This window comes from Phacochoerus africanus, chromosome 9 (assembly GCF_016906955.1).
Source record: "Phacochoerus africanus isolate WHEZ1 chromosome 9, ROS_Pafr_v1, whole genome shotgun sequence".
Lineage (NCBI taxonomy): Eukaryota > Metazoa > Chordata > Mammalia > Artiodactyla > Suidae > Phacochoerus > Phacochoerus africanus.
This window is the reverse complement of record NC_062552.1, coordinates 124,961,088-125,030,050: the sequence shown is the minus strand read 5'-3', so window position 1 is coordinate 125,030,050 and position 68,963 is coordinate 124,961,088. Positions and strand designations below refer to the sequence as shown.

At 58.0% G+C, this 68,963-nt stretch overlaps 2 protein-coding genes across 2 annotated transcripts; both read right to left on the bottom strand.

The window, feature by feature from the left end:
* Window positions 1-42,228: 42,228 nt before the first annotated feature.
* On the bottom strand, window positions 42,229-44,371 carry DIO3 (iodothyronine deiodinase 3). Its single transcript, XM_047795692.1, has one exon. It carries the CDS (start codon window positions 44,183-44,185, stop codon window positions 43,673-43,675), a length of 513 nt encoding a protein of 170 aa, XP_047651648.1. The 5' UTR covers window positions 44,186-44,371; the 3' UTR covers window positions 42,229-43,672.
* Window positions 44,215-52,288, bottom strand: LOC125136775 (collagen alpha-1(I) chain-like). The gene is made up of 9 exons (XM_047797557.1): window positions 52,249-52,288; window positions 51,938-52,086; window positions 51,468-51,621; window positions 51,117-51,351; window positions 50,886-50,958; window positions 50,407-50,555; window positions 47,689-47,741; window positions 45,508-46,229; window positions 44,215-45,444 (listed from the first exon to the last, which is right to left on the bottom strand). The coding sequence occupies exons 1-9, from the start codon at window positions 52,286-52,288 to the stop codon at window positions 44,215-44,217; spliced, it is 2,805 nt and encodes a 934-aa protein (XP_047653513.1).
* Between the last annotated feature and the right edge of the window lie 16,675 nt (window positions 52,289-68,963).

Below are 68,963 nucleotides of genomic sequence, written 5' to 3'. Positions count from 1 at the left end.
GATGGATGCTTAGATCATTGATTTTAGATTTTGCTTTTACATTGCATGCATTTGATGCTACGTGCTTCTCTCTAAGCATTATTTTTTACTGCATCCCACATATTTTGGAAGTTGTATTTTCATTTAGTTAAAAATATTTTAAAATTTCTCTTGAGATCTCTCACTCAACTCGTATTATTTAGATGTTGTTGTTTAATCTCCAACTATTTTTGTACTTTCCACTTATCTTTCTATTATTGATTTCTTGTTTAATTTCATTGTGGCCAAGATGAGAGCTTATATGACTTCTATTCTTTTAAATTTATTAAGGTGTGGTTTATGGTCCCAAATGTGGTCTGTCTTGCTGAATGTTTCCTGTGAGCTTGAGACAAGGGTGTATTCTGCTGTGGTTGAAATATTCTAGAAATATCGATTCGATCAAGTTGATTGATAGTGCTGTTCAGGGAGACTACATCATTATTATTAATTTTTTTTTTGTCTTTTTAGGGCCACACCCACGGTACACAAAGGTTCCTAGGCTAGGGGTCCAATCGGAGCTACAGCTGCCGGCCTACACCACAGCTCACAGCAATGCCAGATCCTTAACCCACCGAATGAGGCCAGGGATCGAACCTGTGTCCTTATGGATGCTAGTCAGATTCATTTCAGCTGAGCCATGACAGGAACTCCCAGGTCAACTATATTACTGCTTTTCTGTAGGCTTCATCTATCCGCTACTGAAAGAGGGGTGTTGACGTCCACAGCGCTAACAGTGGATTTGTCTGTTTATTTTCGTTCTATCAGTTCCTGTTTATACACTTCTGTTTGTTTTGTTGTTATGTGCATACACATTACAGGTTATTAGATCTTCTTGAAGAAGTGACCCCCTTATCGTTATGCAGTGTCTCTCTTTATCTCTGATAATTTTCCTTGCTCTGAAGTCTGCTTTGTATGCAATTGATAAAGCTACTTTATGTCCTCACAACTCAGCACATAAATTGTGTGCTTTATTCATAAAACAAATAAGTAAAAATAAAGTGACTTTAGCTTTAAAAAAAAAAAAACAAATTTGTGCTGGCATGGTATATCTTTTTCCATTCCTTGGCTTTTAATCTATATTTTTGTTGCTATATTTAAAGTGGGGTAAAGGAGTTTTCTTGCTGATAACGTAGAGTTGGGTCTCATTTCTTTTATCTACTCTTTAATTGGTATATTTAGAGCATTCATATTTAAAATGGCTATTGATAGAGATGGATTAATATCTACATATTTGTCACTCTTCTTTTCATTATACTCTGTTTCTTTTTTCCTCCCCTCTTTTTCCAACTTCTCCAGTTTTTTTTTTTTTGTTTTGTTTGTTTGTTTGTTTTTTTGTCTTTTTAGGGCCCTACTTGCAGCGTATGGAAATTCCCAGGCTAGGGGTCTAACCAGAGCTACAGTTGCCGGCCTACACCACAGCCACAGCAATGCCAGATCTGAGCCACATCTGCGACCTACACCACAGCTCGCGGCAATGCTGGATCCTTAACCCACTGCGCGAGGCCAGGGATCGAACCTGCAACCTCCTGGTTAATAGTCGGATTCGTTTCTGCTGTACCACAGTGGGAATTCCTTGTTTCTCCTTCATTTTCGAAGGATATCTTTGCTGGAGATACAGTCATAGGTTGGCGGGCTTTTTCTTTAAAAACAAATATTTCACTTCGGTCTCTTTTCACTTGTGTGCTGAAGAGGAGTCGGATGTAATTCTAACCCTCTTTCCTCTCTAGGTGAAGGTGTCTTTGTTCTCTTGCTTCCTTCAGAAGTTGCCCTTTTTCTCTAGCTTGGATGTGATGTGCCGCGGTGTTGATTTTTGGGGTATTTTTCGTGCTTGGTGTTTTCTGAACTTCTTAGGTCTGTGGTTTGCTATCTGTCATTAATTTGGGGCCGTTTCCAGCCATTGTTACCTGAAATATTTCTTTTTCGTCTTCTCTTCTCCTTGTCGTATTGCAGCCATGGGCGTGTTACAGCTTTGAGACTTGCACAGCTCGGGATGGCCTCTTCCCCCTCTCCCTCCCTTTGCCACACCCACGGCATTCAGACGTTCCTGGGCCAGGGATTGAACCCGTGCCACTGCAGTGACCCGAGCTGCTGCAGCGACAATGCCAGATCCTTATCCTGCTGCATCACGAGAGAATTCCTGTTCTCTCTTTGCTTCGTTCTTTTTCTTTGGATTTCAACTTGGGTGGTTTCTATTGCTGCATTTTCCCAAGCTCGCTAACTCTTTCCTTGGCCACGTCCAGTCTAGCGATGCGTCCATCAGAGGCATTCTTCATGTCCGCTACAGGGTTTCTGACGTCTAGCATTGCCTTTTGAGGCTTAGAGTGTCCACCTCTCTGCTTACATTAGCGATAGATGATTGTATGTTTTCTACTTTCTCCGTTAGAGCTCCTAACATATTGGTCACATTGATTTTAATTTCCCGATCTGATTGAGAACTCTGAAAATCTGTGTCACAGGCAAATGTATCAGGTAAGTGACAGATGAAGCAAGTATCCTTGAGACATTGAAAACTGACCAGTGATTAATGTCCCGGCTCTCCAAAGACTGGACGAAACCCCCTGGACACCCCCTGGAAAAATGAGTGATCAGTAAGAGTTACCATTTATACAGTGAACCCTGAGTTCTCAGCACTTACACAAATGTCAGAACCGAGTGCAGCGAGACCTGTGAGACTCATGAGGAGGGAGCCACCTTGTCCGGCCTCGTGTGTGTGTGTGTGTGTGTGTGTGGGGGGGATTCTGGGCTGTGGGACCAGCCTGACAAGTGTGTGCAGAGAGTGATGTACAAGTCAAGTTTCTCAGCAATACGTGAGAGACAGCGGCAAGAGAGACAGCCGGAAAGGCAGGCTAGGAGCAAGGATGTGATCCTGTGGGCAGTAGGGAGCCATGGATGGTTCTTGAGCAGAAGCACAGTGAGGTGAAGGTTTTGGCTACAGGCCGGACAGTCAGAGTGGGGAGCAGACATGGCCTGACCGAGGTTGTCTTCAGGTCCAGGGAGGGTTGTGGTGGCGTGGAAGGCAGGAGAACAAGCACGAGCCTGTGACTTGGCATGCGGACTGCGGAGGCGTCAGGGCTGTTCCCAGGCCTCTGGCTCAGAGGATTGGGCAGATGGAGCTGCTAGCCAAGGGGGTGGTGGCGGGGGGATATGGAGGGAACAGGTTGGGATGGGTCTGAGGAGCCGGGGGTAGCCATGGGCTAGGAGGGGGTGGGTTGCTGGAGGTGGGCCGTGGGGGTGGGAGGGAGGCCTTCGGGGGACTGTCTGAGGGTCACTTGCCCTTAGCAGGTGATCAGAGGCCGAGGAGGCGGGAAGTGGAGGAGCTGGCCTGGCTGGACAGGGGGTAGAGGGGTGGGGGGTGGGGACCCTGCATCCTGGGCACCCTGGACACCTCAGTTCCATGACACGCGGCTCTGGCCTCTCTATGTGACCAGACCTGAGGCCAGTACAGCTGTCCCCCACTTCCTGGGCCTAGGGTGGGGGGGTGGTCAAGCCACAGCAGTGAGGTCCTGCATGGGCCAGAGCCCAGGACGCCAGAGCAGCAGCGAAGTTTGGGGGAGGAAGCCGGGTGTGGGGCACCACCGCCTTTGAGAGGTAGGAGAGTGCGGGCCCACTGAGGGTCTTCACCCCCCTCCCTATTTTCTTGTTGAGGGGAGGGCTCTGGGCTCAGCTCCAGGGACCCCTGGTCCCCTGCACCCCCGGGGGGTGGCTGTCTGCATGAGCCAGAGGTGTCAAGAGGTGGGGCTGATCTCAGCCTTGGCCTCTGTCGTCTCCAGCGGAGCCTTTCCTCCTGCAGATGTCAGCACCCCACGCCCACCCAGAAGCTCCCCGTCCACTGTCCCTGCTCAGATGAGAAGGCTGCTCTGCAGACTTGCCGGTTGCCCTCCTACGGAGGCCCAGCATCTTCAGCCTCCTCCCAACCCCTGCCCTTCACCTGCCTCTTGGCTGACATAGCTGAGCTCTGACCCCCTGACCCCTGACCTTTGCCCCTGCTGTTCCCACTGCAGAGGCACTGGGACCGCTCTTTTGGGCCCATCATCACCAGCCACACCCACTGTCCCCTTTTAGCTTTGAATCGATGTTCATGTTTTCTTGCTTGCCCGGAGGATGAGTGTGGGAGTGTGGCAGGGCCTCCAGAGCTTGTGGTCATTGTTTGTAGAATCAAGCACATTAAGATTCTCAAAGGACCACTGGCTCTGGGGACACACATCCTGCAGTGCGTTTCAGCAGGAAGCCCACCGGTTGCAGAGTCTCGCGGCTTCTCTGCTGAACGTTGCTTTCACTGATCATTTGGGTTCATGTTTTCTGACGGAAATGAGAGCCACAGAGCTAACTTCACTGTGAACAATCTGGAACATGGTCTTGGAAAGAGCTGCTAAACTTGCCAGGGGAGGGTTTCTGATAGACATCGGGGTGGGGGAGGGGGAGGTTGGCGAAGCCGGGAGCGGTTAAACCTCCAGGGACAAGCTGATGCGACTGGTTTCGGTGGCCCTGTGTCAGGCCCAGGGCTGGGGTGAGGGTGGAGAGTTAGGGAGCAGATCTAGCCCAGCTGAAAGCCGAGGTGCCACCTGCTGAGGCCTGCAGAGCACATCTGGTTCCTGGAGCTGTGGGCAGGGGAAGGGGTGATGGCCCAGTGTCTGGCGGGTGTGTGTGTGTGTGTGTGTGTGTGTGTGTGTGGACAGCAGCTCAGAGGACAGAGGGCACATCCAGCAGCTGAGCCTCAGAGCCGGGATCCCACCTGAAGCTCCCACCCCTCAGGAGTCCCAGGGGCGCCACTGTAGTGACCTCTGAACCCCCAGCATCTCAAGGAGACAGCACAACTTTTTTTTTTTTTCTTTTTGGGGCCACATCTGCTGCATATGGAGGTTCCTAGGCTAGGGGTCATATCGGAGCTATGGCTGCCAGCCTACACCACAGCCATAGTGACGTGGGATCCAAGCTGCATCTGCGACCCACACCACAGCTCATGGCAATGCCAGATCCTTAACCTCCTGAGAGGGTTCCAGGATCAAACCCGCATCCTCACGGATACTGGTCAGATTCGTTATCACTGAGCCTCCTCCGACAGCACAGCTTCGAGGAAGACTTTCAAGGGCCCACACGTCCCCCTTCCCTGTACTTTCCTGGAAGGTCGGCTACAGTGGGCGCCTGCCCCCAGCCCACTCCCCTTGCTCTCCTGGGGCCTGGGGGCCAGGAGGCGCTCTTGGTCCTGCTTCCTGCCTTAGGTCCTTCCCCGAGGTCGTCCGCGAGGGTGAGCGTGGTGGGAAGGGGTGAAGATGCCGCCCTTGGGAGGTGGGTGCTGGGATGGAGCCTGCTCAGACCCCAGGGCACTTCCAAACCCTCATTCTTGGGTGGGCAGGAACTACTCTGCCTGTGCCACAGCTGGGGAAACTGAGGCCCAGGGGGTAGGGGGCTCCCAAGGACCCTGAGCTTCAGGGAGAAGCCGGCAACGCGTATGGTCTGTGCCTCCTGAAGCCCCCTCCCCCGGCAGAGGCTGGGGAGTCAGGGGTCTGCCCCAGGACTGGCTCCTAGAGGCCCTTGGTACAGGCTCTCCCTCCTGGGGGGCTCTCATGTGGGGGTGGGGTGGGGTGCCTGGAGCTCGTGGCCAGGACAGGCTGATCCACTGTTTGTGGCTTGCGCAGTGGGGTAGACTGCAGGTCTGAGCAGGAGCCCTCTGCCCAGCAAGTGGAGGCACCCTCGGGGTTAGAGGCCCTACCTGGAGCTTAATGCTGAGTGGGGAGACTGCAGGACCCCACCAGCCCCAAGCACCACCCTTTGCGCACACAGTGCCCTGCCTGGACTGCCTCCCCCTTCAGGAGGCTCCAGGGATGCTGGCCGGGGTGGGGGGGGGGCACCAGCCCCCACAGGCACCTGCCCAGGCCCCCTTGTGGGTGGGAGGGGAAGTGGAGACTCCAAGAGCTAATGGGACTCAGACCAAATTTGTGCAGGAGGGAGGGGCAGCCTGGTTCCAGGGGCAGAGCCATAATTTACTGGGGCCAAAGCACTGTCGAAGGAGTCAGGGAAGCAGGGGTGAGATGGGACTCAGCCAGGGGTGTGCGGTCCCAGCTTCAGCCCTCTCGGCCCCCAGCCCCCCACCCCAGGTGCAAGGGATCCTGTGTCATCTCCGGGCTTTGCTCGCCCCTGAACTCAATGCCACGGGAAGCAAAGAGGCTCGCAGGATGGATGGCTGGGTTTGAGTCCCAGCTCCAGGGACCCCTGACCGTGGGTCCTGGGGTGAGCTGCCCAACCACTGGAGGCTCCGTCTCTTGTGAAGTGGGCAGGGCAGCCCCTGTCCCTCCCCCTCCGGGCACAGGAGGGGCTCTTGGTGTCTGGCAGGAGAAGTTGAGGACGGCAGGGGTGGGAAGGGCCTAGTCAGCATGGGTCAGGGTGGCTTTGGGATGGCAGATCTGGGCCAGGCTACAGGGGCTTTAGACGTCCTCAGGGGAGAGCAGCTGCCTTTGCCCTGAGGCAGCGGGAGCCATAGCAAGCTTAATCAGGGCAGTGATGCCCTCAGATTGCCTTTGAAAGGTCATTTTGCCTGAGGCGTGGAGGCTGCCTTGCAGGAATGAGAGCAGAGGCCATGAGACGGGGATAGGGGACGTGGTCCCCAGGCCCAGGGCAACCAGGAGGGCATGGATTTGAGGGTGAGGCAGGAGGGAGACACCAGGAGAATGGGTTTTCCATTCCCACCATCTCCGAATGCTGGCTCTCTGGGTCTCTGGCTGTGTGATCTCGGCAAGGTGCGTAACTTCTCTGAGTCTCAGCTTCTTTCAACCGCAGATCTGGAGTCAGGATGCCGTCTTTTCTGGGTTGTCTGTGAAGAGACACAGGCGAGGAGAAGCTCCCAGGACTGGCAGCTGTGGTTATTTTCAAGGGATGGGACTTAACTGCTGTGACCCCCAGGTACTAGCCTGGGGATGAGGGTCAGAGTGGCCTCCAGGTGGGATGGTTTCTTAGTTGGGACATAGGTTGGGCTGCCTGTGACAGATTCAGAATAGCTGCCGCTAAATAGGGTGGACTCTGATTTCTCTCCCACAGGAGTCTGGTGGCAGGGCTCGCTGTGCTTCGTCATGGCCCCGGCCATCCCTGGCATCTTGCCCTCACCTGCGTGGCTCCAAGTGGCATCTATCAAGTCTGCATACGCCAGAGTGAGGGGAGGAGGACGGGAAAGGAGCAGATCCAGCTGCTCCTTTAAGAGCATAACCTGGAAGTGGAACATAGAGTTCACTCTGCTCACATCCCACTGGCTAGAAATTAGTCACATGGCCGCATGTGGCTGCAAGGAATGCTGGGAACTGTAGTCTTTTTTTTCCCTGGGTGGGGCATGTGCCCAGCAAAAATCAGGGTTTCTGTAATGCAGGGGAGAAAAGAACTCAAGTCTCTGCCAGAGAGAAGGAGTGTGGGCAGAGGAGCAGATTGGGGTGGTGAGGGCAAGAGCGGTGAGTTCCTCTTGGGCTGGATGAGTTGGGCAGGAGATCATTTACTGCCAAGTGCTCTGGGGCTGCACCATTGTGCCGTCCTTTCCCAACATCTTTCTCGCATACACATCCTCTTGTATCACAGGGCGCATGTGAGTCATTCGAGAGTCACTCTCTGGGTGGGAGTCCAGGGCTTACTGGGTACCCACCCCCTGGGGCTGGGCTGTGATAATTTCCCAGTTACTCTGTGGTCCCTGCGGTTTTTTTTTTTTAATTCTTATTTTATGGGTTGTTTCCTGGGGCAGAGTCCCCAAAGCAGGGCGGATAGTGACAGGCTTGAGCTAAGCCCCTTGGTTCCCTTGGCTGCCCAATGAGTCAAGCGACTGCCAGGGTCCTCTGGGTCCTCTGCCGGCCTCATCAGCTCCAGGTGCTTAAAGCACAGAAGCCCTCAGTCAGCAGCAGGCAGAGCTCTCCACATTACTCAGCGTGGAATCCCCAGCACAGCTTTTCCCATTTTCTGTTCCAGCCTGGAAGTGTCCACACGTCTGGTCTGAGCCAGCAGCTGGGATGCCGTTCTCCAGGTGATGAGACAGCAGCCTGGGGACATGCAGGAGTAGGAGGTTTTTGTGTGACTTGCCTGCACTGGTGCAGAGCCTGACACAGTTGTGGGGGTGAAACAAGCAACTGACAAGTGCCTGGGACTCCTGACACTGGACTATGTTGTATCCTTTGCACCGAAGGGCTGGGGGACCACGGGCAAGTTACAGCTTCTCTTGAGACCCTGACGCCATCCCCTGGACAGAATACATTTAAAACAGACTGCATATCTTTTTTGCCTTTGCTGCTGGGGAGCTCAGTACCAAAACTGGAGTCTGGTTTTAGGAATTGTACTCTTATTGACTTGCTGCTCTCATTTCTTTTCCTTCGTCTTTATTCTTATTAGTCTGTCTTTCTGACTTCACAGGGGCTTGGGGACACAGTAGGTGAGCTTTGTCTGCTTAGCCACGAGATGGGGAAAATTTTGTCCGTTTCTTGAATGCTTTTGAGGATCAGAGGAAGGGACGGTCCTGTGCAGAAGAGGCTGGCCAGGGGCTGTTGCCCCGATGTTGAGACTGAGGAAAGTCACACTCCGGGCGTGGGCCCCCAGGGAGCTGCCTCCGTTATGAGCACCCATAGCTCTTAGAGATGGGATGGGGGATCAGACTCGGGAACGCTCGTGGTTCGAGAGGCTGGGTCTTGCTCCCTCCACCCACTCCCCGAGAGGCAGCGCTGTGAGGTCCAGCTGGGGCTGCAGCACAAACCTCTGGGGAGCACGAAACAGTGTCCTCTCTTGTTTCCTACTTTGCGCCCCGGATTCCCTCTCTCATCTCAGGTGTTGATGGCTGGGCTCCCATCTGGGCCGCTGGACAACCTCTTCCCCCAGCCTCCCTCAGTGCCCTCAGGCTTCTCCTTGTGGCTGGGCACCCGCTGGTGGGCAGGACTCCCCACTCCCCAGGTCTCTGGAACCCCGGCAATGAGGGCAACCCAGCTTTCTGGAAAGGCTGGGATGGCCTGGAGCCTGAAAGAGTTTCCCATTGGAGATGTCTTGTTTTATGAGATGGGGCGGGCGGGCAGTTTTTGGCCTTGGTTTTGGCAAAGATCTCAGGGCACCCAAGAACTCAGACAACCCTAAAGCTGTGGCTTCACGGAAGAGCAAAGGGCTGTTTTCTGCGACCCCACACATGAGCTGTCTCCTCTGACCTTAAATTCCCTCAAGTGGGGCACTGGAAGCTGCTTTCCGGTGGGATGTGGAAGAACTGGGCCCCTAGAGGCGGGGAGGTGTCCGGGGGGCAGAAGTGGATGGAGAACGTCCTTGTGTTGGGAGGCGCCTTGGGGTTGGGAGGTGCCTTGGGGTTGGGGGCACCGGGCGGAGGTCCGAGGGCCAGCTCTGAGCCTCACTCTGCAGCCGCTTCCCCCCTTGGCCGCCCGTATTTTGTTTTTCTTGGGTCCCACTGCGGAGCACCAAGGCATATACCCTGGAAAATAGGATACTGGCCACATCCTCCCGTTGACTCTGGACGACCCCAGGGCGGGGATGTGCACCATATCCCGGGCTGAGAGCTTTTCCTGGAGAATGGGTAGCTGTGAAGGCAGAGGCCGGGCTGAGATGCAGGTGGACAAAGCCTACTAGAGGGTCCCTAGAATGCCTGCTCGCTCTCCTTCACCCCAGCAGAGGCAGCTCAGGGATGCCAGGCCGGACCAACAGCGGCTGCCCGCTGGTGCTGGGGCTCCGATGGCTACCCTCCTCCCCAGGACCAGTCCTCCTGGGAAGGGGCCCGGGCCCACCGTGGCCCACCCACCACTCAGACCCCCTCCTCTGAATGTATGCGGGGGGCAGCTCCTTCAGAATTCGGGTGCTCTCTCTCTCTTTCCAAGGAGAAGCCCCGTGAGGAAACCACTAGATGCCGCAGCCAGTCCTGGCGCCTCGACCGGCACCCTCCCCCCTGATCTGGCTGAACCCCCGCTCCCACTCCGCTGTCAGCACTGCGGCTTCAGTGCCAGACCTGGAGGCATCGTGTGGACCCTCTGCCGTGAAGGAGGAGCCCGGGGTTGGTCACCTGCCTTCCTACCCCCGCTGCTTACCCGTGACTCGCCTCTTCAGTCACTCCTCGGACAGGTCATTCTGTCCAGCGGCAGCCGTAGACTTTCATCAGTGGGGCCCCTTCTGAGAAGGGGTGTCTCTTTGCAGAATGACGTTCTCCAGCCCCGTGGAGCCCAGAGTTGGGGGAAAGGGGAGCGCGAGTTCCCAAGAGGGTCAGGGAGCCCCACCTGCAGCCCCCCCTTGCGTGTGCTCTCCCCGATGGGCAGATAGCGCCACCCAAAGGGTGTGTCTTCATGGAGGCCGCCTCTGAGCTGGTGCCCCCAGGATGCCCTGAGCGGGCTGTTCCCACAGAGCAGGGGCAGCTTCTGAACCATGGGGTCTCGATACCGGCAGAGGGTCCCCTGGCCCTGGGCCCTACTCCCAGCTGGCTGCCTTTGGCTCCAGCCAGGATGTGGGCTGGAGCAGGGTCCTTCGGGGTGGGCAGGGCGGGGAGGGCTGCTCCGGGGCCTGAACCTGTCAGGCAGGGGGTACCCTTCTCCGTGGTAGGAGATGTATGCGGCGACAGCTTGATTTTTACTTTAAAGGGGGGGCCCGGAGTACCCCTGATCATTGCAGCTGGATGGCTAAGGCTGCGGCAGCCCCTGCCGTCCCTCCCGCCCTCCGGAGTGCACGCATCTCACCCAGGCCTTTCCTCGGCTGGCTCTGTCTTGCTTCTCCGGCCCAATCAACTGGATGCCAAGATGCTCTGCGGGCCAAGACCCAGGCTCTCTGGTCTGTGTGAGGACAGAGGGCAGGAGAGCTGGCCCCGCCCTGGGGGCTGTAGGTCTATACTGCTGTTCGTTCCATGTGGATGCGTGCTGTTTCTGAGCCTCCTTTTTGCCTGGGATAGAAGAGGGTGCATTTGCTGGGGGGTGGCTGCGTACAGGGCCCAGGGACCCTGTTAATTTGCTCTAGCAAAGACCCCGTCGGCACAGCCCTGCGACCCAGGCTGTCCCTTAGCGGAGCCTGTGATGGTTTACCTCGTCTGCCAGGATGCTTAGGTTTCGGCTCCGGCCAGACTGGCGAATTAAGCAGTTACCAACATGCACCCTCTGCCGTCCCCTTTCCTGGGATGTCATGCTGTTTCTGACGCGTGATGTTGGCCAAGGAGGGGTCTGTTTCAAAGCCCCACAGCGGGCCGTCCCCCTCCATGGCTCTCACCCCACAGCCCAGGACCCAGGGCGGGAGGTGCACCGGTTGCTAAGCCTGTGACTCCAGCTGTTCATTCGGGGATCAGAGAAATCCCTTCTCCGTGGGGCGGCAGACCCCCTGGCTTCATGAAAACTGGACCTCGGACAGGCCTGCACTTGGTACCTGGCGTCCGTGCGCCCTGATCTCCCGGGGGGCCGTGATGATGTTTTCCTGTCCCTGGAGCCCAGGCCAGCTGGGGCCCCATGTCCAGCAGTCCCCTCCAGCTATTGGAGTGTCCCCTCCCCCATTGCTTCCTGAGTCAGTGGCCCCAGGTCTCTTTGGAGGGGCACTGAGGATGGTATTACCATGTGTAGCTGTCACATTGCAGGGTCCTTTCTCCACGGGACTCAGCCTCCTCTTTAGTCAGTGAGTTCTGCCTCTAGAGACTGAGTCAGGAGTGGGAATTGGGCATGGGAGGAGGTGGCTTTTTGCTGCTGGGACCCGCCTCGCCTTTGCTTCATCTGTGCTTGGTTTCTTCCAATGGCACAACCTGAGACACGCCCTTGTCTGTTCTGAGAATTCTGCCCCTTGGGTCAGAACGCCCTGTGGGCCTGGGTGTGCGGCTGCCCTCCGACCTGGCGGGTCCTGGCGATGGTCACGAAGCCCTGGCTGCTGGTGGAGAAGCGCTGCCCCCCTTCATTGCCTGGGTCCCCCTCCCCAGGGCCGGTGGTGGGTGGGCGTCCTCCTGGAGGACGGGCCGGCACGGACGCTGCAGTGGTGCCGATGCCTTCAGAGCTCAGCAGCCCGTGTGGCCTCTAGACCTTTCTGTGGAACAGAGTCACCTGATGCCTCTGGCCTGATGGTGTGCCCACTCCAGGTGCCTGTGTCCCCGTGCCTTTGAGTCCCTTCGTCACCGTCTGCCACAGCCGCCCTGGCATGTCGGCTTCAACGGGTTTGGGCCCCTGAGAGCCCTTCTGAGTGTGTCTGCAGCGTCTCCTGGGGGCCTTGCCGGGGTTAGTCCCGTGTCCTGGAGAAGGAGCCGGCTCCTCCCAGACAGCCATCCATGTCTGATTGGACAGGTGCCACGTGGGCCTCAGCTGCCTCTGGCGGTCCCTCTGGGCCACAGCTCCCTTCCTCCCTCTCAGACCCCACAGCTCCCAGCCCTGGGGGCCGGGGACAGGGGGCGGGTTGCCTCGAGGGGGCTGGCAGCCTCTGCGTTGTCTCCCTGTGCTGAACACTCTTCCCGTGGGGGCTCTGCGGCCGAGTCTCTGGGGAGTGAGAAGCTTCAGAGCATCTGCCCCCCTCCTGTGGCTCAGGGGCCCTGTTCTCCCAGCCTGGGCGTGACAGCCCGTCCTTGGTGGGGTTCAGTCTTCCTTGAACTTGAGCCGCTCAGACTGCTGGGCCTTGGGCTTGGTCTGTGCTTTCTCTGTTCTGCTCTCGAGGGAGCGGAGCACCTCAGAGGGGCCCCTGGGCTTCACATGGGCTTTCCATCGCCCGCTGTTGTCACCTTTCCAGGGAGCACCGTGGTGCTTAGCAACGACCGCTGCTCCCAGTCTCCTCCTGTGTCCCCCACGTGTCTCAGATGCGTGAGCCACGACACACACCAGAGCCTCCCTCCCACGGCTGCCCCTCCCAGTGACCGCTTCACTCCCACGCCACCACGCCCCTGCCGCTTGCCGGGGGCCTCGGCGTGGGTGGGGGGCTGAGCCCCTCACCTCGCTGCTTTCGGGGGCCGTGCCTGGTGCCAGCTGTCTCAGGGTGGCTTCTGGAAGTAGATGCCAAGCTGGACGTGGGTACAAGGCCGTCCTCGGGGTCGACACCTGTGCGAAGGAGGAGGAGGAAGTGGGCTCGGATGGAGAGGCGGCCCGGATGGGCTGCCGGGAGACGTGGCCCGGGTGAGGTGGGCAGAGGGCGGTGGCTGGAGGCTCTTGCTGACCACACTGCCCGCGGGAGGGTGGGGGTCCTCCGTGGGAGGACTGTGGGGACAGCACATTGCAGTGGCTCTGCTGTGAGACCCCAGCACGCAGCACCACAGGCTCCACCTGTGTCCCCTGGGACCTCTCCATGTATGGCCGTTCCCCAGACACACTCTCTCCTCTCCTGCCCCTGCCTCTGTCACACTTCTCCCTCTGCGCACTCCTCCCCACCAGGTCACCTGGCCTGCGCTGCCCAGCCTGTCCCCGCTCACACTGCGGGCAGCGGTCCGCCCCGCGTCTGTACGGAGTTGTAGGTGCTGTTTCCACCTGTGGGCCTGACCTCAGCTCTCTGCGCACACAGGCGTCCTGGTGGGCTTGTCACCTGTTTCCCCAGCGGTGAGTGTGGGGCCTGGCACAGAGGGGGCGCTCGGTAAATGTTGCTGGCCCAACACTGAACATTCACTCTGGGCTCTGCTCTGTCGCCTGCATGATTCTACTGCACGCTTCACCTGGAACAGGTGCAGGCATCCCCCAGTTACAGGTGGGGAAACTGAGATCCCGCCCTTCCTGCCACAAGGCTACCACCCACGGAGGCCGAGTCAGGGCGGGCTCTGCACAGCCCTCAGGTGCCCGGGGTCCCCTCTCTTTGCAGATGTCCGTGGTCACATCCTTGAGACCGATGTCCATCCCCAGCCTCAGGCTGTTTGGAAAGACCCCCAAACTCCAGCTGGTTTTGTCCGTGGAGTCCCAGGTCAGGAAAAGCTCCCTGTGGAGGTGTTTGGCCCTCCCGTGGCGGGTGGAAGCCTGGGAGCTGTGGTCTGGATGTTGGAATATTGGCGTCTTGGGGACGGCACACTGGGTCCTCTGAGGGGTCAAGGATGAGACCTGCGAGCCTGTCTGGGGATCTGGCCTCTGTGTCCCCGATGCGGCCCCCTGGTGCAGCCGACCTGCGGGCTGACCTCCTCCCCTGGATCAGTTGCTGCCTCCCCAGCCCCACCCAGTGCTTCCCTCCCCTCCAGGTCAGGCACCTGCTTAGCCCCTGTGTGGGTCCTGGAGGGAGGCGAGCTGACTTGGCTGCAGACACTCGGTGGCCCACCCCGACCCTCCCAGGGCCCCCCTCTGTGCGACCCCAGGCAAGTCTCTGCAGCTTCACCGGTCACCTGGGGCTAATAATGCCCATCCCACTGCGAAAATCTCGTGAAAAGTCTCGAGATAGTTTCCAGCCCACAGCCGGTGCCAACACTCTAAGAGGGAAAGGATGCCATGCCTTGCCCCCTGCCTGGGTTTGCATGGGGAGTGTGTAATTTCTTTACCTGAGATAGGAAAGGGGCGTGAGCGCTGGGCCACCGCTTTCAGGGGGTGGGTGTGGGCAGATAGGAGCCTGCACAGAGGCTGAAGCCCACAGCTCTGGGTCTGGCATCGCCCTTTCTAGGCTTTAAAATGGACCCCCTCCCTCCTTGCCAGGCCTGGGTGTGTGTTCAGGGGGCAGTGAGGCGGCCTGGGGCAGGCAGGTGACTGCTGGGTGCTGTCCTAGCTGTGGGGCTGCCACCAGTGGCCTTGGCGGATCACCTCTCTTCCCGGCCCTCATTGTCTCTGACTTGGGGACCAGAGAAGCATTGCCCAAGGCCCTCACCTTTCCAAACCTCAGTTTCCTCGGCTGTGAAGTGGAGTCACCAAAGTGCCCGCCTTCCAGGGCTGGTGTGCCCTTCACATGAGATGCCCGACCGGGCCGGCTCTCGGAAGTGTTAGCTGGCGTAACTGTGACTTCTGTTGAACTGGCACGTGTTCCTTGTGCACAGGGAAGGTTGGCATTGGCGGGGACATGCGGTGCAGCTGGCTCCGGCCTTCTTGTGGGCCCGCAGGCTGGCGCAGCCCTTCTGGGGAGGTGCCGGGCCCATGGCCCCCGTGCCCGCCCCGTGTGCGGTGATCCTGGAAATGGCCCAGGGGTGGCCTGAGCTGCCCCATGGCACTGGGCATATCCAGAGGTGTTGGTGGGGCAGGAGCCGGTGTATAACACACGCCCTGTGGAAACGGAGCTGCGGCTGGAACCACATAGACAGAGCAGCTCAGACCTTCCAAACACCGAGCCGAATGGAAAAAGTAAGAGGAAGCACGTGAGCGACTGCACGGTGCTGTTTATATAAATTGAAGTGACATGCAGACAAAACATAGAGAACCAGTCTGCACGAGCACGTGCGGTCGATCGGTGCCCAGGCAACGCCCAGGCAACGCCCAGGCCGGGCTGCCCCCTGTGGGGGGCGGGGAGGAGAGGGCCTGGACGCCCAGTGGTGAGCCCAGCCCCTGAGTGGGGAGGCAGGGTGGCCATGCGCCGTGAGCCTGGGAAGCCCGTGAACTTGACCTTTTGCAGCTGAGGTTCAAAGAAAAACAAGGGAGAGGGAGAAAGACAGAAAGACAGAGGGCCCCGCCCCCGGTGCTGGATCAAGGCCGGAAGGGGATCGGGGCCCAGGTCTGAGGTGGGGCAGCCGCGGAGGTGCCCAGACAGCCCAGCGGCGTCCTGCAGCCGCTGCCAACCTCCGAAGGGGGAGGCCTTTTTACCACGACCGCTCTTTCCCTTCCGGCTTCTGTTGAGATGACTACCCCCGTTTTACAGAAGAGGAAGCTGAGGCGGGGGGTGGGGGGCGACCTGAGGTTCCAGGCCATAAAGATGGGAGGGAATGATGCTCTTGCCTGAGGCTGAGTCATCTGCCAGGGCTGCAGGGCTGGCGAGGCTCGGTCGGAAGGCGGGCCAGCTCCTGGCCTCCCAATCCCACCGCATTCCCTGGGAGCCGCCGAGCATTCGTCTGAATCCGAGTGACCCGCACACCCAACAAAGCCCAACAGCACACATGGTCTCTTCTCGCAGCTCACCGTACAGGGACAAGGGGTATTTACAGCAGACCCGAAACGCTGCTCCAGGCACAGAGGCCTCTGGCAACGCTTAGCACAATTCAACAGCAAGGAGAAGGGTTTTAGCAGCAAGCACGTTTCTCGTATTAGCGTTCTTGGAAAATGACAAATCCCCATTACCTAAAGCAGCCACATTACTGAGCTCAGTGCCCGCCCCAATCTGGGTAATCCTTCACGGATTCTTTTGAACTCCACAGATGCCCTGCCTTCTGCTTGCAGCTCCTCCAGGCCTGCTTTTCGCTTTCATTCTTTTTCTTTTTTTCCTTTATGGCTGGGCTAGGGATTGAACTTGCCCCACAGCAGCAAACAGAGCCATTGCAGTGACAATACTGATCCTTAACCACTGAGCCACCAGGGAACTCCCTCCAGGGCTGTTTTGAAAAATATTATTATTTTATTATTATTATTAAAGTATAGCTGATTTACAATATTTCATCAAGTTCTGTTGTACAGCAAAGTGACCCAATCACGCACATTTCCCTGTGCTGTGCAGTAGGATCCCATTGCCCATCCATTCCAGACATTACCGTTTGCATCCAGAAACCCCCCCAAATGGCCATCCATCCCATTCCCTCCCTTCCCCCCTTGGGAACCTCATCTGCTCTTCTTGGCCATGATCTGTTTCTGGTTTTTTTTTTTGTTGTTTGTTTTAAGTATGATCATCTGTTCCATATTTTAGATTCCACAAACAAGTGATATAATATGGTATTTTTTTTTCTTTCTGGCTTACTTCACTTAATATGAGAGTCTCTGGATCCATTCATGCTGCTGCAAATGGCATTTGTCTTTTTCATTGCTGAGTAATATTCCATTGTATATATGTACCACATCTTATTAATCCATTCATCCATTGATGGACATTTAGGTTGTTTCCATGTCTTGGCTATTGTGAATAGCACTGTTATGAATGTAGGGGTGCATGTGTCTTTTTCAATGACAGTTTTGTCCAGATATATGCCCAGGAGTGGAATTGGTGGATCATGTGGTAGTTCTATATTTGGTTTTCTGAGGAACCTCCATACTGTTTTCAACAGTGGTTGTACCAATTTACATTCCCACCAACAGTAGAGGAGGGTTCCCTTTTCTCCACACCCTCTCCGACATTTGCTATTTGTTGGATTGTTAATGAGGGCCATTCTGACTGGTGTGAGGTGGTGCCTCATTGTAGTTTTGATTTGCATTTCTCTAACATTTAGTGATACTGAGCATTTTTTCTTATGCCTGTTGGCCATCTGTATGTCTTCTTTGGAGAAGTTTCTATTCAGGTCTTCTGCCCATTTTTCAATTTTTTTTTTTTTGTTACTGAGTTGCATGAGTTGTTTGTATATTTTGGAGATTGGGCCCTTGTCTGTTGCATCACTGGCAAAGATTTTCTCCCATTCTGTGGGTTGGCTTTTTGTTTTTTTAATGGTTTCCTTTGCTGTGCAAAAGCTTTTGAGTTTGATTAGATCCCATTGGTTTGTGTCTTTATTGTCATTATTCTAGGAGGTGGATCCAACAAGATGTTGCTGCGACTTGTGTCAAAGAGCCTTCTCCTCTAGGACTTTTACAGCGTCTGGCCTTATGTTTAGGTCTTTAATCCATTTTGAGTTTAGTTTTGTATATGGGGTTAGATAGTGTTCTACTTTCATTCTTTTACATGTAGCTTTCCAGTTTTCCCAGAAGCATTTCTTGAAGAAACTATTTTTCTTCTACTGTAGAGTCTGTCCTCCTTTGTCATAGATTAGTTGACCATAGGTACTTGGGTTTATATCTGGGCTTTCTATCCTATTCTATTGGTCTATATTTCTGTTTTTGTGCCAGTACCATACTGTGATTTTTTTTTTCTCTTTAGGGCCATACCTGCAGCATTTGGAGGTTCCCAGGCTAGGGGTTGAATTGGAGCTGCAGCTGCCAGTCTACACCACAGCCACAGCAATGTCAAATCTGAGCTGCTCTGAGACCTACACCACAGCTCATGGCAACGCTGGATCCTGGACCCACTGAATGAGGCCAGGGATTAAACCCTCATGGATACTAGTCAGATTCGTTTCTGCTGTACCGCAACAGGAACTCCCCATACTGCTTTGATGACTGTAGCTTTGCAGTATTGTCTAAGGTTAGGAAACTTAATTCCTCCATTTTCGATTTTTTTTCTTTTTCAATATTGTTTTGGCTATTCGGGGTCTCTTGTGTTTCCACACAAATTTTAAAATATTCTGTTCTAGTTCTGTGAAGAATGTCTTTGGCAATTTGATAGGGATTGCATTGAAATCAACTGTATTTCTATATACTAATAAACGATCAGAAAGAGAAATCAGAGAAACCATTCCATTTACAATCGCATCAAAAAGAGTAAAATACCTAGGAATAAACCTACCCAAAGAGACAAAAACCTATACTCTGAACACTATAAAACATTAATGAAAGATTTCAAAGATGACACAAACAGATGGAAAGATACACCAGGCTCTTGGATTGTAAGAATCAATATTGTCAAAATGACTATACTAGCCAAGGCTGTCTATAGATTCGATGCAATCCCTATCAAATTACCAAAGACAGTCTTCACAGAATGAGAATAGGCCTGTTTGGAGCTCCAGGTGCTGGCAAGAAAATGCCCATCACTGGCCCCATCACAGACCCCATCTTCAGGCTGTCACCTTATCTCCCTCAGCCCCTTCCCCCACCTGCAGGTCCCAGGCCAGTGGCTCCTGGAATGGGCCCAATGGTGCTAAGGCAGGCCCATGCCACCCTCCTCCACCCCCGAGGCTTTTGCTCTGAAGGTTTCTACTCACTTTGATGCATTAGCTCAGATGCTTCTTCTTGGCCAGAATGGGCCTGTGGACCCAGAGGCCCCATTCACGGTCTCCCCAGCTTGGCGGAAGCCAGTGGCTAAAAGTCACCTCATCACATCTGCTGGGCATAAGATGACTCCTAGGAGGATGGGAGGGCCTTTTCCTTTTGAACTTGTTCCAGGCCCTTCTGCAGCTGCAGAGGAGAAATGGGCTTGTGTTCCTTCCAGGGACCAGGGATGGCCTGAGGCAGGGCTTGGGTACCAGGCTTTACAGGGGAAGGGCCAGGGATGGGAGTGGGGTGGGGGTCAAACGGGAGGGAGGGGACCCCCACTTGGGGGCTGGCTGCTAGGGCCCATGGGGTCCTCCAGGAAACCGTGCCAACACCTTATGGTTGTGGGCCCCCAGGAAGGGGCGCAAGTCCTAGCTTTGACCTGTTGTGGTCAGAGGTCACCCCCAGGGTGTTAACTGCCCTGAACTCCAGTTGGCACACATGATGCCAAGTGGGTTTTCTGGGAGAAAGGGCAGGGCAGGGCCAGGAAGAGACGATGTGGAGTGGGGGGGCTCTGTACTGAGGGGAGGTGCCTTCAGGGGCCCCAGAGTAGGCGAGATGAGGCCTGTGTGGGGCTTGTGATGTCAGTTGTTGTTGTGGATAAGAGGTGACCTGGGGGCGTGTTGCCCAGGTTGCTCCCATACTGTGGGCCCCATGCTATGCTGCTTTATTTATTTATTTATTTTTGCTTTTTTAAAAAATTTGTTTTTATTATAGCATTTTTCAATTACCCAATTATGTTTATATTTATACAATGATCATTACAACCAAAGTTTATGACATTTCCAACCCAAACCCCCAGCACATCCCCCCACCCCCCAATCTGTCTCATTTGGAAACCATAAGTTTTTCAAAGTCTGTGAGTCAGTATCTGTTCTGCAAAGAAGTTCACTGAGTCGTTTTTTCAGATTCCACATGTAAGCGATAGGATTTGATGCTGGTATCTCACTGTCTGGCTGACCTCACTTAGCAGGATCATTTCTAGGTCCATCCATGTGGCTGCAAATGCTTTTATTTCTTTCCTTTGAATGGCTGAGTAATATTCCATTGTGTGTATGTACCACATCTTCTTTATCCACTCCTCTGTCAGTGGGCATTAAGTTGTTTCCAAGTCTTGGCTATTGTATATAGTTATGCTGTTTTATTTTTAATTTTTTTTAAAGCACTGGTTCTCTGGAGTTCCTTGGTGGTGCAGCAGGGTAAGGATCTGGCTTGTCACTGCTGTGGCTCTGGTAGTGAAAGCTGTGGTGCAGTTTTGATCCCTGGCCTGGGAAGTTTTGTATGCTGTGGGTACAGCCAAAAAAAAAAAAAAAAAAGGAGGAAAGGAGGGAAATTAAAAAGCACTTGCTTTCTCATAAAAAATTTGGAAAATACAGAGTGCAGAAAGTAAAATTTTCTGCAGTTTTTCCAGTTGATGCTTCCTCGTGTTTCCTCGTGATCTTTTTTCTCCGGGTACACACACTTCACACCCAGGCATATGTGTATCGAGAGAGCTGAGATGGTACAGATTTTGTAATACTGGTCATGGATTTTATGCAACTTTGTTGTTCCTTTGATATTCATTTCCATTTCTTTTTTTGTCTTTTCTAGGGCTGCACCCGCGGCATATGGAGGTTCCCACGCTCGGGGTCCAATCAGAGCTGTAGCCGCTGGCTTACACCACAGCTCACAGCAACGCCGTATCCTTAACCCACTGAGGGAGGCCAGAGATCCAACCCGCAACCTTATGGTTCCTAGTTGGATTGTTTCCGCTGTGCCACGAGGGGAGCTCCTTCATTGCCATTTCTGGTTCTGTTTTCTCTTTGCACTTTGATGCCCTGGGCACCTCCTGGCCATCCATCCACACCAGTCTACTAGCTGAGACCTTCTCACTGGCTGGTCCTACAGGGATGCTGTGAGTACGGCTTGCTGTGAATGAGGCTTTGCTGCTGCTGGTTTGGGTGCTTGCTCACCCCACTGGACAGCAAGCTCACTGGCTTTGGCGCCATAGCAAATAATGAGAAAACGGATGAAATGTGTCAAGATTACTTCTTAGCATAAGAGCAGTGCCAGAGCTGTTAGCTGCCCCCCACTCTGCGAGAGGAAAAGGAGTGTAACGGTTGGCATGAGGCAAAGGGGGTCTCACTGGCCTCTGTCTCAGTGCCCAGCATGGACCTTGGAATATGACAGGGACCCAGTAAGTGCCTTACGTCTGAATAAGCACAGCCATAACGTATAAGACAGACTCTTTATTGCCAACAACAGAAACACAGCTCGCACTAGTTTAAACAACAACAACAAAAAAAGTGGCTTCCCAAACAGGAAAGTCCATGATCAGTCTGGCTTCAGGAACAGCTGAATCCAGGAGCTCGACCTGTGTCACTGGGCTCAGTTTCTCTCTCTTTCCATCCCCAGTGTTGGCTCTCTGCATAGAGGGGACAAGAAGGCCTTAAAATTCTATTTTTTTTTGTTACAGTTTGTGATTATAGCTAAAGAAGCGAGACCTCCCACAGGTCCATATAGCAAATCCGTGGGAAGAATGGAAGGCTGGGCTTGGGTCATGGGCCTTGTCTGGGATCAGCCTCCTTGAGCCACACTGCCTGCTTTTCCTCCAGGAAAAGGGGTTCATTCATAAAGGTGGGGAGGGGAAAAAGGAAAACCTTTACCTCCTCTTCCAAAGGGTCAATTAAAATATGGGATTTTGGGGGGAGGTAGCTGTAGATTTCTTGGAGGTGTCTGTAATGGCCACCCCCCAGCCGGCCCACCCTCCATGGACTAAATCATCACCACCCCCTGATCACCCTGCAGGCGACTGGTCCTGCTCGGGGCTTCTGGGAAACTCTCTCCTCCCTCCAGTCCTTCCAGAAGATGTTTCCTCTCTCCCTCCTCTCTCTGGGGCTCCGTTCAGCCTGCGTGGGACACTAGGGGGAGAGCAGGGAGAGGAAAAGGTCCTGGGTCCCCCACCTCCGCTCCTGCAGTGCCCACCCCTCATCCTGGGGCACCCCCCCACTGCACCTGGCTGTCCCAAAACCCATCTGAATGGGAGTCAGCTGTGACTTGAGGCCCAAACTGCTCTCAGTGATAACAGCTGTCATGTTCTCTGTGGCATCAAACATAACCGAGCTGTGTGTTTCACAACTTACCAGCGAGGTCACCAGCCTTTGACGGCTCTGTTGCATTTCGGGAAGTTGTGAAATGGTTCTTCTCTGGGAACCAGGGCTGTGTGTGGAGGGGTTTGGCTGTGCCAATGGGGTCCCCAAGATATACCAATTGTACTTTTTTTTTTGCTATTTCTTGGGCTGCTCCTGCAGCATATGGAGGTTCCCAGGCTAGGGGTCGAATTAGAGCTGTAGCCACTGGCCCACACCAGAGCCACAGCAACGCGGGATCTGAGCCGTGTCTGCAACCTACACCACAGCTCACGGCAATGCCGGATCGTTAACCCACTGAGCAAGGGCAGGGACCGAACCCGCAACCTCATGGTTCCTAGTCGGATTCGTTAACCACTGCGCCGCGACAGGAACTCCTACCAATTGTACTTATGTAAGAGGAATCCCAGTTCTTTGCTGACTCTTGTAGAACTGCTCAGATGCTGGAAGTGCAGCCCACTCCTCTCCAGGGATCTGGAAAATTGAAGCCCAGGGGAGTCGAAGAGTCTAGGTGACATCCATGGCTTGGGAGGGGGGGGTACCACACTGGTCTTGCTGAGGATTTCAGTTCCAGGGCCCAACCCACAACAGGGGGTCACTGAAATACTTGTGGAGTTGATTGTCTTCCCCACTCACAGCCAACTGAATCCTTGAATTGAGTGGGTGGATGGATGGGTGGACGGATGGATGGACAGATGGACAAATGTATGGATGGGTGGGGACAGAGAGATGGATGGATGGACGGATGGATGGATGGACAGATGGGTGGCTGGATGGCTGGATGTGTGGGTGGTGGATGGATGAATGGATAGACAGATGGACGGATGGACAAATGGATGGATGGGTGGGTAGATGGATGTCTGGATGGACAGATGGATGGCTAGATGGACAGATGGATGGATGGATGGATGGATGGATGGATGGATGGGAGGGGTGAGAGGGTGAATAAATGGTGGATTTTGGATGGTGGGACGGATGAGAGGAAGTTCCTGAGCCAGGCTGTCTGATTTGGGGAAGCAGGTATTCAGACCTGGCTGTGTTTCTTCCAAGGAAGCCCGACACTTGGCCTCTAGTCAAGGAAGGCACGTCCCCTCACCTACATCCCGAACCCTAGCAACTCTCAAAGGGGGCCAGGGGAGGGTTTGGTTTGCTGGCTCAGGGCCCAGGAACCTCACCCAGATACTCCCAGGCTCTGTTTCGGAGGGCAGGTGACGGAGGGGGAGCAGGGCCTGGGCAGATTGGCCCCTGCCCACCCAGGTCCAGGCTCCTAATCCAGCGGGGAGTTCTCCCAGGAGTAAATTCCAGGTGTGTGCACACCTGCTTGTTTATGTGTGTGTGTGTGTGTGTGTGTGTGTCTCCATGCCTGGCGGTGAGAAGACACACCTCGAGCAGGGGCGAAGCCTCAGAAGCCCCGTGGACCACGGCACCCTCACAGTCTCCCGCGTGTCAGTTCCACACCAAACAGACTCCCTTCAGGGCTCAGGACCACTCACGTCTCAAGAACCAGGGTTCTGGGGAGTTCCCATCGTGTTGCAGCGGAAATGAATCTGGCTAGGAACCATGAGGTTGCAGGTTTGATCCCTGGCCTTGCTCAGTGGGTTAAGGATCTGGTGTTGCATGAACTGTGGTGTAGGTCGCTGCATCGGCTTGGATCCTGCGTTGCTGTGACTATGGTGTAGGCTGGCAGCTGTAGCTTTGATTCGACCCCTAGCCTGGGAACCTCCATATCCCTCAGGCGTGGCCCTAAAAACGCAAGCAAGCAAGCAAAAAGCAAACAAAAACCCAGAGTTCTCTGCACCCTGCAGGCAGCTGGGGGCGGTTTCTGAACGTCTTTCTTTCTTTTTTAATTAATTAATTAATTTATTTATTAGGGCCAAACTCGCAGCATATGGAGGTTCCCAGGCTAGGGGTCCAATCAGAGTTATAGCTGCCAGCCTACATCACAGCCACAACAGCAGGGGATCCGAGCCACATTTGTGACCTACACCACAGCTCACGGCAATGCTGGATCCTTAACCCACTTGAGCAAGGCTGGGGATTGAACCCTCATCCTCATGGATACTAGTCAGATCTCAAGCCACTGAGCCACAATGGGAACTCCTGTTTCTGAACTTCTTGAGAACAAGAAGCCATGCTGTACACAGCTGAAAGTCACCTAGGCCACAGAGCAGGGCTGTTTGGGACAAGGACGAGGGTGAGTTTGGGGGTGCAGGTGGGGTGGCAGCCCTTGGTTCCAGAAGCCTCTGCCTTCAGCTGTCTGGCAGTCCTGTGAGAGCCTGGTTCTGCTGCCTCACCCCCACGGCTCAGTCAGTGCCAGGATTGCTGGGTCCTAGGCCCTCTCTCCTCAGGGCCTGTGAATCCCAGCTCATCTCACAGAGGTCTTGGAACCCTGGCTTTCCCTGACTCAGTTTCCCCATACTTCCAGGCTTCGCCAAGGCACACGGGGCCCCCAGGCTGATACCTTCCAGACTCCCAGCACTGCTCTTCTCTGCAGCCCGGAATCTTCTAGTGGGTTTTGCTAAAACCCCATTGACATGTTGGAACATCTTGCTAAGAGGCCAAGGCAGGCCCTCCACCATGGTGACAGCTGGCAGCCTTTAGTGGGCACAGGTTACACAAGCCCCATGTGCCACACAAGCCCATAACCTGGCAGCCAGGTGCTGCTTCCAACCCCAATTCTCAGAGACGTCAAAGCACAGAGAGGTTAAGTCATTTGCCTGAGGCCACACAGCCACAAGTAGGGGAGCCTAGATTTGAACTGATCTCTGAACAACTCAGATATGCTCCCCATCTCCTGCCCCCCCCAAACGTACCCCCCCCATGAACTGCAGCCTGTTTCCCATCCTCTCTAGTCCTTCTGCATCTCCAAGAGGTGTTCCCTGACTGTCCCTTGGGGCAAAGCCCCCAGGGCTGGCCCACCTGGGCTCCAGGTGAAGACCTCTCTGCTGGAGGCTTCTCTGCGTGTCCCCTTCTAAGGCAGCCGTGCCTGCCAGCCCCTCCAGCTGGATTTGGCCAGGGACAGACACCCTGGAAATGTGGGCAGGACCGGGCTGACCCTGAGTGGTTACCAACGAGGCAAAGGATGGACAGACCGAGAAAACTGCTGCTGCAGGAGTCGCCCCAGGCCTTCCTACCAGACTCTCCCCTCCCTGAGTCACAGTTGCTCCAGGCCCTCCCGCCAGACTCCTCGCCCCACTGTGTCTCGGAGGGTCTCCGTGCCGGAGAAACTCCCAGGCTTGTTTGTTTACTGATGAGGGGTACCTGTCTCCACGAAGACAGGCACATGGAAACAAAGCTGGTACGTAAAGAAAAGCCTTTTACCCCCCTCGGCGAGGGGTCAGAACCCCCGTGATGGGTCCTCGAAAGCCCCAAATTCTGAGGAATGTTACCCCCACTCCCATCATCAGGCTCGCCGCGTACCAGCCCTCTGGAGGGATGCAGCCCCTGGGTGAGGTGGCAGCCCCTGAGCTGCCCCCCTGCCTTAAAACATCCCATCTATTTTTTGGAAATCGAAGTGTAGTTGATGGACCATGTTGTGTTAGTTTCAGGTGTACAGCAAAGGGATTCAATTATACCTGCACATTTGCATAATCTCACATGCGTGTGTACATACACACACATCCAGGGATGTATATACCATTCCATATTTATCTCACATTCTTTGTTGTTGTTGTTGTTGTTGTTGCTATTTCTTGGGCTGCTCCCGCGGCATATGGAGGTTCCCAGGCTAGGGGTTGAATCGGAGCTGTAGCCACCGGCCTACGCCAGAGCCACAGCAACGCGGGATCCGAGCCGCCTCTGCAACCTACACCACAGCTCACGGCAACGCCGGATCCTTAACCCACTGAGCAAGGGCAGGGACCGAACCCGCAACCTCATGGTTCCTAGTCGGATTCGTTCACCACTGCGCCACGACGGGGACTCCACACATTCTTTTTTATATTTTTCCGTGATGGCTTGTCACAGGGCCCTGAATGTAGTCCCTGTGCTGCACAGCAGGACCTGGTGGCTTATCCGTCGTGTGTATACTGCTTTGCCTCTGCTAACCCCCGGCTGCCCGTCCATCCCACTCCCTCCCCCTTGGCCACCGCAGATCTGTTCTCTGTGACTGGGAGCCGCGTGGGTTGGGGTGGGCGTGGGGGTCCAGGAACCCGGGCTGCATCCCAGCCTCTGCGTGACCCTGCCGCTCAGCTCTCAGACTGGGGCAGCCTTTGCGAGCGGTGGGGCTTACATACATTTCTCGCAGAGCCGCTTTCTGCTCAGGCATCAAGGCTATTTATAACTCGAGGAATTATTTGCTGATACCCAGGGGCTGCTTTTCCTTCTCAAGTGGCCTGTGCAGTTTCTGAAAGAATGGGAGGTGATAAAAAAAGAGAAAGACTCCTTCTGCAGATGATTTATTTTCTAGGGGTGTCATGGCAATCGCAACACACTTCTGAAATCCGGAAGCTTTTAGACCTGGGCCATATTGTTCAAATCAGATCTCCCTGAGGAGAGATGAGATTTATTCGAAGTGGGGGGGAGGGGGCCCTGTGTGAGCAGGGACCCTAATAGCGGGACAATAGCTACAGCCATTGCGGTGCCCAGGCACTGTCAGTCCGCCTCAGCTCCATCAGTGCTCACAACAACCCCACGAGGTAGGTGCTATTATTCTTATTCTTATTCTTATTTTAACAAAGAACATACTTTTTGGAGTTCCTGTTGTGGCTCAGCAGGTTAAGAACCCCACATAGTGTCCGTGAGATGCGGATTCAATCCCTGGCCTCGGTCTGTGGGTTAAGGATCCGGTGGTGCTTCGAGCTGCAGTGTAGGTAGCAGATGGGGCTCGGAGCTGGTGTCGCTGTGGCTGTGGTGCAGGCCGGCAGCTGCAGCTCTCATTCGACCCCTAGCCTGGGAACTTCCATATGATGCAAATGTGGCCCTAAAAAATAAAACAAACAAAACAGCAACAAAAGAAAGAAAGAAAACACTTTTTTACACGTAAGATACACTTTTTACGAGAAGAAAAATCCTGGGGAATCTCAGGAAACGGAGGCACAGGAAGGAAAACCACCCTGGTTACACTGGTCATCAGTCACAGGGCAGCCTGCGTGCTGTGGTGGCTCAAAGCGGAGAGGCTGGCCTTGGGCGGCCCACAGCCCCAAGTTCAAATCCCCTCTCTGCTGCTCCTTGGCAGCCTGAGCCCCGGGGCTAAGGCCCCGCTGCAGGAGGCCTGCTCCTCGGGGCTCTGTGGATATTTGCTGATGGGGGCCAGCCCTCGGGTTGCCTGGGCCCTGGCTCGGGGATCTGTGGTGCTTCTCCTAAACAAGGAAACTTGTGCTCCGGGACCCAGCTCTCCAGGAGCTGCCCGGGCATCAGGCTTTCCACCAAGAGCATGTGTTTCCAGCTGGGGGTTCTGCGGGGGTCCTGGGGCACCCAATCCAGGGGGAGGGATGTCACTTCCTCTGGCCCCAGGGTGTCTGTCCACCCCTTGTGCAGGTGGGGGCACTGAGTCCAGGAAAGGCAGGAGCTCTGACCACGCTGATGTCAGTGGCGGCAGGAGGCTGAGGCGCCAGCCCAAGCCTCTCTTTGCTTACTTGTTGCCACATCTAGAAATGTCACCACCAGCCAGCACTCCCCGAGCCTCAGGCCTTTGACGGGCACCAAGCTTGTGCAATCCTGACACACGCAGTGGGGCAGGCACTACCACCCCACTTCACGGAGGAGGAGAGCCGAGGTCCGGGAGATTGCAACCAGGTGCGCCTGTACTTCTCATTCAGAGCTTGTGCAGCTGTCCTGGGGGCCTCACCCCTAGCTCATCCCTGCTGGGGTCCTGAGCCCCAGAAGCCTTTTCTCTGGGTGGACCCCCCCCCCCCCCCCGCCCCAGGCGGCTTTAGCAATGCAGAGGCCTTCCACCTGGCTTCAGAGAAGTGGCTTGAAATTCCTCCTTACCCACATGTGCGTGGGATGAGTGACAAGGGTGGCCATGGAGCCACCCTGCCCAGGGGCCCCCAGTGGTTGTGGGGACTTACCTCCAATTGCCTATTCCATTGGCTCATCCGAGGACGGGTGCCAGAAGCTGTAGAAACCAGGCCCGTGGTGGTGGGTTTGGGGAGAGTGGTTCACATTCTGGAAAGGAAGTGCTGGCCCTCGGGCTTGCCGGGGGCAGCCCAACCCGCAGTCACTGGGACTTGACGGAGACCGTGTTCCGGGACCTTCGTCAGGCTAAGCGTTCAGTGCAGTTCGGCTCATCCCTGGGAGCTCCACGGCTGGAGGCGGGTCCCCGTTGTGTCTCTTGCTGCGCCGGGTAATGTCACTTCCGTGCCTCCATCTCCCCATCTGCGAAGTGGGAATGGCAGTCAAGGCTTCAGTTGTTGCTGCAAAGATTCTCTCGGGAGGTGGCCAGCGGTTTGGGGCCAGGATCCAGCAGCCAGGCAACGCTTTCCCCGAGAGGCCCTGGGACCCCGTCAGAGCCTCCAGGATGCTGAGGTTGTGCTTCTCATTGCACTTTTTTGGGAGGTGAAGTATGGTCAGAGGGGGAGGAGGGGTGCGCTCTGCTTCTCAAGTTCAATGACGAAATATTTCAAGCCTACAGGAAAAGAGAAAAATATAACCACAACCATGGCCACTACTCAGATTCAACGCATAGCAACATTTGTTTTTGATTTTTTAACGGGAAATCAACATGCAATATGGCCTGTGCTCCTCCAACGCTCACGCCCCCAGAGGACGCCCCCTTTTCAGCTTCACGTCCATCTCTCTGGTCCGTTTCTGCCTCCCCACTGTGAGCAGGTGTGCACGGCCCTAAGTGTACCGCAGAAGATCTGGGCACTTCTCACACACCCGGTGTGGTCTTGTGCACGTCCTTCTGCAACGTGCTTTTTCCACGCCACATAATTTTTTTTAATTGGGGTAAAATTCACGTGGTAGAAATGAACCCTTCTAAGGCGCACACGTGAGCGGCATTTAGCGCTGTCACAGAGTCCTGCAGACACAGCCTCTAGTTCTCAAACATTTCATCACCCCCAAAGGAGACCCCAGACCTGTTAGCATCCCTCCCGTAACCCCCTCCCCCGCTCCCTGGCAGCCACTCATCTAATCTGCTTTCTGGATTTACCTCTTCAGGTATTCTGGAAGCATGGAGCCGCACTGTGTTCCTGAGGTTTGCCCCTGGGGAGACATGTGCGCCAGGCTGGCTCCGTTTCTCCGTAACCCACTAGCCCTGAGCATCATTATCAGCTGGGGGACCACCCGGTGCTTGTGGGGTGGGGGGCGTCCCCATCCAGGTATTCTCTTTACCTAATGCCAGGAGGGCACCCAGCTGTAGTGTTTAAAACAAGGGTTTCCTTTCTTTGAAAAATTTTTTATTCTAGTCGATTTACAATGTTCTGTCAATTTCTGCTGTACAGCAAAGTGACCCAGTTAGACAAATATATACACATCCTTTTTCTCATATTATCTTTCATGTTCTATCGCAAGTGACTGGATACAGTTCCCTGTGCTACACGGCACGACCTCATTGCTTGTCCCTTCTAAATGTGACAGTTCACATCTGCTAACCCCGAACTTCCCTCCCCTGCTCCCTCCTCCTCCCCCTTAGCAGCCACAAGTCTGCTCTCTACGTCTAGGTGTGGTTTCTTATTTCTCTGCCTTCCAGTGGGGGTAGGGGCAGGGTAGACTGGGCCCTGCCCGGCGGTCCTCCTGCTTGCTTAGTGTCTCTCCCGTAGCCTGATAGTGGCTGGGCCACTGGGTTGGCCAGGCCTCTCTCCCTCTCTGCCGGGTAGCTTGCCCCCAACCTGGTGGCCCTGGGCCCGAAGGTCTCCCTCCGGTCCAGGCCTGTCCCTGCTGCTGGTTAAAGCCAGTGACGAGGTGGAGGGAGCCAGAGCGGGAGGGGCCGCAGCAGGGGTGTCCTGGGGCCGCCTCTGCGGACCTGGCTGTAGGGCTCCAGGCGGCTTCCCTGGGTCCTGGGTGCGAGTGCCTCCAGTTCCTGTGAAGCTGTCAGTTTCTCCCACACTCTCCTGCTGGATCCGCCCACCAGGGGAGAGGGTGACCCCAGGTTCTCCGTATGGGTGCCCTGATGTGTGCCCATTTAGGAGGGCAGTGCCTGGGCTTTGTCGCTGGCCTTGACTTCCCTGATTCCCAGCTAAGGGGCAGCGCTTTCCTTTTGCTGCTGCGACGTCGTACCAGCAGTTAGTGGCCTAACATCAAGCAGCTTCATTTCCTGACAGTTCTGGAGTCTGACTTGGGTCTCACTGAGCTGAAGTCAAGCTGCTGGCAGGGCTGTGCTCCTTCTGGAGACGGAGGGGAGAGTCCTTTTCTCCCCCTTTTTCTTTGCAAGTTTCTGGAGACAATGCATCCTTGCTCACGGCCCTTCCTCCCTCTTCCAAGCCAGCGGCACCGCAGCTTCCAATCTCTCTCTCCTCCCACCCGTTTGTGGGGACCTCGTAATGCCACCGGGTCCAGGATCACCTTCCCAGCCTCGAGGTCCTTAACTTCGTCACCCCTGCGGAGTCCTGGTCACCACGTAAGGGGGATTATTCACAGGGTCTGGGGTTAGGATGTGGACACCACGGGATGTGGGTGGCTTCCTGTAGGCTCTGCTGTCCTGTCCACTTTGGGCAATTCCTGGTTTACGCTCTCTGTCCTGTGTGTGGAAGTTCATGGTCTAAGTTCTTCTGATAGCTCTCTGTGCCACAAATACGCTTCAGTCTCTGCTTTGCCCTTTTTTAAAAAAAAGCAGCTAGGGAGCCAGCAGGAAGCAGCTACACCCTCAAATGCAGGATTTGAGGAGAGCTGGATAAGAGGACTCTACCCAGGTGCAAAGAAACCAACAAGGAACGGAGCATGTGGTACCCAGGCTGGCCACTGGGGGAGCCACTGCCACCCCTAAGCCTTGAGGTTGGGGGGAGAGGGAGAGCTGATGGAGAAAAGGCCCACCCAGGGCGGTCGTGATGCCCCTCAGCCTCCTCCACCCTCCGGACTCCTGCTGGGGCCTCCTGTTGGCCAAACCCGCCCGCGGAGCCCACAGAAGGGAGTCGGAAGGTGGCAAACCCAGGCCGGCTGCTGGCCAGTGGGCTGCAGCGGCAGTGCGTCCCTTCCCCCAGCCCTGGACCCAGCATTTTCTTTTCTGTCTCTGACTCTGGCTCCTCTAGGGATCTCATGTGAGCGGAATCATAAACGTTTGTCCTTTTGTGCCTGGCTGATTTCACTCAGCATGAGGTCCCCGAGGTCCACCCACGCTGTGGCCGGGGGCAGAATAGCCTTCCTTCTGGAGGCGGAGTAATATTCCGTTTTAGTATAGACCACTTTTTTTTTCTTCTTTTTTTTAAGGGATTTTTAAGGGCCACACCCACGGCATATGGAGGTTCCCAGGCTAGGGGTCGAATTGGAGCTGCAGCTGCTGGCCTACACCACAGCCACGGCAACGCCAGATCCTTAACCCACTGATCGAGGCTAGGGATCGAACACGCATCGTCATGGATCCTGGTCGGGTTCGTTAACCGCTGAGGCACGACGGGAACTCCTTGACCACAATTTGTTTATTCATCCCTCCATCCAGCAGCTCTAGGTTGCTTCCACCTTTTGGCTGCTGTGAGTAGCGCGGCTGTGGACGTGCGCGTGTTAATATCTTCCGATCCCCGCTTTCAGTTCTCTCGAATGTGTACCCGGAAGCGGAACTGCAGCATCGAATAATTTTGCATTTCCTTTTTGGAGGACGTGCCAAACTGTTTCCCACCGTGGCTGCTCCATTTGCTTCCTGCCAGCAGAGCACGAGGATTCCAGCTTCCCCGCATCCTCACCAACACTTGCTACTTTCTTCTTTTTTTAAAAAAATAACAGCCATGCTAATGGGTGTGAGGTGGTATCTCATTATGGCAGAGACATATTCTTCCGAAAGTTGTGACTGTTTATTTTCTTTTTTTCTTTTTCTTTTGTTGGCGGCTCCCATGGCATGCAAAATTTCCTGGGCCACAGCAGTGAAGATGCAGGATCCTTAACCCGCTAAGCTACCAGGGAACTCCCTGTTTCCCTCCTTCTTTCCTTCCTCCCTCCTCCCCTCCCTTCCTTCCTGAGCCTCACGTGCTGCAGTTGGAAGTTCCTGGGCCAGGGGTAGAACAGGAGCTGCAGCTGCCAGTCTACACCACAGCCACAGCAACGTGGGATCTGAGCGCCTACACCACAGCTGTGACCTACACCACAGCTCACGGCAATGCCGGATCCTCAAACCACTGAGCGAGGTCAGGGATGGAACCTGCATTCTCATGGATCCTAGTCGGGTTCATTACGCCTGAGCCAGGATGGGAACTCCCCCGTGTGCTTTCTCTACCCCACTGGCAACTTCTTTCTGAGTAAGTGTGGGGCAAGGATACCATGTAATTTCCTGCTCGCTGGCCCCAGCCACTGACTGTGGACCTCCCTGTCCTGTGTCGCCTTCCCACATGGGCACCAGCATCTCCCTGAGGTCTGAGGTCTCTGTTCTGTGGTCTGTCTGTCTGTCCCCAGCTGTTGCCTTACTTTTTTGTGATCATTTTCTTCGTTGCTCCATCCTCTTACCCTGGCTGTGCCAGGATGTATTTCCAAAGATAGCAGCCGCTAGCCCTGGACCTGGACCGAGGCTTGCCCCTCCCCTCACTCCCAGCAGGGCGCTTTCCTGCCTCTCCCTGTAAAGCATTAGCTTCCAGTTTCACTTTGACCCCAGCCCGCCCCTTCCTGGCCTCATGGACTTTATTGCCCTTGTCCAAACCTGCTGGAATATTCTCACTGGCCAAGGCTCCACACACATCATTCTTTCCATCCCTGAGGCCCTGAGCTCCCAGCCGGGCTCTCAGTCCTTCCTGGTACACCTGGTACACCTCCTCCAGGCAGCTCTCCTGGACTTCCTGCCTTGGGCTGCCCACCGCCCTGGCTTTCTCTCCTGTTGGTTTCTATTTCTCCAACTAGCCTGATTGCTCTGGGAGAGTGGGACCAGGCCTCCCTAGTGCTGTGGTCGGGCCTGATGGGCGCTGGGGGCTCCTGAGGGTCTGGAGAGTGAGGGCTGAGGCTCACACACACCTGCGCTGCATCTCCGGCTGCCAGACGGGCTGTGGCGTTTCCTGGCCTTTGCACGCATTCCTCCCTCTGTCTGGCACCTCCCCACGCACCCAGCAGGCTGGACCTCGGGCTGCCGCCTCCCTGAGCCAGCAGGGTCCTAGCCCACATGATGGCAAGCATTCACTTTCCAGCCTCACGCTGCTGGCCCAGGGCGAGCACACAGCCAGTGGGAGTTGTCCCCCGAGAGGCACCCAAGTGCAGGGGGAAGAGCCAGGCCAGGGCTTTGGGGGCCAAAAGTGTACGTACTGAGGACATTACCTGACATCGCCGAGCTGCTCCCCAGAGAACTGGGAGCACCCGGAAGTTGGTCTGCCTTGCTGAGCAGAGGCGCCAACCCCACTCCCGGGACCCAGGTCGTGTCTGAGTGCGTGCCTGTGTGGGTGTGCTGGCCTGGGCTGGGCTGTGACAAGGAGGCTGGCCCAAGTGGTCTCGGGGCCCTTGGGCCTGACGTCGGGGTCAGCTTCCTGGGTTTGCCTCCTGGGCAACCATACAGGACCCCTGCTGGATTCAGTGTTTGGCAGTCACGGCCTTGACATTCTTTTTCAAAAAAAATTGAAGTATAGGGGGTTCCTGTTGTGGCCCAGGGGGTTATGGACCCGATGTTGCCTCTGTGAAGACCCACGTTGACTCTTTGTTCTTGCTCAGTGGGTGAAGGATCTGGCGTTGCCTCAAGCCGCAGCGTAGTTTGCAGGTGCAGCTCGGATCCAGTGTTGCCATGGCTGTGGCGTAGGCTGGGAGCTGCAGCTCTGATTCGACCCCTAGCCTGGCAACGTCCATATGCTTCGAGTATCAAAAGAAAAAATTGAAGTATAGTTGATTTCCATTGTTGTGTTAGGTTCAGGTGTACAGCAGAGTGAAATATAGTTATTCTTTTTTCCAGTTCTTTTCCATTATAGGTTATTATAAGATATTGACCACAGTTCCCTGAGCTCTACAGTAAGTCCTTATTTCTCTATTTTCTATGTAGTTGTGTGTATCTGGTGATTCCAAACTCCCCATTTATCCTCCCCCCTTTCCTTTTCCCTTTGGAAACCATGAGTTTATTTTCTGTCTATGAGTCTGTTTCTGTTTTGCAGATAGGTGATACCTACAATGAGGTACCTCGCACCAGGCAGAATGGCCATCCTTCAAAAGTCTACGCGTAGCAAATGCTGGAGAGGGTGGGGAGAAAAGGGAAGCCTCCTACACTGCGGGTGGGAATGTACATTGGTGCAGCCGCCATGGAGGAGAGTGTGGTGGGTCCTTCAAAACCTAAAAATAGAGTTGCCATCTGATCCAGCAATCCCACTCCTGGGCATATATCCAGAAAAGACGGAAACTCTCATTTGAAAAGATACATGCCCCCCTGTGTTAATAGCAGCACTGTCTCTAACAGCCAAGACCTGGGAGCAACCTAAGTGTCCATCAGCAGAGAGGAACAGAGAAAGAAGATGTGGCATCTCTCTCTCTCTCTAAATGGAGATAAATAGATACAAAATGACATACTACTCAGCCATAAAATAGAAGGAAATAATGCCATTTGCCACAACAGGGATGGACTTGGAGATTTTTATACTAAGTGGGTCACACAGGGAAAGACAAATACCATGCGATATTACTCACACGTGGAATCTAAAAAATGGTTCAGATTGAAATTCTTAGTAATTGTCGGCTTTGCCTTACGTTTTGCAGGTGAGGTCGAAAGGGACAAGGGAGCATGCGCGGAGCGGAGGCGACAGTGACTGCGCCGCGCGGTGCCCTGCGCGCGTTCACGATGCTGGGAGCAGAGGACATCAGTGGCTCCGAATCACGTGGGAGCTGAGCGGGACTCGGCGTGAGCCTGAGGTGTGGACGTGCGTTTGGACGCCGTTGGACTGCTTGCCCTGAAAATGGTGATTCGCAGGAGAGGGGATGAGGGGGTCCCCACAGCTGCTTCCCCCTCGCCCCGCCTCCCTCGGCCCCAGCGTCAGTGGCGTCAAACCTGCACCGCGAAGTGAGATGGCAACGGCCGGGCCAGTTTTGTGCAGTGTTCCCGCTGTGTTGGTGAGAATGAAATATAGGGGTGGGTGCGAGCTAGGAAGTACAAATTGCGTCCTTTCAGTGATCCCGCCTGTGGCTGAAAGGCACTTATACTTGCATTTAAACCTGGAAAGATGCCTGGTCAAATTCATGCGCATAATTCCACGTGGTCCACTTTACGAGTCAGGGCATTTGGTCAGACCTGATTCTGGGTGAGTCTGGGGGATGCTTCTGGATGAGCTTAACCTTGGGGTCTGACTAAGGCAGATGCCCTCCCTGATGTGGGTGGGCCTCGTGCAATCAGTTGAGGGCCTGGCCAGGGTCAGAGGGAGGGAGAGGCTTGGCTCTCTGCCTGCCCGTCTCAGGGCTGGATGTCGGTCTTCCTCAGCCTTCGGACTCAGACTCAGTCTGGGCCTTTGACCATCAGCTCTCTGGGTCTCGGGTGTTTGCACGTGGAACATATGCCCCTGGTTTGCCCACAGCACATCTTGGCCTTCTCGGCCTCCATCTGCACACGAGCCAGTTCCTTACAGAAACTCCCCCTCTCTGTTCCGTCGGCTCTGTTTCTCCGGAGAACCCAGACAAACACACAATTCAGAATGTTAATCGTTGTTTATTTATAATGACATTAAATGACAAACACCACAAGTTGAGGTAACTGGGAAGAAAGGAAAAGTGTTATGTTTTGTACTATTGCTGGCACTCTGCACCCTGCTTTTTATTTTATTTTTAAAAATTAAAAAAAATTTTTTTTTGGTCTTTTTAGAAAAAGGCTGCACCAGCGGCATATGGAGGTTCCCAGGCTAGGGGTTGAATCGGAGCTATAGCCGCCAGCCTCCCCCACAGCCACAGCCACGCCAGATCCGAGCCATGTCTGCGACCTACACCACAGCTCATGGCAACGCCAAATCCTTAACCCACTGAGCAAGGCTGGGGATTGAACCCACAACCTCATGGTTCCTAGTCGGATTCTTTTCCTCTGCGCCACCACGGGAACTCCTGCACCCTGCTTTTTAAAACATGTATTTGTTTTTAATAATTTTATGGCCATACCTCTAGCATATGGAAGTTCCTGGGCCAGGTGTTGAACCTGAGCCACAGCTGTGACCTACCCTGCAGCTGTGGAAACACTGGATCTTGTTTTTTTTTTTTTTTTAACAGAACCACCTGAGGCACACGGAAGTTCCTGGGCTAGGGGTCAAATCAGAGCTGTAGCTGCTGGCCTACCCACAGCCACAGCAACACTGGATTCAAGCTGCATTTGTGATCTGCGTTGCAGCTCATGGCAATACTGGATCCGTAACCCACTGAGCGTGACCAGGGATCGAACCTGCATCCTCACAGACACTATGTCAGGTTCTTAACCTGCTGAGCCACCATGGGAACTCCAGCACCCACTGAGCTGGGCTGGGATTGAATTTGTACCTCTGAAGTGACCTAAGCTGCTGCAGTAGGATTCTTAACCCACTGTGCCACAGTGGGAACTCCTGCCCCCTGCTTTTAAAAAAATTAAAAAAAAAATTTTATTTTTGGTTGCGCCTGTAACATGCAGACGTTTCTGGGCCAGGGACTGAACCTGAGCCACAGCAGCGACCCATGCTGCAGCAGTGACACAAACTGAATCCTTGACTTGCTGAGCCACCAGGGAACTCGCGCCCCTTGCTTTTCAAACCAAGGCATTTGCATTTTTACTCTGCACTGGGCCCTGCAAATCCTGCAGCTGGTAGGGCTGATGCTTGCTTCTTCCCTGGCTCCAGGTCACCGGATTGTCTCAGGGAAGTCTGGGGGCCTCTGTCTGGCCACAGAAACCCAACTGCCTCTGGAAGATGGAACTCAAGGTCTTAGCGACTCTGGCTTCACCTTTCCCACCTGTGGTCCTTAGAGCTCTGGGGCCGCCCCTGGGCCACCCCCTCCCTTAGGATTGCCAAATTTAGAAAAGCAAACGACTCCGGAGGTCCAGTTAAATTTGAATTTCAGATGAACAATGAATACTGTTTTCTTAGTATGAGTATATTCATGCACGATTTGGGTCATCCTTATACTACAAAGATACTCGTTGTTTATCTGCAAATCACACTGAACTGGTGTCCTTTCTTCTCTTCTGCAGCCTGATCCCCTTTCTCCCTTCCCAGCATCTCTTATCACAGCGCCACCCCCAATGGCCCCATCTCCCACCCCTGGATCTGGTCCAGAATGCACCTGCTCCAGCTAGAACCTCCCTCTGCCCTCACCTCCCTGCCTCCAGTTTTTGCTACTTGCCACAGCCGCTGGTTCTGCGGCTTTTTGTCTTATTTTTCTGTCATAAGAGCAATATACGTTCACTACAGAAAAATCACAGGCTCCAGACAAGCAACAAGAAGAAAGTAAGAAAACACTCATAATCCCGCCCACACAGAGACAGCTACTGTGAATTCCTCGGGGTAGATTTTTCCAGAGCTGCATGCGTGTTTCTTTGCAGATATTAAAAAAGAGCACGCGCGCTCACGGCCCAGTTCAGACCCACTGGCCTAGGAGCTGCTTGTTCCTGTAAGAACAGAAGGATGAAATGGCCTGTGTTGGGGAGACTCAAGGGCCCTGATCATTCTGGCCACCGTGAGAGGGACGCTGTGTGGCCTGATGGTAAACCCCCGACCCTAGGGTCAGGGAGGCTTTCTGGTCCAGAATGCACCTGCTCCAGCCAGAACCTCCCTCTGCCCTCACCTCCCTGCCTCTAGGTTTTGGTACTTTCTAGCCCGTGACCTTGTATATCCCTTGGTAGCGCTGCTGTCACAAAGTACCGCACAGCAGGTGGCTTAAGCAAGGGGAACTGGTTCTCACAGTTCTGGAGGCTGGGAGGCTGAGGTTGAGGTATCCGCTGAGTTGGTTTCTCCTGAGGCCTCTCCTTGGCTTGGAGGCCGCCGTCTCCTCCTCTGTCCTCACCTGGCCTTCCCTTGTGTCTGTGTCCTTACCTCTTCATTTAGGGACACCAGTCACATTGGATTAGGGTCCACCCTCTGACCTCGTACCGACTTATTACCTCTTTCAAGATCCCATCTCCCGCAAGGCCACATTCTGAGGGACGAGGGGTTACGACGGCAACATACGCATTTTGGAGGAGGACACAGCTCAGCCCACAGCCCCTTGGCCCAGCTTAGCCACGGTGCCAAGTCTCAGTGTCTTCATCATGGGAATGGGGCCAATGAGCATCCCCATCTAAGAGGGGTGTTAGGAGGACCCAGGAAGCACTTTGCTCAGCGCCTGGCCGCCTGGCTCAAGCACTCAGATGTCACTTCCCACTGTGCCACGTGGGGGTAGTCTCACAGTTGAGAATGGTACTTCTCTGCATCACATAAACAGGTACCTACCTACCTACCTATCCCTTTGCCCAACTGATGATTTCCTTCAGGTAGATACCAGGGGACAGTCACTGGGCCAAAGGCGAAGATGCCAGCTTGCCCCCTGAAAGCGCGCCCGTATCCTTCTGTCATTGTGGGTGGGTGGACATGCCTAGTCACCCCGACCCCAGGCATCCCATCCTCCTTCCCCCCTCCCCCCGAGCTCCCCCCTTTCCAGTCCGAGGCTCCCACCCATGAGGCTCAGCGGAGACCACAGGCTGGTACCCAGGGCTCCCAAGCCAGCCTCAGCACTCCTGTCTGCCTGTCTTCCTCCACCACCTCCTCACCACCCTCTTGCTTTGCAGCCGCCCTGGAGGCTCCTTGTTTTCTGAATACAACCTGTACTGGCAGTGCCCTCTGCCAAGGAGGCCCTTCCTTCCCTGTCTCCCTGGGGGAGGCGCCTGTGCCTTCAAGAGGGCAAATAAGACCTTCTGTAGAAACTCTTTTCATGCCCCCTCCCTGCTTAAGGCTAAACCTCGTGCTAAGATGACATGTACCTTGAGATGATGAGGCTGCTGCTGATGGTAATTAGAAAGGCTGTCTTGCACTCCCCCCCTCTGCTCTGAGCATCCCTTGAGAGGAGAGATGAGTTCCTCCAGGGAGTGGGGGGCTCAGACGCCCAGAAGGTGCCTGGCACAAAGTTTCCTGCAGGCACAGAGCTGCTCAGACTAGCTGTATGGATGGGTGGAGGATGCCAGGATAGGGAGTGGCATGAAAAGTGTCTGGGGGCGGGGGCGGGGGATCATCAGACACTGCAGCGCCATCCCGATGATGGGAAAAGCAATCTGAGAACATGCTCAGGGAGGGTTATCAATAGGCAAAATCCGTGTGGAAGGAAAGAGCCCACAGGGACTGTCTGGACCAGGAAAGGCTGCGGACACGCCGTGGTAGCTTTCACACATTTCCAAACATTTTGGATCCCTCAGGAGAACACTGTTTCACATCAGCCACTTGCTTGGGCACCAGCACACGCGTGTGTGCGTGCACACACACATGCGCGCAAATAAACAAAGGTTTCAGGAAACTATGGTTTCACTAGGCAACATGTACATTGGTGTTTATATTGTGTTATTCCATTTCAGTTCTTCAAAATGCTTGACTTGATCTGTTAAGTGGATTCCATGACCCTCCACTGGGATCCGTTTGAAAACCCCTGCTCTAAGCAGGGGGTGTGATGTCTGCTGTCTATGCTCTCCTGTATTTAAAATTTAATATTGAAAATGCATTTGTGTGTTATCTTCATCTCTTTCAGTTAAATATAAGGAAGAGAGAAAGCACTGGGAAAATACAAAACAATAAAATCAAATAGCTTTTCTGCAGGGCAGTTTGGCAAAGTGTGGTGAAACAGACACAGCTTAGAGACGTGCATGTGTCTTGATGTAGTAAATCTCTCTCTCAAAAAATGTGCCCACAGGGGAAAGGGGCACAGAGTCGTGGGCACAGGGTGCTCCCTGAAGAGTGACAAGAACGTTTATAACAGTGAAGCATCCACTGCCCCTGGGGCACCCATGGAGCCATCCCTGGCCTTCTGTTGGAAGACGTGGCCGGAGTCATTCCATATGTATTGACATGGAAATAGGGGGTGCTTGGAAAGAGGGGTGCGGGGGAGTCACATTTAACGCCAGCCTGTAAAAGGCGGGTCCTGCTCGTTTCACAAGTTGGGTACATGGGAAAGGCAAGTTAGAAAGCGCAGGCACCCTGAGGTTACCTTGGGGTGATTTTATTTTCTTCTTGGGACTTTTCTGCTTCCCCGCAATGAGCATGCATTCTTTTTATAAGAAGGGGCGGTTAGAAAGGAAAAGGGGGAGGGGGAGAAAGCAACAAGAGAAAGAGACCACAGGAAGAGCGAGAAGGAAAAGGAAAGGTGAAAGGGAGGACGGGAGACAGGCCGGAGAAGAGCAAGGAGGAAGGGGTTGGAGGAGGGCTGAGCTCCCCTGGAGCAGGGAGCGCCCGGCTGCGCCGGCTGGGGCGGGAGCCGCACGGCCCAGCGCCGAGCGCTCCGAGTTTCGGGCCGGGCAGCCGGAGGAGGCTCCCAGGGAGCAAGCTCTGCGGGGAGGGCAGGGCGCTCAGCGCGTCCAAAGAGATCCCCAAGGGGAGGACCAGGTCCGGCCGTGGCCGGAGCGTGCAGTGCCTTCCCTCCCCCGCGGCGGCGTCCCGCTGCGCCGGGCCCGCCTCTGTTTCCTCCCCGCCACCAAGCCCCCAGCCGAGCAGAGCAGCGCGGGCCAGAGCTCTGGCGGCGCCCTCCTGGGCGCCCGGCCGCAACCCGCTGCTGGCTCAGTACTCTTGGGGGTTTCGGGGTGAGAAGAAGCGCGCGGGAGGGGGGGGGATGGGAAGAGATGCAGAAATACCATCTGTGCCAATTTTTTTTCTTCTTAAAAGTAATTTTTTTCAATTTAAATACTTTTAAAGCAAAAAAAAAAAAAAAAAAATCCCCAGCTCAGGGTGTCAGTTCCAAAAAGTTTCACGCAGGAGCGGCGTGGGGGCTGGGCGTGGAATCGGAGGCGGCGTTGGTGGAGCAGGGCCTCTCTCCTCCAACCAGCCTGCTGGTGCCCAGACTCATCCCGGCAGACCAGCCCCCTCCAGTGCACGCGCCCTCACACCCCGGCGCTCGCCGACACCGCCCCCACCCCTCCCACCCCCCATCCGGGGTCTCGTCCGGCCCCGGGTTCCCAGGCCGGGGAAGTTCGGCTGCCGGGCTCCCCAGCCTCCTGATGCACGGACTTCCGCCTCGGCGCTCCTTTCTCGGTCTCCCCCCACCCCCTCTCTGCTCAAGGTGTCACTAGCAGAGGGAGATGGGAGCTGATCTCGCGCTCCCGGGGCGGTCCTCACCTAGGGAATCAGCAGGAGAAAAAGAGGGCGCGGATCGCGAGGGAGCGCTTGGCCTGGACTGCGGGCCGGGGATGGGTACCAAACACCAGGACCCCTCTTCTCCCAGCCCAGGTCCGGCAACGGCCGCCCCCCTGTATCTGGCCTCTCTCGGCTCATCCACCTCGCTCTCCTCCGCTTCCCAGCCCCGAGCACGTTGGGGGTGGTGATGAGGTTTGGCTCGAACTTGGGGAAGCGGAGGAGAGGCAAGAGGAGGGGGTGTCCTGGGCGGGGGCCGCACTCCGTGCCACCCCCGCCCCGCAGCAGGAGCTGCTGCGAGTGTGATGGCGCTGCAGGCCGGCTGTCCCTCCCCCCTCGCCCCTCCCTCCGCCACCTTGCGCTTTTCTAGTAGCGCCTCCCGGGGACCCCAGCCACCAAGCGGGGGTTGGGGGGGTGGGAGGAGACAATTTTGCAGGTTCGGGAAGGGGGCGAGGGAGGAGCAAGGTGCTGGAAGGGGGTTAGGGAGGAGCCAGGTGTACTGAGGCGCCCGAGGTGGGCGGGAGCCCAGACACCCGGCTCCAAAGCCCCCTGGCCCTCCCCCGCATCGCCCCCTCCCCTCCGCTGACAATCGCTGGGAGAAGTTGGATGGGCGGCCGCCCGGGCAGCTGTAACCGTGTGCGTGTGTGTCTGTGCGCGCGCGCGCGCGCGGCGGCAAGTGCGGGCCCCGCTGCCTCTCCCGCCTCTCTCCAGGACCCCGCAGGGCTCCCCTTAGCTCTTCTGGCGACCCCACGTTCCCCACCCCGGGTGTGTGCGTGCTCGTGGACATCCTGGGCACGGCCACAGACCCCTTCCCCTCTTCCTTCCTCTCCCGCGCCCCTGCTAGCTAGGCTCCTTCTCTCCACCGCCCCCACCCCCACCCCCACCCCCAGGGTCACTATGGGGACGCGAGGGAGAGATTTGTGGTTAATTCCTGCCGCTATTCAGAGGGAAGAAAAAAATAAAGGGACCAAAGGCAACCCGAAAGCAATTTACTTCAAGCCTTTATTATTGTAGTGTAAAAGAAGTTTATACACAGGGAATATTTCCAGCAAAACACTCACTAAACGGCCTTCAAATCAGGGGCCCCCCACCTTCCGGCCCCGCAATCGGCAGCTCTGCCTGAGAGACCCCTCACTCCGGGTTCCCAGGCTCTTCCCCCCATCTCTCCTCTCCGGGCTCCACCATCCAAACCCCCTGTCCCTGGAGCCCTAGCCCCTTCCTTCTTCCCGGGGTGCTGCGAACCTCGCCAATACCTCCCAAGCTGTCTCCCTCTGTCCCCCAACAGTCCCCCAACCTCCCTCTCCCACCCCGTTGATGTGGTTTCATTAAGGAAACCCAGAGCACTTTCCCCTCTCGGTTTGGGCGCTGCTTCGAGTCTCCTGCAATTCAGAACCGGCTCGTGGTCAAGACCAGTTAGAGACAGCTCGTCATCAGCAGTGGGGCTCGTGAGCATCCCAAATGAGGGGGGAACGTAACCCTGCCCACCCACCCTTCCCCATTCCAAGCCTCCTCCCCCAACTCAGGGACAAGAAGTAGACACAAAAGCAGCAGGGCATCGCCTCCGGACGAGCGACAGGTGTGGGTGCCAGGCAACTAGGGTGAGCCAGACGCGGTGCTGTAACCTAGCTGCGCCCAGGGCGCGCGGCTGCGGCCAAAGTCTCCTTGCGCGGGGCCAATGCGCCTGGCTAAGGGCACGCTGGGGAGAGCGCGTGGCAGGGGCCTGTGCAAGGACAAGTCCAGGGGCACACAAGCAAGGGTGGCGCTGCCTCTGCAGCCAGAAGGGGACTTAGAGTGAGCCAGGCAGCACAGGTGAGGGACAGTCACTGAAGCAGAGCCCCGGGGAGGCGGAGGAGAATCTTCAGGTGGCTTGGCCGAGGGGGCAGACTCTGCCTGCGATCCATGGCTCAGCACAGCTGTGTCACTGGGCCCTCGCCAAGCCTGACTTCGTTTGGGGCGTTTGCACGTGGGCTTAGAAAGCTCGAAGGCAGAGCCCACCAAGTTCAGTCAACTGTCCAGCAGTTGTTTACACTCGACGGGGCTGAGGGCCGTGCAGCTGCTGATCGTAGCGCTCCAGCCAGGTACGCAGCTCGGAGACCTGGTAGCCATCGGGGCCGCGGCCGCCCTGGTACATAATGGTGCCACTCTGGATGACATAGAGGCGCTCGAAGTAGGCGCCATAGGCGGAGCTGCTGGAGTTGGCCATGGTGTCTAGGACGAGAGAGCATTCGGGCGCACCCTGCTGCAGCACTCGCGCCGCGCTGACTCGGTCCTCCAGGCTTCGGTGCTGCGGGATGCTGTAGGGAGAGTCTGTGGTGACCCAGCCGTCGGAGGGGTGCGCTTCCTCAATGTAGATGATGAGGAAGTCGACGTCGCGCTGGTACTTGGTGACCAGGCGCTGGAAGGCGCTCATTCGCGCCATGAACGGTGGTCAGGTGCAGCTTCCGAAATTGAGCACCAGCGGGCGGTTTCCTCGAGCGTAATCGAGGATGTGCTGGTTCTGGAAGCCGTCGGGCAAGACCACCTCAGAGTTGGGAGCTGGCCCGCCTTCGTGAGCCTGCTTGAAGAAATCCAGCTTCTGGCCGTGCCACACCGCCCTCAGCGACGCCAGGGTGCACAGGCGGTTGTCGTCAGACACGCAGATAGGCGGGTCGTCGGGGGGCACCTCGTCGCCATCACTGTTGAGCTCCACTTCAGTTTCAGGCTCACCCCGACGCCGGCGGCCCAGTAAATGCTTGCGGATGCACAGGAAGTCGAGCAACCAGAGCATGCAGGCCGTGCCGAGGAAACGCGGGAAGAGCACGAGGCACGAGGCGGTCTGGGCGCAGAGCCTCAGAGAGTGAAGCAGCAGGGAGCGGAGCATGGTGGCGGCGCCCCCCAGGGGCCCCTGGGACCCTCTACAGCCCCCCCCCACCAACCGCCGCCGGCCGGCCTGGCCAGGCATCTGGGCTTCGGCTGTGCGGGGAGCTCGCTTTATAGCCGAGGCTTCAATTGGCGGGAGACTCCACCTCCGGCCCGAGCCCGCCCCCTTGCAACTCGAGCCCGGGGGGGGATCACCCGGCGGCTCCGCCGAGGCCTTAGAGATCTTGGGCCGAGGGCGGGCACCGGCGGCCGGAGGGCGGGGCGGCCCGGCCGGGGGGCCGGCGGGGGCGGGGCGCGGCCCAGGAGCCCGCTCTCGGGGCCGGAGACCCGGGCCTCGGCGGCGGCCCCGGACGGGCGGCTGGAGCGGGGTCCCCCGGCGTCCGCGGCGGAGGACCTCCGGCTAGCGCGAGCGCCGCGCCGCCCCGGTCCCAGCGGCCTGGCCCCGGCCCGCGCCCCTCTTGCCGCGCACCTGAGCTGAGCTCCCCGGCGGCCGCCGCGCCGCGCCGCGCCGCAGCTCCGGTTCGCTTCCCGCGCGCCGCCGCCGCCAACGCCGCCCCCGCCGCTGCTGCTCTTGCGGGGCCGCTGCCCAGGTGCCGCGGGAGCCCGGGTCCGCGGCCGCCGCTTCGCTGGCCCCGGCTCCCTCCCGCCGGGGGCGCGGGCCCGCGAGGAGGCAACTTTGGGCCCCCGCCGCCTGCCGCGTTCGCCCGCGGGCGCCGCTCGCCTCCCGGAGCCCGCCCGCCCGCTCGCCTCCCGCGCGCGCTCACACTCGCGCCTCGCACACGGCCGCCCCCCGCACCGCCCCGCCACGCACACCGCGCTCGGTGCCCCCCGCCGCCGCCCCAGGCCGCAGCGCGCAGTCCCGGCCGCGCCCGCCCCGTCCCATCTCGCCCGGCTCGGCGCCGCGGTTCTCGGGTCAGCGGCCTCCGGGGCCCAGCGGGGAGGTGCGGGGGGCAGGGCCTGCGGGCCGGTGAGCGCCTGGCGCCGGCGACGCGGAGGGCCGGGGAGAGCTGCGCGGTGCCTGCGCCCCAGCCGACCCGGAGCGCTGCGGGTACTGGGCGCCGCGGGCGCCGGGCGCGGGGCGGCGGGCGCGGGGCGGCGGCGGCCCCGGGCGGCTCTCCCACTAGGGGTAGCTGTTGCCTGAACGCCGGAGCGCTCCCCTCTCGCCGCTCGCCTCGCCCGGCGCAGCCCCGGCCGCCAGGCGCACCCGTCCCGTGCGTCCCCGGACGTTGCTCTCTGCCCCGGGAACGTCGAGACTGGAGCGCCCGAGCCGAGCCACCTTCGCCGACCCGGAGCGCTGCGGCTCGACTCACCGCGGAGGCGCTCGGACGCGAGAAGTGCGTACTCTCAACGGGGGATGTGTGCAGGCTTTTAGGGGTGCGGGGCAAGTCCTCAACTCTGTGGGGCTCTGGTCGGTCCTGCGGCCGCGTCCGAGATCTTCTGATCCGTCGCCGCGCGCGGCCTGGGGCCGGCGGCTTGGGGTGGCAGGGCGGGGAGTGCCTTGACCTGGGTCCCCCGAAGCCGGGAGACGCCCCAGACAAGAACCCGCAACCCGGGGGGCAAGGTGGGCCGAAACAGGACCTGGTCGCGCGCGATTTGTGCCCCGGGGGAGTCGAGACGCCCGGGGCGCCCTCGCGGTCGCGGGGACTTGTCTAGGGCGGCAGGGGCTGAGCCCGAGTCCAGCGCCACCGCCGCCTGCGTCCCGTGCGCCACCCGCCCCGGGGACCAGCCGCCCAACTTCTTCCCGGGACGGAGAAGGCGCTGGCGCCCCGGGCGGAGGTGGGAGCTCGCTGGGTCGGATCCGGGCGAGGGCGCCGCTCTCGGCGGCGGCGGGGGAGCAAGTCGGGAGGACTCAACCTCCGGGCAAGAAGCCCCCACCCGGGACCCGGCGGGCCCCGCGGGCGCGGGGGTGGATGCCCGGCTCGGGCAGAAATCTCCCGCTCCGGTTTTCGCGGCCCTGGAGGGACCTTCCGCCCCGAGAGCTCCCACCTGGGACGGCGGCTCCAGCAGGTCAAGACCCCGAGTGGAAGGAAGGCCGGGGGCGTGCAGGTAGACCCGTTTTCCTTTCTCCCGGCCAGGCGATTTCTGCTGCCTGGGGCCGCGGCGGTGGGGGCTGCGGAGCCCAGGAGCTTCCCACCCAGAGGAAAGGCAGCCTCACCCTCACTCTTCTCAGCGCGGACACGCCGCCCCTCACCGCCGTGGGTGAGGGTCCTCAGGTGGGTTAGGGAACGCGCCAGAACCAAACCTGGCTGGCGGGGCGGGGGGGGGGGGTCCCCTTTTCCAGCTCCCCGCCCCCACAGCGCGTCTCTGAGTTAGCAGCGGTTGTTTCCTTGCCTTGTATTCTTGGGGGAGGGGAGTGGAGAGGTGCCTTCTACGTGGTTAGTCTCTGAGGGGCGTTTTGAGGGCCTGAGGTTGCCCCTCTTGGGCCCCGCCAGAGGGAGTCCCCACTTTGGCTGGACCAACTGTCAAGCCCTGATTCTTTGGTTTCTGGAGGGGGAGGGGGTCCTTGGACCTGTGCCCTGGCCCCACCTGTACCGGCCTGGGACAAGGCCAGACCTCCCGCCCCCTCCCAGCATTTAGTCTCAGAAAATGGGAAAGCCGGGGCCTGGGAGAGCCTTTCCAGCTGCCTGGGATCTAGAGGCGGCAGCGGTGGTGACGGTGCTGGTATCTGGAAAGAGGGGCCTGGGGCTGAGGGGAAACTGGTCCCTCTGGCCCCTCTGGGCAGCCCAGCCGCACTGCTGACCCGCCTGCCCTCCGGCCCCAGGGAGGCTCAGGAGAGCAGTGCTCGCCCCCAGGGCTGGCAGCTGCTCTGGTGCATGTGCTTCTGTTCCTTGGGCTGACAGGCTACACCCCACAGCTTGGAATTCCACAACATTGGACGAGGCACTCAGGACGGCCTGGCTCCCACAGACCCCTGTGCAGGTGAGGACAGATGCAAAGTGTGGGCGGGACTGGTTCTTGGGACGCAGACCCCGGTGGTGGTGGTGGCGGTGGCGGTGGCGGCGTGGTGATTCTCCCTCCGGTGCTCCGTCCCTCCCTTCCCTCTCCTGACCCCTCTTTCCTCTCGAGCAGCCTCTGCCCCCCTCCCCAGGGCTGAACCTCACTCACCTTCCACCTGGCCTCTCCTACCAGCTTTGCATCCTGTCCTGACCTGTCCTTGCCCAAGGCCAAGACCCCCCGCTGGGACTTGGGGAGCACTGGGCCTTGGGAGCTGGGGCTGTGCCCATGCCACTGGGCTGTGCTAGGCCTGCCTCCTTACTGGCTGCCCTCCCACGGCTCAGCAGGGGGCGGGCAGGGGAAAGAAAGGGAAGGACGAATTGAACGGGGTCCATTTGGTGTCCAGGAGCGACTTGGACAGGGGCTGGGAGAGAGGCAGGTGGCTGGGGCCTTGGCAGCCCATGCTCCTGGGGCTGTGTCCCTAGAAGGGGGGGCTTGGCTCAGAACCTCCCTGACATTGCCCTGTGTGGGGCTTGGTGGGCAGGAGAGCAGTGGGCACAGCCTCTGGCTCCCTCCAGGGAAAGAAACTTCTAGTGCCGGAGAGATTAATGCTGAGACTCCCCATCGGGGCCACCCTACAGGAGGGCCCACCTTGCAGGAGGGCCTCCTGGCACTTCAGGGAGAAGAAGGGGTAACTAGCATACCTGTTAAAGAGTGTCGGAGAGTGACAGGTGGGTCCTGGCTGTGCCCTGGGCCAGCCTCCTAGGGACCTGGCTCCCTGGGCCTCTGCTTGCCTTGGCTACTGACTGTCTTTCCGACCCCTGCACTGGCTTCTTGATACTCGGGACAACTCCAGGCACAGTCCTGCCTCTGAGCCTCCACTCGTGGTGTTCCCTCTGCCCTTCTCCCTCACCTGGTGACTGTTACTTCTTCTGCTCCTCTGCCGCTGCCTTCACCTTGGCCTGGGTGCAGCGGCCGGTCCCGCCAGGGAGCAGAGCCCTCCTCCTGGCTGCCTGTGCCCTCTCGTGTCCTGTGGCTGCAGCCTCAGCAGGGATGTGTTTCTGTGTTGGCTGCTGCTCTGGCCCCGCTTCTCCCAGGCTGGCCCCACTGGGATCCCCTGCCACGACCAGCCTGTACCAGCACCCTGGGGGAGCCCCATAAACCTTTGTGAGATGAAGCCAAGAGTGCAGTGTGGACTATGGAAAACTCGTTCCAGGTGAATGGCAGGATATTTCAATCTGCCCCCTTGTACGCTGGCAGGCAGCTGTGAGCAGGGAGGGTGTGTTGGCGGCCAGGCCAAGGGAGGACTTGGAGGACCCGGGGCGGTGGGCAGACCGTCCCTGTGAGGTCCCCCTTGGGTGTGGCGTCTGATGGATCCACCCATCCCCTGGCTGTTGGCCAGTCTGTGTCCCTTCCCAGGAGAAGCAGCTACCTGGGCCCTCTCTGGGAGGTGCCCACCCTTTTCTTGTTTCAAGAATGATTTCTTTGGGAGTCCCCGTCGTAGCTCAGTGGGTTAAGAACCTGACTAATATCTGTGAGGACGTGGGTTTGATCCCTGGTCTCGCTCAGTGGGTTAAGGATCTGGTGTTGCCGTGAGCTGTGGTGTAGGTGGCAGACATGGCTTGGATCCCGTGTTGCTGTGGCTGTGGTGTGGGCAGGCAGCTGTAGCTCTGACTCGACCCCTAGCCTGGGAACTTCCATGTGTCACAGGTGTGGCCCTGAAAAGCAAACCAAAAAAAAAAAAAAAGAAAAAAAGGAATGATTTCTTTTTTTCCGCATCTCTCCTCTGACCTGCTCCCTCTTGACCCTGGCTTGGCTCTGTTGAACGGATGGACCCTCAGCAGGTCTGGTCCGGTCTTCGGGGCATCCTTCACACAGCGGGTGTCCACCGTCTTCACGTGGCCCACCCCAGCTGGGCACCCTCCCTGGAGTGGGTGATGGGGCTCCGGGGTGGTTGGGCAGCCTGGGAGCCAGGCCAGGAGAGCGTGTTGGGGCCCCGCGGCCTGGACGGAGCAGGAGTGGTGGCAGCATTCCAGGGCTGGAGGAGGCCTGGGGCGCCCAGCCAAGGAGAGGAGGCCCAGAGGTGACACCCTGGCTCCTTGCCATGTGACCTGGGCATGTCCTGCCCCTCCCTCGGGCCTCATCTTCCCTGCCAGGGTTTAGGGTGGCTGCTCTCCAATGCCTTCCCAGGGCTATTCCTCCTCCACCATTCCAGAAGGTTCTAGGGAGTCCTATAGGCCCTGCTGTGCACGCTGCTCTGGGGCTGGTGAGACCCCCCTCTCGAGGCCAGAACGTGCCTCTGGCCTCGTGTCCTCATTACCTGCTCCCCACCCATCTTTCACCTGCCACGTTCTGGCCACGGCTCTGGGGTCTTACCTTTGGTCTTTCCCTGCCTCTCAAACCCCGCCTGGGCTCTGACTTGTTCCTGCCCTGAGTGCAGACACAACGGGGCATCCTCCTTGCTCCCTGGTGCTCAGCCAGACCCGGTATGGGAGGCTGCCCACGGGTGCCCGGGGCCTGTCTGGAGCTGGAGGGGTGTGCGGATACTGGGCCGGTCCCTCGGGGGGCAGGCGCTGTTCTGGGCCCTGGAGCTGGCTGGGGTCAGTGCGTCCCGTCCATTGCCTTACCCTCCCTGGGAAAAGGAGACGTGTGACCAGCCTGCAGACGGCGCCCCCAATCACTTTGCTTCTCTGAGCATCAGCTTTCTCTGCCGAGGGGACCCTGATGACGCGAGTGTGTTGCATTCACCGTATTATTTACGTCCAGCAATGCCTGGTATACTTGTGTGTTCGTGTGTGTCTGTATGCGTGTGTGTGTCTATTTATTCCCTCCCTCGTGCTGACGTGGGAAGTCGGAAGAGCGAGGGAGCCATGAGTGAGAAGAAAAAGTGAAACCAAGAAGATGGACCCAGACCCCCCCTGGGGAGCCAGCGTCCTCTGCCTGGGCCGGGACCCATCCCAGATCTGGCCCCGAGCATCGTGGCGGGAAAACGTGACCGGCTGTGATTCCTAACGTCCAGAAGACAAAAGACATGACCATCCAGCTGTGCAAAACGTGTGACTATGCGTGTGGCCGTGTGGGTCCCGGCCCCCCGCTCCTGTCTGAATCTGGGGTCCCTGAGGGGCAGATGGCCCAGGGCTGCGTGCAAATCTATGCCTGAGGCTCGTGGCTGGTGGCACAGAGGAGCTCAGGACGGAGAGAGGTCCCGGCCCGGCCCGGCCGAGGGCCCAGCGGTGGCCAGAGGGTGGTGAGGGCAGCAGTGGGTTCACAAGTGATGGCTCCTCACAGCCCTGGCTGCCTCGTGTGAGGGCATCTTCTGAATCGTTTGTTCTTTTGGAGGCCCCACCCCTGCCCAAGCCCTGGTCATACCAGGCTCTCAGGGGGTTCTGGGTGCCCAGGGGCTCAGGCACGTCGTCTGCCCTCTGGGAGCCCCCTGGCCTGGCCAGGTGGCCAGGACCCTGGGAGGGGTAAGCGTATTCCTGGAAAAGCCTCTTGTTCTTCTGCGAGACCTTCTGGAACTGGTGGGACACACGAAGCCTCGGGGAAGGCAGAGCTGTGGCACAGCTGCCCCTGTGTGTGTGTCACTCTACAAGCTGTGCGACCTCGGGCAAGTTACCTGAACTCTCTGCGCCACCTTTTAATGAGGTAGGAACTTTTATTATTGCCATTTCACAGATGAGAAAACGGAGGCTCAGCTAGCCTGAGGACACGTAGCTGCTATCTGGCTCCTGAGCTCCCACTTGCTAATTAAGGGGCGATGTCCAGTGAGGTGCCCTGGGGCAGAAGGGGCCTCCCTGGGGGGGAGGGAGTGGGGGGGACCAGGGGATGTGGTGACCTGGCCTCTCAACTGCATGGGAGCCCTGGCAGGGGGAGGTCTGCCCTGGTCCTCCGGGCAGCCCTGAGTTGGCGGTGCCCGTGGGTCTGAGGACTGGGGACAGAGGTGTCAGCCTCAGCATCCTGGGTGTGATAAAGCCCTTGGCTTGTGGAAGTCCACACTGTCGGGGGTGGGGTGGGGGGAAAAGATGGACACCCCTGCTGCGCTGGAGGGAAAGTGGTGGGAGGGGTAAAGGCCACCGCACATCCATTTGGTGCAGAAGCCAGCTAACCCCGCACGGAGCAGGCCGAGGGCTGGGCTACTGGTCCCGAGCAGGACAGCCTGCACAGCCAGGGCCACAGGGCCAAAGGCTCTGTAGCCGCAGACACAGAGCCCAAAGCTCTCTGGCAGCTGTTTCAGTGCAAACACCTCTCTGGGGCTGGTGTTCCCAGGGCCCTTGGGCTGTGCCAGGGTGTGGATGCCTGCTGGCTGGGACCATCCTGTAAGGACCAGGCTTTCTATCTGAGGGGGTGCTTGACCTGCAGAATCTCAAAGACTTGGTTCCCATTCTGACTCGGCCTCCTAGAGGCTGTGTGGCCCTGGGCGCATTCCTGACCCTCTCTGAGCCGTGGTTGCTCGTCCACGAGGCAGGGTGCTGGTGGCCTCTGCTTGTAGGGTTCCGGAGAGCCTGGGAGGCCGTAGCCACCGTGGCGGGAGAAGCAGCAGCTGTCTGTAGCTGAAGCCTTTTCCTTTGCTCGGGTCTGACGGGTCTGATGGAAGGGGGTTGGCGGCAGGTCAGCTCTGGCGGTTTGCTGGCCCTGGTGGCGTCGCAGGGTTTGCTGCGCTGTGAAAGGCAGTGGTGGTGGCCGTGTGGCCAGAGTGGACCAGGAGAGAGTTCCCTCGTTCCTGCTGATCCCCCCGCCAAGAAGCCCCCCCGGTGCCGCCTCGTTCTGGGGCTGCAGAACCAGTCTTACCTTCAGGGTGCAGCCCGGCTACCTGTCCCCTTATATTCTGAAACCTGGAGCTCTGGCTCCTGCGTCTCCCTCACAAGCCCGGGCTCTTGAGGGCAGGCAGGGACGTACTTACCTGCGGCCCGGCCAGCACCTGTCGGGGCAGGTTCCAGGGGAGCTTTTGGAGGCGAACCCACTCAAGGATGCCCTTGAGCCAGCCCTTGGCCTCTCGGAGCCTCAGCGGCTTGTGGGGTGCCCTGGGGCCTCCCAGAGCAGGTGGCACTCCTGGTGGGTGAGGCTCTGTGGCCCTACAGGGCCACCACAACGGCGGGTGGTAAGTAACCCCTCAGCAAGGGGCATTGTCCCACACGTGCTGTGGGCTGTGGCAGCCCTGCTGATCTTGGCGTGCTCCCTGGCGTGCCTGCGTGAGGCCTGGTGTGCGCTCACCTAGGCTGGCGGCTCTGCTCTCATCCTCCCGCGGGCTCATCCCACGGGGACAGGGATGGGTGAGTCAGAGGCATGAGAGGAAGCGGTCCTGGTGCATGAGCCCATTGGAAGCCACTGCTCGTTCTGGGTCTGCTCGTACCCCGTCGGTCCAGCACCCAGGTGGGAGGGGGGCTGAGAGCTACTGGGCACGGGGTAGCCTGAAGGACCACCTGCCCCCGGGGTGGAGCCAGGACTGGAGCTGAGGGCTCTGGCAGTGGTTGCCCCCTCACCTTTGCCCTCCTGGAGCCTGGCCCAAGGTCACCCAGGAGCCGGTGGCTGAGCTGGACTGGATACAGCCTGTCTGACTCAGAAGCCCAGACTGGAGGGAAGACACATTTCTTTTGAGCCTTGGGTCCCCCCTCGCCCCTCCCGTGCCACAGCCACCCTGGAGGCTGGAGGACTGGCCAGCTTCAGGGGCAGGGAGGGAGAGGCCTCACGCTTTTCAGAGGATGGCTGTCCGTGGTCCACATGGCACCGTGGGCTTGCCGTGCGCCCGGCAGGTCCTCTGGGGGAACAGCCCTGCTTCCTGCTTGGCCACCAACCTGCCTGTGACTTGCGGTACATTCCTGATCCTGCGGGTCTTCTGTTCTCACCTCGCCATGGGGATGGACTCAGAGGTTGGTTGGTTGGTTGGTGTGTTTGTTTTTTCTTTTTAGGGCCGCACCTGCGACACATGGAAAGTCCCAGGCGAGGGGTTGAATCTGAGCTGTAGCTGCTGGCCTACGCCACGGCCAAGCAATGCAGGGTCCAGGCTGTGTCTGCGACTGACACCACCGCTCCTAGAAACGCTGGATCCTTAACCCACTGAGCAGTTTGTTACTGCTGAGCCACAGTGGGAGCTCCCTGGACTCAGTGATTTGTAAAGGAACTTCCAGCCCAGGGCCAGGGGTCAAGGGGTCGCAAGGGGAGAGAGAGATATTAAGGGCGAGGGTGAACCATCAAGACGGAGACAGAGATGGGGGGAGTCTTGGAGGCAGGCCTAGCCCCTTTCTGATATTCGTCTCTTTCCGGAAGCTTCTGCAGGCCCCTTGCTGCGGGTGGTGGGTGCAGAGGTGTGTATCTCCCTCTGTGACTCTGGTGACCCTGCCATTTGCCTGTCATCTGGCCTGCTGGGCAGGTCCGTGGGTGGAAGGGCCCGTGGGCCTCCCTCCGTGGCTGTACCTGGCCCCCCTTCCCTGCCTGGGGGATGGTTCCTGGTAGGGCAGGCGGGTCCATGGGGACAGGAGCCTGCGACAGGGCAGCCTTCAACACGTAGGAAACACAGTCACCAGGAGGCCCGTGGAAATCTAAGCTGTTTCTCAGGAGCAGGGTAGCAGCTGCGTCGGCTCCTCGGCCTGTGGTCAGAGGGGCAGAGACGCTGGGGAACTTTAATCAAGGCCCTGCCGTGTGCCGGGTACTGGGTGAAGTGCGTTTCCCCGCCTTGGTCTTATGGTGGAACCTCTGGGGTCAGCTGTGGAGTGGACGCCGAGAGTCGGGGTCCACGCAGAGTCCTCCGAGGGTGTGTGGGGTAGTGTGTTCATTTATTCCCTCCCTCCCTCACTCATTCATTCAGCGCCGCAGTGCTCAGCTGTTCCAAAGACCCCCCTCCCCGCCCCTGCCAGCCCTGTCCTGCAGGGTCTGGGGGCAGCGAGGGCTGGAATTCCAGGTCCGCTTGGAAGTGGGCCGGGGCTGGCACCGCAGAGATGGTGGCGTGGTCATGCCCTCAGACCGAGGCCCTCACAAAGCCGTGTAAACCCGATGCTTCCTCTGGCCAGCAGGACAAGATGCCGAAGCTGCTGGCAGAGGATGAGACGCCAGGCCACAGGGACCTGGCTTCCTAGGGCCCTTCTGGGACCCACGGTGAACCAGCTCTGCTGGGGTTCCTGAGCGACTTGTTGGGATGGCTTTGGTTGTGGGGTGGAGGGGGCGGGCAGAGTAAACACACGGCCGCCCTGTGGGGATGCGCCTGAGCGTCCGGGCCCCGAGCAGGCCCACTCTCATGCCCTTGGTGTCCTGGGGGTGGGGGCCGGGGTGGGCATGGGCAGCCTGGGTAGCCCAGGAGTCCATGATTCAGGAATTGGGCTCTAGGGGCTGCTCCCCAAGGCCCTAGGCCTGCCACTGGGCCCTGTTGGGGGTAGGTGCTCAGCAGGTGGAGCCCGCGCCAGACAGGGAGACCTCGGGGGAGGGCCTGGGAGCCCTGGGCGGGGGGTGGGTGGGAGGGAGAAGCCAGATCCTTGTTCTAGAGAGGATTTTGAGAACCGCAGGCTGGGAAGTGCTCCGGCAGGTGTGTGTTTGCTGGGACAGAGGGCCCCAACCGCCTTCCCTCACCCCACTTCCTCTCTCCCTTCCCCCTCCTCCCTGACGCCCCCCACATCCCCTCCACACCTGCCCCTCTGTCCCTCGGTCCTCCACCCCTATGCCGGTGTGCTCCCCAGGGGCCAGCTCCATGGGTTAGAAGATGCTGACAGCAATGCCCTTTCCAGCAAGAACTTCTATGTCCACCACGCGCCCAGCTGATGACGAGGGGATGGAGCGGGGGAGATGGTGTGGAATCCACCCCCAGCCCTCCGACGTCTTGCGCCCAGAGCCCAGGCCGGCCAATGGGCCTGTCCGGAGGTCAGGCTGGAGGTTTCGGACATGTCCTGGGCAGCCCGGCCGCCCACTGACCAGGAGGCATTGGTCACCTCCCCAGACCCTGGTGTCCTGCTGGGGCCAGGCCCTCCTGATGGGCAGCCCCGCCTGGCTGGTGGTGGCCCCAGAGGGATTCTCGGGGTACCTCTGTCCTCAAGAAGGGCTCTTGGGAGAGGAAAAAACACATTTCAACACCTCCAGATTCTGAAAATGGATTTCTCCCAGGGAAACAGAGACTCCGAGCTCGCTCCCTTCCCTGAGAGAGAGCCAGGAAAACAGCGGGGGAGCAGGGGCGGGGGAGGGGCGGGAGCCTCCGCGAGGGGGACGTGGATCCTGGGAACAGACGTGGAGCCAGAGAGAGCTGGATGCAAATCCTACGGGCCAGCGACAGCTGCGTGACCCGAGCATGGGACTTGCCCTCTCTGGCCTCTGTTTGCCTTTCCGTTCAGTGGGGTCCTTCTCGCCCTGCCTCCCAAGGGATGCTTTGAGGATGTGACGTGGAGAAAGCAGTTCTTCATTTTCAGGCCTTTTTCAGGATGAAGAGCCTCCCTGAGTCCAGGACGCCAGTGTCCGAAGATTTCTGAAGGTTGTTCCATTGAACCCAGGAAGGCTCCAGAGTGCCGGGGACTCTGGGTATGACAGCTGTGTGGCCTCGGTGAAGGGGTCGGCTCTCTCTGGGCTCCAGTTTCCTCTTCCGTCAATGGGAGCAGGCTCTCTCCCTTGCTGGTCACTGGGAGAGTCAGCTGGGATGTGGGTGTCTCTCCAGGCTCAGCGCCAGCTCCCAGGTTGCTCCGAGGGGTTGGGTGGGGGCATCTCTGGGGGCAGGGTGGCGCGGGGCCTGGCTGCCCTGGGTGTGGCCGGCTTCAGCTCCTCTGCCCTTCCTTTGCTGGTCCTTTCCAGGGCAAGCCCTCCCCCTTCCCTGCTTTGGCTGGCAGAGCTTCGAGGCCACCTCCTCCAGGCAGTCTTCCCAAACGCCTGGTCAGCACCGAAGGGTTCCCTGGCTTGGGCAGGTTGGCACCTGGGGGGCCGAGGGGACTTTGCAGCTGCCTCCTGCTGGGCTTCTACACTTCTGACCTCCTCCTCTCCATCTTCCAGAGCTGAGCTTGAAAATCTGCTGTCCTCTCAGGCTGCTGCCCTGCTGCTCTGCCCGCCGCTCCTGAGTCCCGTCCAAACTGCCTGGCCTGGCCTTCCAGGCCTCCAAGTGGGGCCTCCGCTTCCCTCTTCAGCTCATCTCCCGCCCCATCCCGGCCCTGACCCAGTGCACCGGCCACGGAAGCATCGCAGCCTCGACTCCACGAACGCCAGGCCTGCGAGCCGGGACCATCACCGCTCCAGGAGGCGCCAATCAAGGCCACTCGCCCGGACTCCGTGTCTGGACCTGGGCCCTGTCTTCTGCCTCCGAGTTCCCCCGCTTCCCGACCCGCCGCGGTTTCTGCACGCGCGCTTCCTCCGCTGGTACCACCCCCTCCCTTTCTGGAACTCCTTCCAGCTCATTGTCCCAAACCCTAGCTGTCCTTCAAGGCCTGGCCCAGACGTGGCCTCCTGGACCTTCCCCTCCCCCCTGTAGTGTGTGTTGCCTTTTATTTGTGACCTTGGGTCTCCGAGTTCCCGGGAGGGAGGGGTGATGGGGGTCTACCGGCAGGGACGGCTAGTGGTCCCCCAGTACTCACTCTCCTCTTCCGAAAGTAAAAGAAGCTCCAAATTTGAGCTGGGTACATGGCTCTTCCTTCCTCTCTCTCTCTCACTCCTTTTTTTTTTTTTTTTTTGTCTTTTTAGGGCCACACCTGCGGAACATGGAGGTTCCCAGGTTAGGGGTCCAATCCGAGCTTCAGCTTCTGGCCTACAGCACAGCCACAGCAACGCCAGGTCCGAGCCACATCTGCGACCTACACCACAGCTCACAGCAACGCCAGATCCTTAACCCAATGAGTGAGGCCAGGGATTGAACCTGTGTCCTCATGGATGCTATTCAGATGCATTTGTGCTGCGCCTTGATGGGAACGCCCTTTTTTTTTTTTTTTTTTTAAGGCCGCACCCACAGCATGTGGAAGCTCCCAGGCTAAGGACTGAATCAGAGATGCAGCCGCCAGCCTACACCACAGCCACAGCAACGCAGGATCTGAGCCGCGTCTGCGACCTGTACCACAGCTCACAGCAACGCAGGGCAACCTGCTATCTTTAATCTGGTGTTATTTTGGCATTTGTTACAGTAGCCAAAATGTCATCTAATTAGTACAGAGAAGTCCATCAATGGTTTGCAGACTGACTAAGTGATTACCAAGCCGAGTTCAGGGAGCTGCAGCTTGGAGGCTACTTTCCAGAGCATCTGAGGTCACAGACGTGTGTGTCCATGGGTTTGCGTACTGGCTCTGCCTCATTGTAATTGTGGCTCCTTGGACAAGCTGCGAACTGGCCCAGTGGCTCAGATGCCTCTTCCATGACATGTGGCCGAGATGAGGTGATGCACACGAAGGGCCGGGTTTCAAAGGTCCTTGTTCGTGTTGGATCCTCACCTAGGCTGAACCGGCTTCCATGAGGACAGAAGGGTCACCCCTCATCTTGCCTGCCCCTCCCCCTCCTATTCAAAGAGACTGCCCTCCTGTCCCCTGCACCCCGCCTTTCCCTGGGAGGGCCAGCGGATTTAATGAGCCCACATGAAAACATCCAGCTTGTAGCAATGAATGGTTTCCCTTAAATTAATGATCTGGGAATCTCTGGAAATGGCTGCAGAGGGGAGAGGGGGAGTTTCCTTTTTCCAGAAGCTCTTTTTAATATTGCAGCGTTACAGGCCCCAAGGCTGCCCCATGGGAAGCAGTCCCGTCTCGACCCTTCCCCGGAGGCTCCTTGGAGGCCCCTGCCCACCCCTCCCGGCTGCCCGGTGCTCAGCATCGTCCAGGTGACATCTGGGCCCCTGATGTTCTGACCAGTGAAGTCAGGAAGAGCCTTCCCTCGGCCCGTTTCTGTCTTTGGAACCCTGGACTCCAAGGCCCAGCCGCCTGGAAGTGATCAGAGAGACGCCCGGCTGGCAGTTTCAGGCTCCCCACAGGTCCCCCCGTGGCTTCTGAAGATGGGGGACTGAGAAAGGGGGCCTGGGGACCCACCCGACACGTGAAACTGGGCGTGCTTTTCCCTGCTGTAGAGTCGAGGCGTCCCTTTCGGCTGCAGCCGGAGAGCAAGGCTTTCAGGGCTGGAAAGTGGTGGGTCGAGATGGCGCCGTTCCAAGCCTCCCCCGTTAAACATTCTTCATCGTGGTAAAATCCATCGGACCCTGCAGTACGGTCAGGGGCACTGAATACACCCGCGTGGCTGTGCCAGCCTCGCCACCGCCCATCCCCAGAACCTGTAAAATGGAAACTGTCCCGTTGAACACGAGTTCCCCCTCTCCCGCCCCTGGCAACCCCCTGCTACCTTCTGTCTCTAGGAGCCTCGCAGGAGCGGGTCCTACGAATTTGTCCTTTTGTGCTGGCTTATTTCGCTCAGCATGGTGTCCTCCAGCTTCATCCATGTGGTCCTGTTTCAGCATCTCTTTCCTCCCTGAGGCGGAAGAATGGTCCATGCTGGTAAAAAGCACCTGTTGTGTTCCCATCACTCATTGATGGGGACGGGGTCACGTTCCCCCTTTTGGCCGTGGTGAATCACGCTGCTGTGAACACGGATGCGCAAATGTCTCTTCGGCATCTCAGTTCTTCGGTGGAATCACAGCATCACGTGATCATCCTGGGCTTCCTTTTCAAAGCCCTTCCGCGCTCGCCCCACGGCTGCTGCAACGGACACGGGTGCCCACCGTGCACAGGGGTGGCCCCTATTTCTCCACCTCCTCCTCACACTTGTTCTTTGCTTCTCTTTTCTCTTTTATTTCAGAATCACCATCCTCACGGGGGTCAGAGTGGCCCTTTCCACGGGACGGAGGTGGGACTGAGACGCAGGGAAGGGACAGGTCTTAAGGCTGTTAGTGGGTCTGGGGTGGGGACCCTTGGGGCGTCCAGGCCTCCGTCCACCCCCCAGGGCTGGGTGCTCTTCCCGAGACCCCTCAGCCTCTGAGCTCTCGCAGCCTTAGGCGGAGGGTCCTGCTGGGCCTCCCCCTCTGGCACCTGCTTCTGGAAGCGTCCGAGGCAGGCCTGCTCAGGAGGTGCAGGCAGACTGCTCACAGAGGCATCCAGGGTGGAGAAAGAGCTTGCAGACCCCTGTCGCCGAGGGCTCATGGCCGGTTAGGAGCCAGCGGGTGCCGGTGTGAGGCACACTCTGATGGGGTGACTGAGTCCTGCGAGGAGGAGCAGGAGGGACAGGGACACTTATGAGTCTCCATCCTGCAATTCCAGGGCTTTCTGTGGCCTCAGATCAGCGTCTTTAGTTAGGGTGCCCCCCATTTTGACCCTGAGTGGGCATACAGCTCACTGGAAGCCGGAACTTGGTTCTCGAGCTGGGGACCCAAGGCCAGGGGATTGTCACTGTCAAGCCACCTGCCGGTGGGACCCTCTGGGATAGTCCTTTTATTCCTGAGGCTCAGGCTTTTTAGAAAACCCAGGCCCCTACCTTCTAAGCCCTGGATGCCATGGATGATTCCATTGGCTTCCAGCAGCAGTTCCTGTCATGGCTCAGTGGAAACGAATCCAACTAGTATCCATGAGGAAGCAGGTTCGATCCCTGGCCTCGCTCAGTGGGTTAAGGATCCGGCGTTGCCATGAGCTGTGGTGTAGGTCTCAGACATGGCTCGGGTCTGGTGTTGCTGTGGCTGTGCTGTAGGCTGGCAGCTATAGCTCTGATTCGACCCCTAGCCTGGGAACTTGCACGTGCACCGGGTGCGGCCCTAAAAAGACACACACACAGGAGTTCCTGTCGTGGCTCAGTGGTAAGGAATCTGACTGGGAACCATGAGGTGGCGGGTTCGATCCCTGGCCTTGCTCAGTGGGTTGGGGATCTGGCGTTGCCGTGAGCTGTGGTGTAGGTCACAGATGTGGCTTGGATCCTGCATTGCTGTGGCTCTGCTGTAGGCCGGCGGCTACAGCTCTGATTAGACCCCTAGCCTGGGAACCTACATATGCCACAGGAGCGGCACAAGAAATGGCAAAAAGACCAAAAAAAAAAAAAAAAAAGACACACATACATGCACAAAACCCCAAACCATTAACTTCCAGCAAATTCCTCGTTTGTCCAGGGTAGAGGATCTTGCGGCTCTAGAAGGCTCCGCTGAGGACAGGGCACTGGGATGCGGGCTGCGTGTGGGAGGACTTGCTGCCAGGCTCTGGCCAAGGAGGGTTACGTCAAGCAGAGGGATGGCATGATGAAGGCTGAAGGAGCAGGGGTGCTCAGGGCAGTGGGGGAGGGGAGTGGGCCTTGGGGACCCTGGAAGGGGCTGAGGTTGCATGATTTCCTATTGCTGCTGTCACAGCAAGTTGCCACAAATGTAGCAGTATAAACAACATATGTTACCTGACAGTAGTGGGGGTCAGAAGTCCAAGGTGGGCTGAGTGGCTGATTCCTTCTGGAAGCTTCTGGGGAGAACCTGTTTCCTCACCCTTTCCAGCCTCTGGAGGCCCCAGCGTTCTCTGACTCACGGCCTCCTTTCAGCTCCACACCGCTCTGACTCTCCTGCCCTCTCTCCCTCGTTAAAGGACCTTGGCCATGACACAGGCCAGGACATTGGGCCCAGCCCGGCCGTCCAGGCTCCCGCCGTCTCGAGTCCCCTAGCTTGATCTCTTCTTCGGAGCCGCCTGTGCCACGGAAGGGAGCATGGTCCCGGGCTCCCAGCATCTGGATGAAGCCGACAGCTGGGTCCAGCCCCTTCTGGGGGGTGGTGGGGAGCCACTGAAGGCGCTAAACAGAAGGCCACGGTCAGATGGGGCTCCAGAATCAATCCCTTTGGGAGGCTGTGGAGGCCACGAGGTCCCGTGAGGCCAGGGCATGTCCTTCTAGGGTGGGGGTGGGCGTGGGGAGTGGTCGTACCGTGGAAACCCAGGGCCCCCGGCAGCACCCATTTCTCCTCCAGGAAAGCCAGTGCTCCGCCTTCAAGGACCGCCTCGGGCTCTGTCCTCTGTACCCATTGGCCCTCACACCTGGAGCCACCATGGTTTAAAGCATGAGGCTTGGTCCCTAGAACCGTGAGCGTCTGGGAGCAGGGTCCAGCCTCATGTGGCCCAGAGAGCCTCGTGAGGGTCCAGGGGCGTCAGGGTGGCGTGGGCTAGGGTCTGGGGATGCGATGGCACAGCCAGCACTGAGACCCCACTCAGGGGCCTGCTGGACGTTATCAATGACCCGAATGCCCGGGTGGCATCCTGCAGCCGAGGAAGGGCAGTTTCCTTGGGGTCAACAGCAGAAAGTGTGGCCAGGCCAGGCCGGGTGGGGCCATCGGGTCCCCTGAGGAGAGCGGGGCCTGGGCTTGCCAGCTGAGGGGGCAGTGCCTGATCTTTCCCAGCTGTGGGGTTTGCCCTGAGCTGAACCAGCCTGTGGCCCCAGAGGCTCTGGCAGCTGAGACAGGCGGTGAGATCTCCCGGGGGGCCTCAGTCAGGGGCCATTACCTCCTTCTGCTGGGGAGATAATGCAGCACCTTTGCCCCTGCCCTCCCTTCCTCCCCCCGGCCCCTTGGAGCTGGCACTCGCTACCCTCAGCCTCCCAGTCCTGCCCCACGGCAGCCCCTCCTCCCCCACCCCTAAGGATGGCCGTCCTACTCCTGGCTCTGCCCTCTGGTGCCCTCTGAACCTGGCTGCCCCTCTGCCCGCTGGGTGTCCAGATACACAGGTCGCAGGTCCCCAGAGCCTCTCTTTTATTTATGGACTGACAGCCACTGAGACCGCTTTCCTACCAGGTGGGGGCTGTAGGCTGGGACACACACATGTCACTGCCTTTGCCCTTGGGAGGGGGGTCCCCTGCCTCTGTAGACCCAGACAGCTTCCCAGAATGAGCAGCTGCCACAGGGGGGCGTCAGAGGAAGGGGGGCAGCCAGGCTGGTGGCCTCTGGATCCTCCGTGCCAGCCTGCTCAGCCCTGCTCTGAGATGTTCTATTCTCTGTACCTCTGGACAGCATTTCTGCTGTCAGAACGGAGACCACGTTGAGTCAGGTTCTTAACCCTGCAAAGCCCTGAAGCCCTGAAATAGGACTCAGTCTTGTTTCTGCCCCAGGACGTTTGCACCTGCTGCTTTCCTGCCTTGAACATTTTCCTGAGCTGCACGGCTGCTTTGGATGAGTGAGGATACGGGTTTGGGTGCCATGACAAGACCCAGAATAACAGTGGCTTAGACACAGGGGTTTGTTCCTTGGTCAAGAAGCATCTAGGGTCTCACAATGGGATTTATGTCACATCCCTGTGTCATCAGTTTTATCATTTACTGAATGTTTTTATTTAAATCAACTTGCCTTTTATTTTGCATTTTTATGAAAATTTTTTTCTTTTCTTTTTTTTTTATGGCCACACCTGTGACATTATGGAAGTTCCCGGGCTAGGGGGTCAGAGCTGCACCCGAGGTCTACGCCACAGCCAGGGCAACCCTGGATCCATGTCACATCTGCGAACTGTGCTGAAGCCTGTGGCAATGCTGGATCCTTAACCCAATGAGTGAGGCCAGGAATCAAACGCACATCCTCCTGGAGACTGTGGCAGGTTCTTAACCCACTGAGCCCCTCACAGTAGGAATTCCTCAACTCACCTTTCAAACTTAAACCCTTATGACCTAAGTAATAGAATCTGAAATTTTGGCTCTGATGTGCTGCTAGTTATATATATTTTTTTCCTTAATACATATGGACATACATAAATAACTATTGAAATAGACAAATTTCCCCCCTTGGATACACTTTAAAATCACTCGTCGCCTTCCTCAGAGAAATCCTGAACTCCCTGGCTGGGGAAACGGAGGCTTTGTGAAGGGGTACCACGTGACAACGCATCTGAGAGTCAGTGGTCCAGCTGACCAGTGGCTCAGAACATCGGCCTGCCCTCCAAGCAGCTGCATCTCTGCCTCCTGGGTGAGTACTTCAGGGCAGAGCGATTTGTTGGGCAGTGATGTCCTGCTCCCCTGTCCTCTAGCCCCCATCCTGAAGCTCTGTGGAGCCCCTTGTTGGCACCTGGTGTATGCAGCTGGCCTGGTCTGGGCCCCCTGCCACTTGGGTGTCACCTCCTTCCACCTTCACCTTCAGTGCCCTGGGGTCCCGCACCCCAACAGTGGCCTGGAGGCGGGGCTTGGGGGTGGAGGAGTGACAGAGCAGAGGGATGTCTCTTACCTGCCCGGCTCTAGGTCCTGTCTCACGGACAGGGATGGCTAGTGGGCCTTTTCCTTTTCTTCTGAGGCAGCTCTGGCTGGACACCTTCTGTTGGGCCCTCAGACCGCGTTCTTGCTGGGCTGAGAGGAAACATGTCAGCTCTGGGGCGGGCTGGGGGTGTTGGGAACTTGGACCTGGATTCTAAGGACCAGAAGCTCAGCAGAAAGAAGAGCATCCAGATGGAGAAGTCAGAGCTGCCTGGGCAATCCAGGAGGGCTTCCTGGAAGAGTACGTGCATGCCGCCCCTCTCTCCCTTTTGTGCCCCGCGCTCAGCTAGGTGCTTGGGCTACCCCAAGCCCTGTGGGACACTGCCGCCTCCGGTTTGCACCGGGGGACAGTGCTCAGCCATTCCACAGTCACAGCCTGCAGTTTGTAAAGCCAGCATTTGATTCTGCCTTATCCGAGGCTTCCTGTGCTAGTCACCTATTACTGTGTGACAAAGCACCCCAAACTTAAGATGGCAGTGTTTTTGCTCTCTGTTCGGGCATCACTTAGCTGGGTCCCCTGAGGAGGGTCTCCCCCCGCCGCTGCTGTGATCAAGTTGTCGCCTGGGCTGCATGGGTCTCCAGGTCCAGCTGGGGAAGGATCGGCTCCCAGGTCCTGCCGTGGCGGTTGGCGGGGCCCCTTGCCAGCTCAGGGCGGAGGCTGCCCTGGATTCCTGGGCACACGGCCCCTCCAACATGGCAGCTTGCTTTATCACAGCCAGCGAGCTGGAGTCCAAGACACGAAGGGCCAGCCTTTCATCGTCCAGCTGTGGGAACATTTCATCACCTTTGAGAAAGGAGTCACAGGGCCCCCTACACTCTGGGAGGGAGGTGACACAGGGGAGAACCCTGGATGGGAGCCATCCTTGGGAGCTGCAAGGGCAGGGGTTGGCCTGGCTCCTGCCCTTTGAGGCTGGGCTGTGGCTGCAGGGTAATTTGGAGCCGCGACAGAAGAAGACAGAACAGGTTCTGGGCACCAGCTGCTGAGGGGTCTCCAACCTTCCCTGGCAAGTACCCCACCTCCTGCTGCCAGCCACCTCCTCCCTCAGCCACTGGGACCCCTGTGGCCTTTCCTGCCACCTCCAAGGCTGCCTGGGGGATGGGAGGAACACCCCTCCCCTGCCCCCCATGGTACCTTCTCCCCAGACCTCTTTTCAGGACGGTGGGGAAGGATTATGAGGAATCAACCATTTGTCTTTCAAACGTTTTGCAATTTTCCTGGAAATGGTAGCGATCCCAGAGGGGCTCAGGGCTGCTGCTCTGACCTCCAGCCTCTGCTCCAGCAACCTGGCCCGGGGAGACAGTGAATCCCACGGCAGTCGTTCCAGGAAAAGGCGGTCTGGGTCTGAGTCCGGCCCCCGGGGTTGCACTGGCACTGGTCAAGGGCAGCCAAGCTTCTGGAGCAGTTGGCAGGAGAGGGCGGAGCAACGGGGGAGGGAAGAAGGTGATGAGAGCGGCCAGCCCCCAGTTCCCAGAATGACCCCCCTGCAGGGCTGGGGATTCCTAGCTCTGGGTTCCCCCTTCCCGTCGGGGCTGCTCTGGGCTCCTGGTCACAATGACAGGGCCCCGCTGCGGAGACGGCAGCCTGGGAGGCAGGCTCAGCGCAGGAACTGGGTGACTTTGGGTGAAGCTGGCTTCTCTGAGCCTCCACCGCCCAGTCTCTAGAAGAGGAACGGGATGCTCGCCTGGCTCTGTGCCCCCGGCAGGGGCTCCCCTGCGCCCAAGGGCAGTGGCTTGCAAGGCTTCCAAGGTGAAATGAAATCAGGGCGATAGAGCCTTCGGTACAGGATCCCGCTTAAAGTTAGGGCCCCAGAACGCCACGGTCCTAAGAAAGAAAAGGCAGGTCTGGAGCCCACCCCTCATCCCCCCCCCCGCCCCCGCATCCTCTGGGAGGGGTGGGGTTGGGAGGCTTGGAGGTGGAGCCAAGGTGTCCCCAGGTGTGGAAGGGGCTGTGCACCCTGCCCCAGGAAGTTTGAGGGCTGGCTGTCCTCAGGGCTGGGTGGACGGCCCTGCTCGCGCCTCTGCACCTCCCCCCTCCCCACCTGCTGTAGCCTGCACTCTCCGTGGCCTTTGGTCTTCTGGAACGCCCCCACCCCCAGTCCTCAGCCCGCCTCGGTCTGGTCTCTGACCCACGTTCCAGGACCGGAAGGCAGGGCTTAGCCTGGAGATTGACTGACAGCGGCTCCCTCCACTGGCACCGTCTCTCCCTCTGGGCTGCAGGATGCTGCCCTCTGCATGTTCCTCCCTGCCCCCCAGAGGCCTGTTGGAGCCCCGCTTTCTCTCTGTGGTCCCCCTCCATCTCGGGCAATCTCCACTCCCACTGCCCTCTCCCTGCAGGTGTGTGTCCCCTGAACTTCTCCATCAGGATGTCCCCAGGCAAGTCATCACTCAATACGGCCACACACAGCTCAGCGTCTCCTGCCACCCTCCCTCTGCCAAGATCCACACCCCGCTCTGCCGGCTCCTTCCCAGGATGGGCTTTCTGCCCCACAGGACTGCATGTGCCAGCTTCCCTTGCAGCTAAGCACGGCCTGAGATGGCACCTGGCAACAGGACTGTGCAGTGCCTGGGTTCTGTGGGGCAAGGGAGGGCACGTGGCCACCGGGGACGTGGGCCCTGCTCTGAGAGGTCAGAGCCGCCAAATCAGAAGCCGACCCCCTGCAACCTTGGGGGGGAGCAGCTCCTGTTTCAGTCCAGACTTCTAAGTGAGCAGGAAACTTTGTGGAAGCCACTGTCATTTGGGGTGTGTCACAAAGGGACCTGCCGTGACATCTCTGGGTGCACCGTCCCTGGCCCACCCCTGCACCCCTCCTGTGATGCACCAGGATGAACCTGGCCCTGTGGTTCCTGACCCCACACCCCCAGGGTCTCCTGCACCCACGGTGAGGTCCCGACCTGTCACCCAGTCCCCTCGTGTCTTGGGAGTTGTGGCCTACTCCCCTGCTGGCCTTCTCTCTGGGCCCTCAGCCCCCTGCACTTAGTCCACACACCTCTGTGGATGCAGCACCTACTGTGTGCTGGGCCCTGAGCCCGGCATTGGGGTAGCATTGAGCGAGCTGGTTCCTGGCACCCTGGATATGGTCGTTTATTTCTGGATGTGTCTGCCACGGGCTGGGGGCACGTGGAGGGCAGGCCCTCCCTGGTCCACCTCTGAGCCCAACCCCCAGGCCCAAGGCTGAGCATCCTCGTTGAATGAATGAATGAGGGATGATCAATGCCCGACTTAGAAGGGAGCTGCAAGGGCTTCAGATCTGTCTCCTGCCGGGCTTTCGGCGCCCACTGCATCCCTGGCGAATGGGCAGGGTTTGCACCCTCTGGGGAGAGGGGGTCTCTCCTTCATGCTCTTGGGCTGCTGGGGCCTTTTCCTGCAGCCCCTGATCACCTCTGAACCCCAGCACCCCCTGGCATCCCGCTCTTGGGGAGAAAGAGCTGCTCCTTGGGGTCAGGGGTGGGTTCCTGCTGCCCCAGAGCTGCCACACAGCAGGTGCTGCCGCAGGCCTGGCCCTGGGCAGTGTAGCCAAGAGCCCCTGGGCTCTGGGGGTGGGGTTGGAGCGGGCACAGATGAGCAGAGGTCAAGTTTCTTTGCCAAGGTCTTCTCTTGCTGGGTGGTGGGTACGGACCCCTGCCCTACCTAGGGAGGCCCAGGCGCTTGGCCGGAATCAGAGCCTGAATCCTGAGCTTGGACTGCGCCTCTCACAATGGCCTGACACTCTGCTGGCTGAGGGGCTGCTGCGGGCCAGGCCCTGGGGCCGAGATCAAAAGACACGGTCCCATTTCTGAGGGGCTGTCCGTTTAGCAGAGTGACAGGTACATGGGTGCTTTTGCAGTAACACACGGTGTGTGCCAGGAGAGTCACAGAGACCTGAAGCAGAGCCCGCCAGCTCTGGGCTTCGAGAGGAAAGGCTGCCTGGGGAGCCATGGAGGACTTTGGAGCAGAGGGGCCCCGGGGGTGGGGTGGGAGCTCTCTGCCTGGCAAAGTGGAAGGAGAGGCCTCCAGGCAGAAGAATCAGGACAGGAGAAGGTACGGACATGTCAAGTTGTTTGGTGATGCTGGAGCAGAGGGGGAGGGGAGATGGGAGGGCCTGGCCCGGTCCTGGGTGCGCCCCCCACCCCACGCTCAGGCAAAGAAGACCGAGCATGCATTCAGGGCAGGGGGCAGCCAGGGTGGGTCCCCGCAGGGGCAGTGATGGGGCTGGAGCCAGGGGGCCGGGGAAGAGGGGTGGGGGCACCGAGGGTGACTTCTGGGTGTCTGGCTTGGGCAATGCCAGGACCACTCTCCAAGGAGGAGTCCCAGCAAAGGGCCGGCACATCCCACCTTGGGGAGGAACTGCCCTTGTGGTCTTCTGGGGCCCAGCGTGGGGCTCGGGGACTTGAGCCGAGGCTCCCGCCTCTGCCCTCAGCCCGCAGCTCCGTGTGCTTGGGGCCCTGGCCAAGACTGGGCGGTTTAAAGCCATTGGGAGCCTGTGGCTTCTGCATCGCCAACCAAACTCGGACCTTCTGGTGTTTATGGTTGGCAAAGGGTAACTTCCTGTTTTTAAGAGAAAAGGATGAGAAATGCTTATTAAAAAGCCCTTTGAAAGGCATCAAAAGACTTCCTGAACGTCAAATGATTCTTACAAAAGAGCCACTTAATGATTTAAGCAACAAGAGTGGGAAACATACTGGCTAGGCCTCTTCAAATGCTCAGGAATTCTCACAAAACCCAGGAGCTATTGGTGGCTGCGTGTGCTGTGGACTTGGGGGACCCAGAGGAGCTAAAAATAGCTGGGAGGGCCAGGGCAGCGCTTCTGTGGGACCCAGGAGGTAGAGAGGGCCCCAGGGGGACGCTGAGCCCGGGAGTGGTTGGGCATCTCCCCCAGGTGAGCCTAAACCCTGCTCCAAACCCCCTCCTGGCTCCAGCGACCAGAACCTCCTCAGGCCTCTGAAACCCCCCAACTTTCTAGTGAATTCCCCCTGGCCTGACATCCCCCAACAATGAGCTGCCCCATGTCACCCGCGGTGACCCAGACCTGCCTCAGTCCTGGCAGACATCTCTCTGTCTACACCGTCTGCATCCAAACGGCCCCTTAGCCTGGTGGGCGCCACCTGTGCATTGTCCTTTGTGCCCCTTGGCCCCAGCCCTTGCCCAGGTTTGACTTGGCTGTGATGGCAGCCTTCTCACTGTCCTCTGGCTGCCCTCTCTTCTGTCCACTCATCCTGGCCTTCCACGGCCACCTCGGTGTCCCCATGCTGGACACAGAGGACACGGGGAGATGCAGACCCTGCCTGCCCTTGGGGACACCCTCCGGTGAAAGGGGTCTTTTAGACTGGCCACCGAGAAGGTGCGCAGACGAGCTGGTGACTCTCGTCCTTACAGAGAGCTGGGGCCACCCCGGGGAGGCCATGGACCAGGAATCTATGTTTGATGGGGAGACACACCCGCCTCCCCCAGGTCCCTGGAGTCCTGTGTCATTGCGGAGCTGGAGGCTCCAAGGGACCCGAGTCCCCTGATTTGAAGGCCTCGCATCCTCCGCATCCCAGGTGTGTCACCTCTGCCTGATATTGTCCCCATCAACCCAGAGGCCTGAACGCTTTCCTCTGTCCAGGCTCCTGGCCTTTCAGAATGGTCACCTCAGCCTGGTGAGCCAGAGACCCCTGACCCAGCCTGCGTTCTGCCCACCGAGCCAACCGGGGACCCCCAGTGCCGAGCCTGGGTCCAGGGACCTCAGGTGTCCTCCCAGGAAAGGATCCCCCCCCCCAAATTGTGACTATTTGTTCCTGGGTTTCGCACCAAACAGGGTACGTCGTTACTTAGGCAGCTATTAAACACTTCAGTGCCTCCCAGAAAA

What these genes read in the sequence shown, in the direction of transcription:
- DIO3 (XM_047795692.1), bottom strand. Translation starts at nt 44,185, where the DNA reads ATGCCTGGCCAGGCCGGCCGGCGGCGGTTGGTGGGGGGGGGCTGTAGA.
- LOC125136775 (XM_047797557.1), bottom strand. Translation starts at nt 52,288, where the DNA reads ATGAGCCCGCGGGAGGATGAGAGCAGAGCCGCCAGCCTAG. An exon ending in GCAACCACGGCTCAGAGAGG is followed by an intron (nt 51,352 to 51,467) that starts GTCAGGAATGCG and finishes TGGTCCTTACAG; the next exon opens with GATGGTCCCAGCCAGCAGGC. An exon ending in CCAGGAGGCCCTCCTGCAAG is followed by an intron (nt 46,230 to 47,688) that starts GTGGGCCCTCCT and finishes CTGGGTGGGAAG; the next exon opens with CTCCTGGGCTCCGCAGCCCC.